We start from the raw sequence: 72,089 nt of genomic DNA on the forward strand, positions 1-72,089 counted from the left end.
GTTACTATACAATTAATGAATTTCTTAATGAAAAGGTTGCTTGGAAGCATCCGGCTCCGCTTTCATCTCTCACAAGATAGTAAATTGAATGTTAAAATGTAAAATGTAAATTGGTGATGTTGGAAAAGAGCAACTGCTTTCTTGCCGGCTTCTTCTCGGTAGAATCTGCCTTCCGAACCGGTGGTAGAGTTACTACAAACAGACAGACTTGACGTTTCAAAAGTGAATTTTGAATTCGAATTTGAATTTTGCTTATATTAGGCCTACTTGAAATAAATGAATTTTGAATTTGAATAGTTAAAAACTCTAGTCCGACACAGAAATCAAACTAAAACTAGTGACCACAGTCAACGCCAATCACTAGATAAGTATGCGATTTAGCAAAACAATAATTGTCCTAAAATCTCGCATCACATACGCAACCACGACTTATTATTACAGGGTACTGCATAATTAGAGAACACAAAAGCGTTTATAGTACAGGATATCCAGTTAAGTGCTTTGTATCACCTAAGTGGCCATTATCGAATGCCTACAGCTCCATAGGTATTTGTCTGATAGTATTGTATAGCTGAAGTTGCATTCAACAGCGTCAAAGCGACACCATTAGTAGTTGCTCGACATTACACTGTGCACCCTTTGAACTCATGCGAACAGGTTCGAAAACTACTTAGTTGCCAATTTGAAATGGAATTCGTTTGAAATACGAGTACCAGTAAATGTGATCAGTACATGTCGTAGCACGCTCAAAAAGATTTTGGTTTCTAAATAATATGAATTTTATTACTAATTGAGGATGTTTTATTTCAACAGATAAAAAAAAAATATACATTTAATATTTTTAAAATTCCGAGTTCATTTAAAATGCTGGGCAACTATAAATATAATCTATCTATCTAAATATATATAAAAGAGAAAGTGTGTGGGTATGTTCCGTATAGGCCCCGAAACGGCTGGACCGATTTCAATGAAACTTTCAGGGAATCTCCGGAGTAATCCTGTAAAGTTTGGTGACCATCGGAGCACTCCTATTTTTGAACTGTCAAATACAGCTTTTATTTACTATGATGATATTCTATTGTTGGGTGTACATGGGTGTAGATAATGATCTTCACCCGCTCGAGAAGAGAATAGAAGAAAATGAATACGGAGGGAAATAAATGATTTAATATATTATGAGACTTAAATTATAAATTTTATGATGTAAGTTTATTGTTTAAATAAAATAAGTAAGTATACAGTTAGTATTGTTTTATGACCTAAAGCCCCAGTGTATATTTATGGGTGCTCGACAATCTATGTATACAAATTCAAAGTTATATCGATGAAAATTGTAATTTTAATATATTTTATTTTAGTTATAGAAATTTCCATTCAAAAGGGGTTAAATAGGAAGCAAGAGGTTTTCTTTGGAATGCGCTAAAGTCGGTAACACTCCGTCAGATTTAATTTTTTTCTTGTGCATCACGGTACCTCGTTTAAGAATATAGCAGGGTAACGTGCGGCAATGACACGCGGTGGGTCGTGACAATGACAGTTTGTGTTGGACAAATGAACTTGTGGAAATATTCGAGGCCGATGAACCAGATATGAATGACATATTAAAAAGGGATTTCACATTTATATAAATTAGAAATTAAACGAGCCTTGGTCCGCATTTCTTCAGTTTTTGAAAAATCCTGCGGAAATTTTTAATTTTTCCTCGGTAATAAGTATCCTATATCAATCTCTTAGATGTCTACTGTATCAATGCAAAATTCAATCATTAAGATTGGTGCCAGTGGTAAAACCAAAAATAGATAACAAACAAACATACTTGCGCATTTATAATATTAAGGTATTGATAAAGTAAAGTCGAGAATTTTACTCGATGTAATAATAATCTCTGTATCCAAAGGTATAAACCTAGATATTCAAATACAAAAAGATAAACTTAAGTTTAAATTATAAATAACAATAAAAAATGATATGGAATACTGATCAAATGGATAACATTATCGAAAAATTGACACACTCTGCCAAGTCAGGCTGATCAAAATCGCACAGAACGCAAATGGAGACATTATCACACCTAAATGCCTCTTAGGATAGCTTTTCCAGCCATTTTATTGACTCAACTGCCTCCTTACCTTAAATACCTTACCAATCACTTATGCCAAAAATTCCACGTTCAGGAAAGCTAACTCTTGCGGGATGTAAACTGAAAAAGAGGATCTCGAATGGGGCCATAACAATAAATAACTTCCTCTAACGACATGGAAACAGTCCAAATGGTCTGAATTTTGAATCGATTGTTTGGGTAACGCAGTTGTCTACGGTCTTCCTTCCAAACTGTCTTTAGCTTCTAAATTATTACTCAATTCCAAAATAAATCTAGAAACTGCACGATTGTGAGGGATTTGTTTACTTTGATAAAATTTTCGTACGTTTTCGATTTTTTTTTTTTTTTTATATTATGCTCCGTTACGACACACTAAGTTACGCATTTTTTCTTGTCAATCTAAAAAGGATTGAAGTATTAGTTTATGGTAAGTATACTGCTTTTATGCGATGGTGTTTGTTAATAATCATAATATATTTTAGTCTCTAGAGCTGATATGTATAGAGTGTACTTTGACCTTTCTGAGATTTCAAAATCAATTAAAGCGAGACAAAAAATCAATTTGTCTCGTTTTAAATCAGTATTCTGAGCATAGTTGATGTATGCTCTGAATATCCCAGCTTTAGTACTCATTAAAAAAATAATTTCGAAGTAAGTACTAGCTAATTTAGCTGTGGAAACGATGTGGAAATAACGGATTCCGTTTCATATTAAATGAATACTTCAAATGTTTTAGTGTATTAGCTATTTATTGTGATTCCCGGGAGACATTTTCGGGACACGAAATAAAAATAATCCCCTAGTTTATTTTATTAATGAGCGCGGCTCACGCAATCATTGTTTATTTCTATCCTTATTGATAATGCAACTACGCCAAGTTAGTAGCTTAATAGAATGAAGATGCGTCTTGTTTTAGGCAAGTTCACCAAATCGACAAGTACCGGTCCTTACATGGCACAAGTCTCCTCAAACAATGAGAAAGGTTTAGTCAGTAGTTCGCCACGCTGGCTCTGTGCAGATTCGTGGACTTCAAATGCCTTCGAGAACATCATGGATAACTCACACTTGGATTAGCTAGCCCAAAAGAGATTATTTAAATGAAACACAATTTGTAAAATATTTTATTTCAAAAAATGTATAAAAAATGTTACATCTTCAATATCCATTCAATATAATGTGTTACTAATCTTAACTAATAAATAATAGACAAGCATCCCTAAGAAATATATATTGTGTGTTTATAAGATTATATTTATTTTTTGCATTAATTACATTTTAATAGGTACTTCTAAGTTAATTGATATTTGAGAATTAATATGTTGATTGCATTTTTTGCTAGTACGTGCACGTTATCAAAACAAACTATGAAATTTTGCATTCAAACTTTTTTACGGCTTTTAGCCATTACTAGACTATCAAAATATCAGTATAGACTATCATATTATCTTCATATTTTGGACATCGTGCGTAGCAATGAAAGTGCACATTAATATATTTTTTACATTTATTGCTCTTATTCTAGATCTAGATATTAATATTAAGGTTTACTTCTTGTTTTTTCACATTATCTTAAAATGCATTGATTAAATATTTATAAAAATACTGGTATCCTGGGCTGGAATATTTTCTTGGGCTATAACTTAAATCCCACTTTTTTAATCCAGGACATTCTACATGCGTAACCATTAGGTGTTACTATTGGCTGAGTAATAAACATCTGAATGTCTTTATGAACTTTCACGTTTATTAAATAAGTCATAGTGTAATTTGATTAGAAATAATTCTATATAATATTGATATTTTTCAAACAAATCATTAATTCGGATTCTAATTTTAAAATAACAACAAAATTAAAATCAAACTATACACATACAGGATAAAGTAAGAAACAAATAAAGTTTCGCAACGTTCGTTTTGTACGCAATTAAACATATTTATAATGATACAAGTTACATAAAGAAATACTTTAAGTATTATACTGATAAAATTATATTTAACGATATTATAATACTTAAAATACTATACACATGCCTTATAAGCGCAATTGTCATACATTTTACAAATGAGAGTCAGCTGCGATTGGATTTGTAAACATGTAAAAAACATATTAGTTTGCATTCTAAATGCACTTGAGAAAACTAAAATGCATTACTTGAAATAATCTGAAAGTAAAATTAAATGAATGTTCATTAATGAACATTCATAAAAAGTCAATGTCAACTTTTTTCTGAATCTCGTATAGTCATAATATTATAATGTTATTTGGTATTAATATCACCCGCAATAACATTATCTAGTAAAATAACGCCCGCATTAAAAGCAATAGTTTCTGAAGGCATCATCACCTTTTAAATCTTGTTGTCATCCATAGTAAAACTGCGAGTTGGTATACCCACTCAAACTCTTTGGACTCATCATTAAATCTGAGTTAACTTCTTTATTACCAAATCTGGTACTCGTATCTCTCGAATGAGAAGGTACGTAATCAACGTTGCCATACATACTAGCGCCAGCACAAGGATATATTGTATTCAAAGGCCTCATAGCTCTTAGGGTGGCTTTGTTTGCACCATCTCTATATAGAATCATATCAGGATGTACTGGATCAAAGAAAGTTCCAGATATATGACTGACCTCACCATCATTGTCTAAATCTGATGCAGCATCGTTGAATACGTTTGGCGCTTCTGTAGTGAACATGTCGCCATTTTTGGAGTTGCTCGCTCTTTTTTTCTTCCTGTAATACCGAATCCCGATGAAAATTGCAGCTAGTATGATAACGATTACTGTTGCAATACTTATATAGATTAGAAATTTCAGATTAGAAGACCTTGTTGAAGGATCTGTAACAAATATTATTTATTGTTTAAAACATCTTTTTCTTGGTTATTATACTATTAAAGTCTATAGTCTAGTCGAATTTGCGACTAGGTAAATAATAGACTTAAAAACGCGTAAATTACGACAGTGACCCATTATGGGGTGCTCCCTTCAAGTCAACAAGTGCACCAATTTAGCATATTGCGTAGGTTGAATAACCCCGAATTTGATTTCAACATTTCATTTTACTTTATCACAAAACATTCGCTGAATAATTCGCTACACAAGTTTTATTTAATTTTACATTGTCGAAACAATAATTATTCAATTGCTATTTTTAACCCCGGACGCAAAAACGACGGGGTGTTATAAGTTTGACGTGTCTGTGGTATGTTTTTCGTCTGTAGTATTGTATTTACTGAACGGATAAACCGATTTTGATATGAGTATCAAATGAATGAATGCTATATATGATACATTTCAAATTCAAGATGGCCGCCACAAATGGACTAAGTACATTTTTTTCCCTCCCTCAATATTGGTATCAAATGAAAAGGCTTGACTAATAGAATAATGTAAACTACATTGAGGGTCGGGTGTTTTTAAATTTTAAAGCTTACTAGCTGTCCCCGCGAATTTCATTTTGCCTTTATATTTTTTACATCACAATGTCTTTATAAGTACAATACGTAAAGTATTGTACTTATAAAGACATTGTGATGTAACTCATCATTATTCTATTCAACTAACTCATCATCATATTACATTAATACTCCGGATTAATGTAACTCTCTAACACATCACACACATCAACCGTTCTATGTTCATAGACAAAATGATGGGCGCTGTCAGTTGTGTTTATTACTAATGAACGGCTAGATTATTGTTTTGATTTCAAATATATAATTTTTGATAAATAATATATTTTAATTCTTATTATCCTCGCTATAAGACTGATGTAAAAGGCATATACTAATTTCGGCATCGACGGTAGGAGAGCCGTAGCTTAATTGGTGAAAGCGCTCGGGCCGCGATTGCCCGAGAGTCGCAGGTTCAAATCCTGTCGGTTCCGAAAATTTTTATATGCATTTTAAATTTATTATATTGATAATTTCTCCAAGTGTAGGTAAAAACACTAATAAAAATTATAAAAACTTATTATCCTATTCCGGAATCAAACAAATCCAAAATAATGAAAATCGGTCTACCCGTTCTCAAGTTATAAATGGTGTAACTAACACAACTTTCTTTTAGATATATAGATATAGTAAAACTTAAGATTTTTGTGATCAAAAAGATTTTATTTAATCGTAAACTAAATTACAATTCAATCATCGAAATACAATCAGATACGTATTTAGCATGCGGTTAACCACATCGCGACTAAAATGAAAGGGCCGCGTTATAACTATAACATTATCAAACCCAAGTACTAACATTAAATTAATAACTATGCGTTTGATCTATAATCAATAGACAAGTTAGGTTATAGTGGTGTGCATACAGGGTATAACCAGGGTGCACTAAGCGGATAGATGATATAAAATGAAAAAAATCTCCAGTATGGCTTATAAAAAACTTAAGGATAGGCATTGTAAGGGTTATAAAAAGCCTACCCTTAAGTTTTTATAACTCGTACTGGAGATTTTCTTCATTTAATATCATCTGCATACCCTCTATGAACGCTACTGGTTATATGAATTGCCTTGTGAAAATCGATTGGTGAAAGATAAATGTATGCCTAGGAATGTTATTTGATTAGGCGTTACTTAATTAGGCATTGCCTTGTCCATCGTTAGTGAAATCGGGCATGAGTTAGCTAGAGGTGAAAGGTGAGATTGGGAGGTGATGATCTCCTAGGCAGTGGAATGGTTGAGTTAGGACAACGTAGAATTTAACCAAATCCTTCGTAGGAGGAGGTTCGCCTGCCCCCTTGATAACGACTTCAGGACGAGGATACATGGTATCCGCTGCAGATAAGTCCTCAGATTATAAAGCGTACCACGATTTAAATGTCTGCCATAATGTTTATCTGGATCGTGGCGACGGCGTTCCACGGGTACACAGCAACCGTGAGGTTTATAGTCGGTATGAGTCCGACATAGCCACCGTGCCTTCCCGTGGCGCGGTGGTATTCATGAAGATTTCCAGAAGAAAAAAACTGTGAGAGGTGTGATAGGACTGTCAAGGATTATTACCTTTATATTTAAGTCCATTAAAATTGCTTGATGAATGTATACTCGTTGTTTGTGGTGCTATACTATTTTTACCAGGCTTGTTCCATTTCACGGCAATATCTGGAAAGAATATAAGCTACTGTAAACTAGTGCTACTGTAAACTAGTGCATGCTATGGGTATTCATATCAGAAATGATGCTATTGCAAATAGGAATCCTTTTGATTCATCATCACCATCGGGTACCTTCTTCCTAAAATTGAAGTTTTTTACCTAATGAGACATTATTATTATAACCGGCCTAAATATATAAAAAAAAGTCATTTAAAATTCATTTATTTAAAGTAGGTCTAGTTTTAAGACTTTTGAAACGTCAAGTCAGTCCGTATGTAGTGCCTCTTCCAGCCGGTTCAGAAAGCAGATTCTCCCGAGAAGATATGCAGGTAATTATACAGTATTTAAAACTAAGAAGTTTACCTATATGTTTTATAGCTGTAGGATAGGTGTTCGGCCTTTTTTTGTATGGTGGACTGAGTTTGAGTTTCAGCACGCGCCTCTGACTTTCCAGAGTAATGTGCATTTCAAACAATAAAATATCATTTGTTTTGACGGATAAGAAACTAGAGCAAGGCAAGACAAAAAATGCTATGCTAGAAAAAGCTCTAAGAACATCGTGTGGGAGAACCATTAGTATCACAAAAATATGAGTGAAAAACGTGAAAATAAACTTTTAGGATTATAATAATAATAATAATAATCCTTTATTGCCATACACTATTGTTAATACAAAATTTTGAACTAAACGTTTATCAATTAATATTAACAATATGGCAAATGGCCGCAAACTCAGCCTTATGCTGTGCATTAGAAACAATGCTCAGCGCTAATTTTCAGTTTTCTCCAGTATCATACCGAGCAAACAACCGCGTCGCCCGTTGCGTTATAAATATAGCAAGAGTTAATTTAAATAAAAAAAAAAATTGAAATAAATTGTAAAAAAGAACAAATAAAACTAAAACTAACACAAACAGTACATATTTAGCAGTTTAAAGTAAACAAGTAAAGTTGTAGAAAAAATAAAAGAAATAAAAACAAAACAACAAATATATAACTAATTTTCTTCCTGTTTATTTATTTATTCCAAACAGAACTCATTTACCGGGTGTGTCAAAGTGTTCTCCAGCTGTATTGATGTCATAATGATTCGCCACTTTGTCCTCTTCAGAAGAATTCTCGTATCTATCGGTGAGGACCCCAAGAGGAACTGCAGAACAAAATTACAAAGTATATCCATGGGCGTACCCAGCTTCTAGTCGAAGGGGGGCAAGTAAGTTTTTTTAAGTAAGATCGTCCGTAGCTGTTTGGTGATTTTTTTTTTGACGGTCTGTCTGTCTTGGGAGGATGCAGTTGCGCTCCCCTCCCTGGGCACGCCCATGAGGATATCACGAAACTTAAACTTCGTCTTCTTCTTGCCCCTGTCTTTTTTTGTTCCACTACTAAATACACTAAATACTCCTGAACTGCAATCTTATCTGGCGGTAAGAAATGAAATCAAATATGGTAGCGGGCTAACCTGTTATGGGTTTCGCACCCCAAAAGCTTTGCGGCACATCTTTGTCGGTAGGCTGGTAACTAGCCACGGCTGAAGCCTCGAGACCAGACCACAGAAATTTTGGAAATAATAAATTAGCTCAAACCCGGTAACAAGGCCAGGGCGCGCCAAGGAAATCGTCAAAAGTCATTTACATTGTGTGAAGTCGTTTGAAGAAGAGATGTTATCTTCGTCAAACTTGAAGATAGACTTGTTGTTTTTGCTTTGGTATATTATTTACGACTGCCCGTCTGCCTGATTTCAACCCTTGGGATGTTTTTGATGGTGGAATACTTATTGCATAAGTTATCACCTGTCTGTAATCATCATTAGCCTATCATAACAGTCCACTGACACGGCACAGAGGATGTTACTGCACGTTCTCAATTAAGTTCCCTTAGTTGCCTCGTAATACACCCGAGGGAGGATGGGTGGTGATAATAATAGTATGCTGATCTGTCACCGCACTTCATAAAAGGAAGATATGTAAGCTTGAAGTGTCTTCTATAAATTTACTTTTACTTTATTAAAAAAATACATACAACATTCTTAAATATAGTTTCAACGGGTACATACCGATACGATATGATAATATTCTATAGCTTCAAATCGTTAGGACTTGAGGTTTTAAATTAACAAGTTTGTGGAATCCAGTGGTTGAATTCTGCATACCAAGAAAGCATCGTACAGCTTCTCAATTTTAAAGTGACGTTGTCAGTGTAGTGTGCCGAATAGTTCGTGTAATTCCGACAAAAAGAACACAAAAGCGTGTAGTTAGATTCGACCCGTGACATCCAACTTGAAATCTCGTACCTACGCAGTCCCGTCGTGACCACAACTGGGTCGACCCGTTGAACTATATTTAAGAATGTTGATTAACCACGAAAATCTTAGTTTAAATCTTTATTTTAAAATTACCTATAAAACTCTTTTTTCCTTACGTTACTTTTTAGTTCATTTCACGAAACTTTATCTAGTAGTAGATTCGCAATCAGAAAATTTTAATAGACATACATACCACATGTGTGAAGCACTCTAAGGTATGGTCTGGTCTCTGGTCTGCAGGGAGAACCGAAGGTCTTGCTGTCGGCCACAATTTGACACTGCTGCTTGCCGTGGCAAATCTGCATCATGGTCTTTAAGGCGTATGGTGCTGAACATGCTATGAAAAAATAAAAAAATGTCATTCACACTAAAAACGGAGCATTTCTTGGGAACAGGACTACTTCCTCATAGGATTTCCCTCGATTTGGAGATTCCACCCACCAATCTGGTCCAATGTGAATTGGTAACTTTATCGACACTATTGTCTCAATTCAGGATAATAAAAACCATTTATTTTTATATCCGGGGCACTGGGTCTCCGCGCTGGTACTGGTGAATGACAGAAAAAGCTGACACCTTAAATGTTTATTCCGATCTCGAACTTTGCGACTAAAACTTTGAAATAGAAATTGTTTATTGCATCAAAGCGCAGTTATTATAAAGGTACTGAATTCTTGAAACAACCATTAAACACATAAAGTAACTATTCTTTAAAGAAGTGGTAGCCAGTCAAAAAAATACTGCCTTTGCTTTTCTGATGCAAGCCTTTGTCTTTTTGGCGGATACCCGCCATTTTGAATATTGTGTAATTACTTATTCATTATTTATGCCTACTGACAACTACCTGCTTAGTTTCAGTAACAGTCGTTGTGGTTGGGACTGTCATCATTATTATAAACCCATTACCGGTCCACTATAGGACACGGGCCCATCACACTGGCAGAGTGCTGACTGGTAGACTTAACGCGAATTGGAGAACACTATGGAGGACTCTCAGTCATGCAGGCTTCCTTACGATGTTTTCCCTTACCGTTAAAGCAAGTGATGTTATAAATGCTAAAATTGAAAACGCACATAACTCCGAAAAGTTACAAATGCGAGCCGGGGATCGAACTCCATCCCCCAGAAAAGGAGCTATCATCACTTCACTACCATACTATAGAACTATAAAATATTATATAAATAATTGACTGACTGAGATCAAATTTTAAAATAACGTATTAAAAGTTTTAAACCAAAATGAGAAAACTTAGAACCAGAAAACCGCAGTGTCTTTAGGTTCTTTTTAAAATGTCATTAAGGGAGTTTTAGCAATTTATCACGTGCTTCAGACTCCGCGTTAGTCGAAACGATTAAAAGCTTACTTTAAACTATGATATAAATTTTTATGCAGTACCATTTAAATGCTGTAAGCTGTACTTAATTATAGCAACCGTTTAAATTTAGTCATTACATAACTATTTACTTTGAAAAACATTTTTCTCTACGAACTGTGCTGATGTAAAACACTTTTAGTAAAAGGAAATAACAACTTCTTATTACATTACATTATTAGAATTACGTAAATACTTATGTGTAATATCAAGTTATTTAGTAGTTTTAGAATTTATCTTAAGCAGTATATTTAAGTAGTATCTAATATTAAAAAGTTTATGTGTAGTTAATTGCCGCACCATTCCGTTTAGTCTGATTTCCTCTCGCCAAAGGTTGTCTGGGAGAGATCGCTTTAGCGATAACCTTTGCACGCCAAGGGGTTTTTTTTTTTACTGTTATTTTGTTTCTTTTCCTGCATTAATTAATGTGTGTGCAATAAAGTTTCACAAAGAAACAAAATAAACCTACCTTTAGAAATGCAATACAATTCTGAACTGAAACCCGGATATTTATGACTAATTAGTCATACAATAACATCACGGAAGACGGATAAAAAGGATAGTGGTTGACTAGTAGAATTCATAAAGTAGGATCAATTTGAAATCCAAAATGGCCGCCACCACAACAAGTTATATTAGATCTTTTTTTCACAACTTTCATTTGATACCCATATTGCTCTCAATAGCGGTCAATCAAGGGCAAGAGTCAAGGGCTTGACTTGTAATATACCATGACAAATTTCGAATCCAATATCGCCGCCTCCAGAAAATGGTGATTTTTTTCCGCCTCAGGGATTGTGTAAATTTTTAATTTCCTGTGATGTTTTGTTATATCTATTTGACATAGTTTGTTTCAGATAACCAAACAAAGTAATAAATATAATAATTTAAAGTGCAGATAGTAAAATTAGTGAGGCAACTTTATCGTCGACTAAGGTGTGCGGGAATTATCTATAGGAGCTTCAAATCTATAATCATCATATAAACTTTGACAAATGCTCGTCCCGGAGACCTATAACAACAGTTTCGACCTGACCTAATTTACTTTTCTATCCCTATCAGAAAAGACTGCAACAGATCGAAAGATGTGTGGCCCAGTAGCACCTAATAGAACCAGTGGTAGATCCACAACAAACAACCTGTTTTGACGTAGCAGAAATGACTTTAACGTAGGCCTCAAACAACCTGAAAAAAATAATTTTGATTCTATGATTGCACTTGGCTGCAACCTTGACTAAAGTTAGTAAATTGACTATGCTTTAAAACCCTTTTTCAAGAGAGAAGGCCTATGTAGGTATATAAAATGATTTGCGATTAGAACACCGCGCACAAACACACGCTCCTTGTAATTTATTGTATCACAGGCCTTATAGAACGATGTTGGGTAAATATTCTCCCTTACCAAGAATATCCGACATTTATAACGATTACGTAAAAAAACAAAAAGAAATAGACTTATTTCATAATAAATACACTGACTTTAGGCGTAAAATTATTGACACTTTTAATTGTTCTATCTGACATTTCAAGATAAAAATAAAATAAATACTTGACTTCTTATGTTATCAAATATTCAAAATTTTATAAGCTTAAACTTGGACATTGATGTTATTTTTTTTTTTTTAATTAAATTTTTAATTTAATTCTTAATTTAATATGAATTTTAATTTTAATTCTATTTATTTTTTTAACATTATTAATTAGTTAAATATTTTTAGACATTTATTTTGTAATGCAGTTATATGTAAAATGTAATTAATTTTGAAATTATTTGTAAACGTTGTGAAAACCTGTAATAAGCTGAACATTCACTTAGCTCGCAACGTAAAAACTTGGACAAGAAAAAATGTATTAGCGGTTGGTTTTCCTAAATAAATAAATAAATAAATAAATAAGCTTGTTTTGATAATCATGATGATGAAGCCAAATCATTAATCGTAATACTGAATAACAATACCGCAAACAACGCAATAAAAATCAAATAAGATCGTTCTGAAAATCACCAATAACCTATTTCAGCCATTTTTATAAATGTAACGTATCTAATAACGTCCACGTAGGTACCCTTAATTGGCTTCTCTAAGGCACTGTATGGGGACGCTAAGCCGATTGGCGAAACGGTCAGTTGGGTGGTAATTATCAGAAAGATTCCTAGACAAAATCAATACTTTTACGATTATTTTTTTTTTTTAATTTTATATTATAATCATCATCATGTCAACTAATGAACGTCCACTGCTGGACATAAGTCTTTCGCAAATAATGTATGTGTAATAATAAACGGGGGTAAACTTGTCCTGTTCCCGGGCTTTAGCAGGTGGACACGTTAGTTATATCCCTTGTTTACGGCAAAGTACCGTTCAATCGCTCAGCGGCCCGTCTCCCTTCTTTATCTTTACACCAGACCAAAAGTTTGTGTTAGAAGGTGGCCTTATCGCTTGCAGTAATTGCATAACAAATGTAGTAAGATGCAGATAAAACTTACAGTCACCTAACACACCCGCTCCTGAAGTCCGTTGGCAAGTTTGGGCCGACTCGTGCGCTGTTCGGCCATACAGCGCGTCGTAGATCACCAACCTGGAGTTCGGGTTGCATGATAACTCGATGACGTCATCCTCACAAACTGTCCGGCTATGGAACTCATCTGAAATCACAAAATGCATTAAAGCAGGTGTTTATTTACTAAAAATAAAAACGCAGTTAGTACCGGAAAGAGGTACGGACCGGGGATTGAACTCGGTCCTCACAAAAGGGATGGCAAAGCCTTACCCACTTAGCTATCACAATCTTATTACAATACATACGTGTATGTAATAAATCGAAGAACCACTGCTAATTCAGTTATACAGAGATTCTAAAGTAAACAAAAATCAAGCGCTATTCGTTTTTCAACGTCCCGTTAGTTTAATTTTCATTTTTACCTTTACATCGAATCTGTATCAATAACTTGTATTTTTTTTGGCAAACACAGGTGCAAATTTTACTGTACATAAATCTCTAAACTAAACATTTTTAACAAATCTACAGTCCATTTCCCAATGTGTGAAAAATAAATGAGTAGCCATTATTTTTAAAAGCGTAGTATTTAGTTTTTATTTATGTATTTACTTATATATATTTAATATTTAGATATTATTTTGTGTAGGTACACATTAACCCTTAACTTCCCGTCTTTTGGTAGCTAGGAAGCTATCTCTACTAGAGTTACTGCTTTTTAGCGATAAGGGCGTATATTATTGTGTTTGTAATTTGCTTTATGTATGATTACAATAAAGTGTAATTTTATTTGATATGATTCAAGCGAACGAATATTAAAGTATATTGAAGGTGTTGTAATTCCCATTTAGGACTTACTAAAATACTGTGTAGCGAATATATTATGTTGACAACAAATCTTAAAAACGACCACTATTAACTACCCAAACAAGCTAGCCGCTTTTCATCGCTTCGGATTTTAAAGCCACTCTTTTGGTATAATATACGCCCACTCAGTATATCTATTTGCCCACTTTGTTAAATTCAAATTCATATTCAAAATTCATTTATTTTAAGTAAGTCAAGTCAAGTCTAAGTCAAGTGGAATCTGCCGGTGGAACCGGTGGTAGAGTCACTACCACCGGTTCGGAAGGCAGATTCCACTGAGAAGAGCTTGCAAGAAACTCAGCAGATTGCTCTTTTCCAACATAATTTTATAATCTAATAATCTTTAGAATGTTTCTGTTTCGTGAGAGATGAGAGCGGAGTGGCCTGCTTCCAAGCAGCCTTGTCGTTAAGGAATTCATCAATCGTGTTGCTAATTTAATGCAGCTTATATTGTGTCGCAAAATATAACTTAAATATATTAATGGTTTGAAAATAAATCATGTAATTAATTTTTATACCAGGTAATTTAGTTTACAGTAAGATAACTTTAGCACCATTTTGGTTTGTAAATCAATTACTTAAAGGTAAAAACAAACCATTTAAACTAATTGAATGGACTTCTTCGTCGACAAAGGGCATCTTAAAATCCATAAAATCCTTTATCATTTCCTAAAAGCCTTCAAGGGTCGATTACCAATCCCTTCAATGTATTACAAAAACACGAAAATGCCCTTCACAAGAGTCCATTTATTTCCCCCTTTACGTTTTATTGATGGAAAATGTGTTACGTCATCCAAGCTACCACAATAGTATACTCTCATTAATCACGTTTTTCTATTGATGACAGTTTTGCGTTTGACCACGGTCTCAACTTATGGCGAATGACGATGCAATGTCTTGAATGAGCCAAAATAATGTTATTAAACTCTGGAAAACTAAACAGCTGATGCCAGTTTTCACTAAATCTAGGCATGACCTGAATCGAATACCTAATGATTTTGCCGGTTTCTATAGAAAAACTTTTCACGTAAATGATAAGCGTTTTATGTAACCCTAGGTATGTATGTATCCTTACATTAGGTATTAATTATTCAGGCATTAACTTTCGTTGTTAGTGAATACATAAAGGTAGTACATATTTGGTGGTAGAGAACTCTCGTTATTGTGTGGTGTCTATTTAATAGACAATATCCCGTGGTTCTGCCTACTTCCTGTGATATGTTGGGTCAGCTTCACTTGGGGCAATCGTTGCGTATTGCTGCCAGTGCTTTGTTGGGTCAGCTCTAGCATTCGTTGCGTATTGCTATATATATCCATATTGATAATATTAAAAAGTGTGAAGATTATTAAAGTGCATTTATTTGCTATCTTAGTATGGATAAACCACTGCATCGATCTTTATAAGTTTTGGTATATATCTACCAGTGACGTGCACAGGGTTTTTCGAAAGGGTATGTATAAAGAAGAAGGATGCCATAAAATGGAAAAATCCTTCGTATTTATGAATGATACCGATATTCTAGGGTAGGCAGAGCTTTTGTGCATATATGAAGTGCACGCCACTGATATCGACCCTTAACTAATTTCAATTTATTCATTTGTTTTCTCGTCTTGTATACGTTTACAATTCGTTAGATTACAACAGAAGAGTCCATAAACCAACGCTTTTCTAACTCTTAAATTGCTAATTAGATTTTGATAAGTGACGTGTCATTGTGTTCATAGTGTGATATTCGTATGACGTTATAATTAATGTCATGATATGTCCAAGATGAAGATATTACATACCAAAGTACATAAAAAAAGAAAAAAGTCAAATAAAACAGAATTTTTTATCGATTTTGGCGTTAAATGAACAATAATTCTCTTTTATTTTTTTAATCCACTACAAGTTAGCCCATGACTGCAATCACACCAAATGGTTAGCGGTGATGCAGTCTAAGATGGTAGCGGGCTAACATGCTCGTCGTGACACGGGAATAAACAACCCCAATCAGAAAAACCTAAACTTTTTTGACCGAAGTACGCATAAAGCAGGAAAATGGCATTAAATTAAACAATCGAGGTTGTACGATTTTGTGCATGTATGAAGTGCATCTAGGATCGGGGAATCGAACCCAGAACTTCATGATCGATAGTAATTTTTCCATGCTTAGTGGGTACCAATTTCAATAACCATAAAAAGTGGAACAAAAACAAAACTGCTTCCTAAAATAACAAGGGGTTAGTTGATTCACTAAACATCGTTTTACGATGGTCAATAGTTGGGGGCTTGTGGGATGGAGTGCTGCGATGTGATTTATGCGGGGTTATTAAATTCTGGATAGGGGGCTGATACCCCGGGTGTGGTGTAGGCAAGCTGTAGGTGAGGCTAGGTGTGGCCCTCATTAGGTGCAGCACAGACGGGCGGTTTTAGTAAGCACTCTGTAATTATACAGATGTGCCAATTCTATTGCATTTGACGGCCGATTGGCGCAGTTTGCAGCGAGCCTGCTTTCTGAGTCCAAGGCCGTGGGTTCGATTCCCACAACTGGATAATGTTTGTGTTATGAGCATGAATGTTTTTCAGTGTCTGGGTGTTTATATGTATATTATAAGTATTTATGTATTATATTCATAAAAATATTCATTAAATTGGGGCTAGATGGCGATGTGTGTTTTGTCGTAGTATATTTATTTATTTATTATATTTTATTGTTGTCTAAACTAAATTAAATTGGCCTGTCCAAAACATTTGGTGCTGTACAGACGAGCGTTTAAATGGAGCGTTTTCTCAGTAAACACTCTTACCTATCAAAACGATCCACTGTCACTGCGCAAACAATTGCTAGTTTATTGTAAAGTCAAAATCACCTGAGGATGATCGGGTGTCGGAGCGAATCGTGCGTAGAGATTACATTGGCGAAGATCTGTGTTTGGTATAACGATTTAAGAAATAATATATTACATTACCGATTATCCTGATTTTCGGGGATTTTATCGAATTCATTATTCATTGTCTATCATGAAATTCCGCAAAGTAACGCATCTTTATATCCAATGATTGAAAACATCTTCTTTAAAAATACACCTTCGCCACTTCCTCCAATTAAATGCCAGTTATATACCATGGCGGAATAATGGAAGAACAATTTCACAAACTATAAGAACACCTTCCCTTTTAAATTCAAAGCCAGAGTCAATTATTTTTTTATTTAAATTAATAATGATGAAATAAGTATGATGACTAGTTTTGAAAAACTGCCTTATTTTGATCAGAAGTAGGGATGTGCTCGTACTTTCTATAAATAATATTTATTTTTGGCAGGAATTAAATTTTGTTAGAGCAATCCATATTAGTAAGTTTTTGTTGCATAGCTAGAGAATGTTTTTGGTTTTAATAATGCAAAACTGAGAAACCGATAGCGGTAGCGGTACAAAATTATGTTTATTTAGACGTAACGTGATTTGTCATTTCAACCTGTCTAGGCAGATCGCTAGATAAAGCAGATATTTATATTGAAAATTAATAACAATCGAGCAAAAATGCACAAATTTAAGAACATACAGAAACACAACGTGTACACGACTAATATTGAAGCATCAAAAACAACTTCATTTTAGTAGTGTTTCTCGAACAGGCGGTTTGTTACTTAACTCTATTTAGCAGTTAACAGTAATTATTCTACCTCTAATTTTCTGAATGTTTACCATAAAATGGAGAAAATGGGAACGTCTGTAAGCCAGCAATATTACGCGAATATGAAGTGAGACGCGCGAGGGGCGTTTTCACTGATTTTGGACAGAATGCACTGCATGCAATAATGGCTGAATGAGGGTTCTATTTGTTCTTTATTTTGTGGATAAATACGACATTTAAGGTATTCCTTGTTACCATCATCATGCGTGTTATCCAAAAGTGCAGTATCCCATGTATGATAAATAAAAAAAATAGTAATAAATATCCTACGACAACGATATCCTAGATGGCGATGTGTATACATCGCCATCTAGCCCCAATGTAACCGTAGCTTGTGTTATGGGTACTAAGATGACTGATGAATATTTTTTTGAATAACATCCATAAATACTTATTACACACAAATAAAAGCTCAGACACTGAAAAACGTTTTAGCTCATCACACAAACATGTTTCAGTTGTGGGAATCGAACCCACGGCCATGGACTCAGAAAGCAGGGTCGCTACCCACTGCGCCAGTCAGCCGTCAAATGCGTTTTAAATGATATGATAATTTAAAACGCTTCGACCCGCTCGTATGCACGTCTTTCATCAGTTCATTGATATTACAATAGCGAATGCTTTTTACAAATGTATAGCGTTCAGACGTCTGGTAATTGATAAACGAATGCCCCCGGTGCTTTCAACGTATTGGCGGTGTACGGTGTAGTATTCCTAATGGAACGGAAGGGTTGAGGTCGCTCGAGCGGCAATTAATATCGCTAATTCACTTGCAACTGATAGACACTGGTTACTAAACCAACGTTTATGTATTCGTATTTAGTTGGAACAACATTGTGATGACACGGCATTTGTTTTACCAGGCAAACACTAAAACTGAACTCTAAAATAAGTGAACAAAATTAGTGAAAAAAAAGACTTGGTGAAGAAACCTGCATACTCCAGAATTCTCCTTAATGTTCTCGAGGGCGTGTGAAGTCCACCAATCCGCACTGGGCTAGAGTGGTGGACTACGGCTACACCCTTCTTATTTTGGGAGTAGACTCGCACCCTGTGGTGGGCCGGCAATGATGATGATGATATTATTGATGTGGTCCACGTTTCGATTGAAAATTCAAAAACGTATTATAGCCTTTTGCGGTATTATGAGAATTGAGCTTAATTTGCTATACTCCGCGAACAGCAGGAGAATCAGTATGGTGTAATTTCTAATTACTTTAATACGTATACTCCACACCAAACAGATCCTCGGCAATGTACCCTCTACGCACGTTTCGCACCGAAACCGGAGCATCCTCAGGAGATGTTGACTTTACAATGAATAATTGTTCAGAAACAATTATTACATTGCCGAGGATCTGTTTGAGTATACGGATTGAAGTAATTATAAATTACACCATACAGATTCTCCTGCTGTTCGCGGAGTACCTATAGTAAGTTAAGCTCAATTTTCATAATATATTATGGATTTTCGCAAAGTATCGCCTGCTTCTATCCAACCTTTTGCGGTATACATATTCATAATAGACCGGTAATTACAAAAGTAAAAAGTTCTTTCTATTAACATTTCACTTTTATTCACTAACCTATACATCTTCCCGTAGTACGTAGTCAAAGCACTTTTTGAAGCGATTATTTGCATGGCACCTCGTTTTAACGCTCACCGTATGATGTATTTGCAGTTTATTTATTCATAAGCTATGAGGTCTATAGATGCTAAGTTTCCTCATAAAAATCCGATTATAGGAACTTTGACGGCACTGTATAATTTGGCGGAGTTATCGAGAAGGCGCTGTAAACTTAAGTTTGTTCCTAATGAATGATTAAACAACCTTGTATATTTAGCAGGTTTAAAATTATGTAGACCATAAATTAGTGAAATTCTCAGTAGCTTCTTAGTAGTTCGCTCCAAACTAACTAAGTTCTTACGGAGATGGAGACGATCAACGAACTTACGGAGTTCTAATAGAGAAATACACGCACAGAACGACGGAAGGAAGTACTTAAATCAAATTCATCCAAGCAATCCAAAAACTCTTGCATTATCTTAGTTTTGCCGTGTGGTGATAGCAGATCAGAATACAGTTGTCACCACCTCTCTTCTCGGATATCGTACGAGGCGACTAAGAGAATATAACGGAGAACGGGCAGCAGCGTTCTCTGTGCTACTACTGCCATGTACTGCGATCATTTAGCAGTAGACATTAATTATTTTACCTCTAATGTTCTAAGCGTTCACCATAAAATAGGAAAAATGCGAAAAAAATTGTGGCCTAGCAATGTTCGCGGGTGTAAGGTGAGACGTGCGCGGGGCGTTTTCACTGTTTTTGGACACAATGCACTGCATACAATAATGGCTGAAGCAGCATTCTGTAAGTTCTTAATTAAAACGTTTGAATTAAGAACCTAGATAGTCGATAGAAGATAGACCTAGCTCTAAAATGCTTTAACTTTTTATTGGGTCACATAGTTTTGGTGATAATGAAACATTAAGTATGGTATTACAGGAAGTACGGGAGGGGAAACAATGAGTTAGATACCTGCGTGGTGAATTTAATATTACGTTGGACCTTTAGTCTATGCGGGTAAAACAACGAAGAATCCACTGTTTTATAAACAGCACACAGTTTGTATTACATTTAAACTAGTTTACTAAGATACATATTTCTATAAAATATTTAGGTACTACTACCCTAATTAATATTATAAATTCGAAAGTTTGTTTGTTTGTCCTTTCTGTACACTCTAACTAAGCAACCTATAAACTAACGGTTCCCACCGTATTTGTAAAAAATCTTAATAAACGCAGACGAAAAACGCGGGCAACAGCTAGAGTTTAATAAATAGAACTCCGTTAAAATATGTTTTAAACTTTTGTACATCAATTTTTAACGGTAACTAGTATTTCTTTAAATTTACTTATTTACATAAATCGAGTTCGCATAATCTAATATCAAAATTATTTAGTTTAATAGCCAAATATTAGTTTAGAAATTAGACTCCGCTCTTTGCAACTAAATTAGTAATATTAATTTCTACGTAAACGGCCTCAACCCTTTCGTCCCATTAGTAATATTACACCGCTAATTCGTTAAAAGCAGAGCATTCCCTCATCAATTACTAGACATTTATGCAGTACCTACTTAGGGTAACCGATCAAGGGTGTTTTATATGAACTAAAACTGAACTAAAATTCAACTCAAATAAAGTATATAATTTAAAATTAGTACATATCCCTATCCCTATCCCTATACCTACTAATATTATAAATGTCAATGTAAGTTTGTTTGTTACGCTTTCACGCAAAAACTGCTTAACCGATCCTCATGAAACTTTGTACACATATTCTTGAATGTGTTAGAAGTAAAGACCTGGGGCAGTCAACAAAATGGCAATACAAACACTTTCGCACTTATAATATGGTATGTACTATTTGGATTTCTGCGATGATGAATGCTGATACTGATTACATTATTGTCGCAATCTACTTAACAGATAACAAAGATCCTCAATATTTTTTTCAAAATGGCCCCGATGTAGAAACTCATTCACATAAAAGAAAAATATCATCGCACTTACTCAACGTTACGTTTTCTTTAGAAGAGAAATTGTGGTATTATTTTATATAACGTAAGAAATATCGGACGTTATATGATGATGGAAGCTATATAGTTTTCTATCTTATATTTCCATCGATATGCCCTTTAAATGTTATGATAGGTAGGTACCTACTTTCACTGTCATCATCCTAAGCCCATTAAAATTTGTAATTTACTGCGCACATAATTCCTTGGCAATTACAGCTAGTGTTATAATCTATATATAAGAAAGCGAAAGGTCATTGAGTGGTTCACTGACTGCAATTTAAAAGGTAGGTTTCTTTTAGCATGTAGGTGTCAGCTAAGAAACGGTTTTGAGAAATTACCTCCCTAAAGGGGTGAAACAGGGGTTGGAAGTTTGTATGAAAGTCCTATGTATCTGAAGTGAGATTGGTAAAAATCGGCATTTACATATCGCCACCTAGCCCCAAAGTAAGCGTAGCTTGTTTTATGGGTACTAAGATGACTGATGAATGTTTTTTATGAATAACATACATAAACACTTATAATATACAAGAGCAACTGCTGAGTTTCTTGCCGGCTTCTTCTCGGTAGAATCTGCCTTCCGAACCGGTGGTAGAATCACTACAAACAGACAGACTTGACGTTTCAAAAGTGCTTATATTAGGCCTACTTGAAATAAATGAATTTTGAATTTTGAATTTTGAATACATATAAACATCTGACGACAAAAACCCACAAAAACACACTTGACTTCAGAAAGCAGGTTCGCTGCCAACTGCTATTAATAATAATAAATATATTACGACAACACACACATCGCCATCTAGCCCCAAAGTAAGCGTAGCTTGTTTTATGGGTACTAAGATGACTGATGAATGTTTTTTATGAATAACATACATAAACACTTACAATATACATATAAACACCTAGACACTGAAAAACATTCATGCTCATCACACAAACATTATCCAGTTGTGGGAATCGAACCCACGGCCTTGGACTCAGAAAGCAGGGTCGCTGCAAACTGCGCCAATCGGCCGTCGAAAAAAGCTTAACTACTGCAAGAATAATAAAGGTTATAATAGAGGTCAATGACCGTAGCAGAAACAAAAACTAAGTGCAGTATCTTAATAAAAAATTATAGAGATAGAGATAATTGTCTAAGAAAGCCTCCTACGACTAATAAATATATGTGGCTATACTTTGTGGCTCACAAAATTAAATGATGTAGAGATTTAGTAGTTTACTCGAAGTAATTACATGAAAAATATACTCCATTATATATTTTGCATTGCACATACACACGCACTTGTTATTTAAATTTTATTTGTAATCTGACCAAGATAAAGATTTTTTACGGAGTGGTGGGACATCTTGGCACAGGTATAAACCTTACTTAAAAAGGTGTCCCAACAACTGATCAATTGTTTAACCTTATTATAAATAAATCATTTTACATTAATCTTTTTTTATTATATGCGGCGAATGTGCTGGAATATGAAAACAACAAATTTAATTGATGCTTAACATAAATCCACTAAATCAATTTGTTAATTTGATTGCTGATCAATGTTAGAGAAACCGGGCCTGGATGGCGTAAAGGTCACTCCTTTACGGATCAATAACCGTTCCTAAAAAGAATTTACATGTATTTTGGGATAAAGTATTCAGCTAAACTGAACAATCTTCTGGACAAGTGTCGTTTAAATGTGGACCGATGGGTCGACATTTGAATAATTCGATAAAGTTTTCTGCTTGCGGTCAGAGATCTACTATCCCGCTTTGATATTCCTTCTGAACTTAGATTGGGGCTTCTTTTGACTAGGTTAAACCACAGTTTGTTGATTCGAACTAGTGTTCGGTCAGTGTTCATTTTTAACCGACTACATAAGGAGGAGGTTCTCAATTAGTCGGAATCTTTTTTTTTATGTGTGCTACCCGATTACTCGAAGACACCTAAATCGATTTGATTTTTTGTTTTTAAAGGGCATACTTTCCAGGTGGCCCCATTTAAATTGTATCGAAATAGATCGAGCTGTTAATAAAAAATCAACAATAAACCCAAAGTATTATGAAAATTAAGCTTAACATAATATATATTATTTTTTTTTAAATAAAAAAACCGACTTCAACATACGCTCGGAACTAAAAAGCAAAAAAATTTGCCACTTTGCGTTAAATATATAATAGAAGCAGGCTTTACTTTGCGGAAATCCATGATAAGTTATGAAAATAAAGCTCAATTGCTTCGCGAAAAACAGGAGAATCTGTGTGGTGTAATTTATAATTTCTTCAATCCTTGTACTCCACACCAAACAGATCTTCGGCAATGTACCCTCTACGCAGGTTTCACTACGAAACCGGACTTTAGAATGGATAATTGTTAAGTAAAAATGTTACTTAACAATTATTCATCAATAACTAGCGGTCTGCCCAACTTCGCCCGACTCGATCTTAAAAGATAGACATGTCCTGTTGTGGAATTTTTTTAGACCTTTTAAATATAAACTTAATACATTATTTTGAAGTAACTTTGACCGTTTACGCACCGCACTTGTCGGAAGCTCTCAAAAACAATACTTTTTCCCATTTTTAATTTATGCTTGTTATATTGCAGTTCCTTGATAATTGAACTATTGAACAAAAAAGATTTTTCTATTCCATCCAGTAGTTTCTGAGATTAACGCTTTCAAGCAAACAAAATCTTCAGCTTCATAAATTAAGTACCAGCCGTTGATTTTTGGTTTTTCATAAATCCTGCGGGAACCATCCCGGGATAAAAAAAAACATAAATACACAAAACAATAACTGAATATAGATAGATAGATAGATAAATTCTTTATTGCACACAATTTATAATATAAATTGAAAACGTAAATATAAGCAGAATAAAAATGCGCAAAGGCGGTCTTATCGCTTTAAGCGATCTCCTCCAGACAACCCTTAATGAAAGAAGAAAAGGAGTATGGAAACGGGATAGTGCAATTTTAAAAATATATAACATAAACTACATCTACTATATATAACAATAATACATAAACAGCTAATACAAATACAAATAATACAGAAATAAATACATACACATATAAATATATATATATATATATATATATATATATATATATATATATAAATATACACAAATACATACAGAGCAAATATATTAGTTTATGACTCCGTAGATAAATAATATTCTTTTAAACGACTTTTGAAGATGCTTAATGATTTAGACTGTCTTATGTCTCTTGGCAATCCATTCCAGAGTATAACCACCTTGACTGTAAAAGAATTTCCATACGCATGCGAGTGACTGGCAGGAACATGCAACCTGTTGTCATCCTTAGCCCTCAAATAGCACTGAACATTGAACAATATAATATGTAGGTATGATTTAACATTAAATATTTTTGTGAAAAATTACTTCTGAATGTAAACCAGAAATAGCTTAGAAATTTAGAAAACTAATAAAATAATTTATAACTTGAATTATGGCATTTGAAGTTTTTAGACATGTATCTCTCTCTAAATTGCGTTTTTAATTGAATATTCGTTGTTTCAATCTTATTTTAAAAAATTAACATGGTTTCAAAATGGGTTAATTAATGTAGCGTAAAGACACATGATCGGCCATTAATGTTTAATCACTATTTGATATTTGAGTATCGCCTGGAATAACAGGTTAGGAAGAAGGCCCATAATGGCTAACTCTTATAATCCAGTATTTATAGAAATTGTACCATTATTTGTATTCACTTGTTTTGACATACATGTCGAATTAATCAACTGGCGTTTTGTCATAACTTAATAATTAAATTAAAATTAACAATAACTGGTACATACCAGAATAATTAAATTAATATTTGTAGTAGGTATATCGCTATATTCACTCGGTTAAATCGAAAACGGGCGATGAACGTCAAGTTGAAAATAATAATTATCGACAAAGTACAAAATATAATTATCGTTGGATGTACCACGTTATACCTAGTTTATTAAAATGTGCATTTTATATTTCGATTACCGTATTCCATTAAAATTTAAATTTAAATACAGAAACTTAAAATTAAAATAGGTATTTTAAAACTGTGTTAATGGGATACTAAGTACAATATCGAACGCTATTATTATTTCCACTTAACCTAAATAGACCAGAGTCGATAATTTTTAAAATTGTAAAAAGTTAAAAACAATATATAGTAGGATGAGACCCGTTAAAAAAGGACGAGAATGAGGTTATGTGAAAAAAGTGTAATTAAAAAAGTTGTAGGTCGCTTTATTACCTAAAACTTTCTCATTTAATTTTTTTCCATAAGACTTGTAGTTTCTTACCCTTAAATACTCACCCCTTCCACTTCCCGACCTTACATTGCCCGTAAATTATTTTTCCTTTCATTTTTGTTATATTCTTCTTGTCCTTTTTACCAAAAAAATAATAGCCTTAACCCTTAATGGGTTTCATCCTACAATTATTTTTTTTGGTCACAAAAATTATCAACCCTGGTCTAAAAGGCGATTAATTATTTGTTGATAATGCGCGATTGCTATAGATTCGGGAATAAAGGACTTTTTGTTTTAATTTTATAAGTGAAAATACTTGCGCTGTATTTATCAGGTTTCAATCATTTTTCATTCTACAATTATTAATACATTAGGGACCCACTACTGGACATGGGTTTCCTCCCAGAATGAGAACAGTTTAGGCCGTAGTCCACCACGCTGGCCAAGTATAATAATAATAATAGTAAACTTAATTTAGGCCAAAAATAGTTTATACGCAGTGTTCTATTTAGTATATAAAAAATATTGTATGTTAGATCTAAAAACAAACTTTTTAAAACATAAGATTGGGTTGCTGGTGCTAGGTACCATCGATCTTTAACCAAAAAAATATACCTGCTTATTTAATAAATAAAGTTCGTAACTGCTAATAGATAATTTAGGAATGTACAAATTTTTTGTAAGACAAGGTTCTAGTTACGCCAACTCCTGTACTAGATAAAATTGTATCATAGTGGTTTTGGTGAACTCCAAACGCCATTGAAAACATTACGGAGGCATGCAGGTTTCCTCATGATGTTTTCCTTCACCGTTGAAGCAAGAGATTTAATTGCTTACAATGCACACAATTTGGAAAATTAGAGGTACCGGGATTCAAACTCGGGCCCCCTTAAAGTCAAGCTGAAGTCCTAACCACTAGACCATCATTAAATATAATCTTGAATGTTAAGGGCGTACTTACGTGGTCGGCATTTGTATGCCACTTCGACGAATTTTCCGGCTTGCGGGCAGGGATCGACGATCCCCGGTTTGGTTTTCGTGCTGAATTCACACTGAGGCTTCTTTTGACAGGCTTCCACCACAGTTTGTAGAAGCGAATACTGCGCAAAAGAGATTACGTTGACAGTAAATAAAAAATAAATAAGTTGATGCATTGATTTATAATACGTTACTATCGTAATGGTTGAAGGCAGAGAATGTAGTTAAAGTAAAAGAATGCATAAGTAACTTTGAACGAAAATGCTAGTAAGGATAAAGAAACAAAGGTAAGGAAGTAGGTACAACCAAGAATGGCATATAAATTTGCAAGCTTTTGCCGCATTCTTCATCCACGTTTGTTAAGGTTTCTTACAAATCACGTGGGAACCGGTTATTGAACTATAATAAAAAGTAGCCTATATCACTCTCCGTCCTTGTAACTAACTCTACGCCAAATATGAACTTGTTTAAGGAAGGACAAACAATCAAAAAAACATACGTTCTCATTTATATTAGCAAGGATTTTAAATAACCTGACTGTAATTTATTGGATTTAGACGTACAAGGTTTTTGTGTATAGTATAACCGGCTGTTCATTTTAGCATTAGCATTTAGTGGTAATTATTTTAGCAAGTGGTAATAATGGCTACCATTATCTTGTAGGGCTAGCATGTGCACCACGAGATAATTAATTATCTCTTCCCGTACTCGTATTTTTAAACAGAGATTGGCGAGATAATGGGTAGTTATAGCTCTCTCTAACCCTACTGGTCTTATTTCTATGACATAAAACGAGAAAATGGGTAAATGGGTAAAAAAAAATTTTATTTAAATAGATCCACAGATGGCACTTTTGACGCGTACATTACATCAAAAATGTGTAACGTAATTATTATTTCGTCGAGATAATTATTTCGCCCCCAATAGTCCTAAAACTTGCCTTAACTCACCTGCATAGTATTAGGCCGCAAACACTCTTTTCCTTCCTCCAGGACCGTATTGACGGGTAGTTGAGCCCCGGCGACACATCCGTGACCTTCCGGCATGTTCCCATATTTGGCCACTTGAATACTGATGTAGGTTCCTATTGGGCATGCTAGAGAGACTATCTCGTCATCACACGCAGCGCGCTGTCTTGTTCTTAGCGTGCCGGCCAGCAGCTCTGAAACAATAATACAATATTATTATCATCATCAGAGAACATACTTTTACATTTTAGGACATACGCCACTGTCAGTGGCCCATGCGTTTAAATAAAGGGGTGAATGAGGAGAAAAAGAAAGAAAGAATAAGGCAATGGATGATATCCAACACTACAAATAACAATGCTGCAAAACTCCACTACTCCTATATTCTATACTTAACGGTATCGCGTTGCAGGTATATACTTATGTCGTGCAAAATAAAGAGTTATGTTATCCACGTTCGGTATCCACAGAGACTGTCCACTAGGGGGTCAGGACTATTTTTGGAATGAAATCCATAAAGGAAAGAAATAACTTTGAAGTAAGAAAGAAAAAAATATTTGTACATAACGCCACACTTTACAATACCAACGACGTGGCACAACCTAGAAAATGGTGTCAGATCAGCAATGGCGTGTACAGAGGGTATGCACAGAGGGTATGCACAGGGTATGCAGATGATATAAAATAAATACAATCTCCGGTACGAGTAATAAATACTTACTTTTTATAACTCTTACAACGCCTTTCCTTAAGTTTTTTATGACTTGTACTAAAAAATTTATTCATTTTATATAATCTGCATACCCTGTGCATACAATCTATGCACGCCACTGCAGATCAGCATTGTGGTGCATGCGCCATACAGGGAGAATACAGCGCTTTATAAAACTTGAATTTATATTCACTTTGCTATTCACAATTGATCCGTTAGTAATAAATAATCCTAATTGATAAGATATTTGCCACTAGCTGGCGTATAAGTCAAGAAGCGTGGAGTATATTATATATTCTTACGACCAATCCAAATTATTATTTTTCAATATCGGATACTACACAGACTGACGTAAGCGTTACTAGAGTCAGAAAAAAAGAGTTTTTAGTTGCCCCCTAGTCGCGCCTAAAGAAGTTTTACTTTAACAATGAAGTAGTAACATCGTAGTTCTACTAGCTTAGGCTAACTTCTCAAAAGAACATACCCCTAATCGGTTTATACGCAACGTCTCATAATGCTATATCGCTTGGCGGCACTGTATCGGTAGGGTGGTAACAAGCCTCGGTCACAGCCTCCTACCAGACGAGACCATTCTGTTACTATTCTAGCGATACGCCACTTCTATTATAAGGGGATACGAGCGATGAATAACCAACATGATTACTTAAAAGGCACATAACTTAGAAAAACTCGTGGCTTATATTGTAGAGGTAATGCGAGGTAGGACACACAATCCGGACGTGCTAAAACAAATAAGGTTGTGTGTTCCCGAGGGGTATGTGAGGCGGAGGCGACGCCCAGCACTGCTGGAAGTACCGATTGGGCGGACAAATTTATTAAAAGAGGCACCAATGACGCGCGCCCTCCGCATCCTCAATGTCATATCAGAACAATGTGATTTGTATTATTGCGCTCTGAGTGAATTCACAAGGATCGCAATGTGGGTTATTTGTTACAGGAATAGATAATTAAATATTATGATGTTAAGGTTATTTTTAAAAAAAAAAAGCTACACTATCGCATTAGGTTTAAGAATTCTGTAATTATAGTATTAGGATAAGAATATAAATAAATAAAGATAGAAGTGCGTGCTGGGTTTACAACTTGACCCCCCCAAAAGCGCAGTCGAGCTCCTACCGCTATCACTGCTTCTCCATCGGCCATCTGCTTGTTTCTATAAAAAAACTTGTACAGTGCCGTGTGAAGACGGGTCGCGTGGCTAGTATACACTTAAAAGTAGACCAGCTTCTTATCTAAAGCTCGGTGGGTTGCCACATTAAGTACAGTTGCAGTTATTAAACCTGTCTACGAATAGAAATTATGTTGACGGCACAATGTTATTTAATGTATGTTTATATATGTTATTTGTATTTATAGGCGTTATGCGTTTGTTATTTGTGTTTATATTTGTATATTATTATGTATGTATTTGTACATATATATATATATATAACACATATAAATAAAAATAAAATATAAACGTACATTAGAAATGATTAATAATTTATAAATATATATATAGGTATATAAAGAGGATTGCAGAATTGTAATATTTTTTTCAAATTATGCATGAAACCTTCAAATCATTGGATTTGAAGGTTTTATGCACCTCTTCACCTCATAATAATTGCAGAACTTTCGAAATGCAAAACAACATGTTTAACAAAGGCTACTTATATCAAAAATCATTCAAATCAACAATTCTTATAGAAACTCACACTTACATTAGATTGTCTACATTATGCGTATGTAACACTTCGTTTTATTATCCCCCATCTCGTAAATTTCCACTCTTCTTGGCGTATGCCGCAAACACCTTTTATTCGCATTATCGCCGACTATTGTTTCACACGATTCCTATTATGACGCCATTTGTTTTGTCGAACGCGATTTTCTTTTGTCTCCCTAATGATGAGCACGGATGATAACCATATGGTGTCGACTTTATTGACACTTGGAAGAATATTATATGCGAGTTTACTTTACGACTTGGCACTTTAGTTATTGTTGTGCAAAAGGATTTTCTTACAACAATCTGGACACCTATTCTCTTTGAGCTCCGCGATTTTGTCCGCGTTAATTAGGTTTTTATATAAGTCTTACCGAATTTTTTCATAGTTAATTAAATATTATGTAGTACGTGTTGTATATAGTAAGTATAATATACGTATAAGTAGTTTAATCATACCTTCCATCCAGAGATGATGGTGATAAGACAGAGCTACAAGGGTTCCATTATAGAATTACTATTTTATATAAACTCTATTTGTATTCCAGCAATAATAACAGTTGCCTGTTTATATTCAAATTATGACTACCGTATATAGCAATAAAATATAATTTCTCCCTAAAATATGTTTCCTGTACCACAGAGGTAATTTCGTGAAGCACTAGCCCGGGGCAAACGTGGTTTTGTAGCGCAGTTCTACAAGCGTCCATCTATTTCCACTATCTAAGTTAGGCATCAATTTAATTTTATGTGAGGTACATTCTAGCACATTCGGAACATATATTTAATAGCTACGACTCAAAAGCAAGAGCGCTCTCTAAGACAATTTACTCTATCTCTATCATTTCTTATTAAGATACTGCACGTAGTGTTTCTATCTGCTGCGGTCACTGACCTCTATTAATTATCATATCGACCCATTACCGGCCCACTCCCAAAACGAGAAGGGGTTTAGGCCGTAGTCCACCACGCTCGCCCAGTGCAGATTGGTGGACTTTACATACCCTTGAGAACATTCTGTACAACTCTCAGTCATGCGGGTTTCCTCACGATATTTTCCTTTACCGTCGAAGTGATATTTTTGATTACTTAAAATGCACATACTCGTAGTTTAAAATAGTTAAAGGTGCGTGCTGGGATTCGAACTCGGCCGCCACTGAGCTATCACCTCTTGCCGAACTCTGTTATTACCTTTATTATTTTATATTTTTATAATTTTTATTAGTGTTTTTACCTACACTTGGAGGAATTATCAATTAAAAATTTTCGGAACCGACAGTATATTTATAAAAAAAATTCATCAGTCATTTTAGTGCCCATACCACAAGCTACACTTACTATGGGGCTAGACGGTCATGTGTGGATGGTCGTAGTCGTATATATATATATTTTTATATTTATCCATTTGAAATATCACTTCTGTACCATAGAATTAAGAACATACAGAAATCGTGTTCACGACTAATATTGAAGCATGAAAAACCACTTTATTCCATTTACTATTTTACCTCTAATGTACTATAACTTACCATAAAAAGGGGGGAATGGGAAAAATTTGTGAGCTAGCAACATTCCGCGGTTGTGAAGTGACACGTGCGCGGATGTTTTCACTGTTTCTGGACACAATGCATTGCACTCAAAAATGGCTAAATGAGGGTTCTGTATGTTAATAATATTGCGTTCTGTACCTTTCGCAGATTACATAAAGATTGCACTAATTTATGACCGTTTCGAGCAAATTTGTTTCTTAAATAATTTTCCTAACTGAGAGCAATTATTACGTAATTTATTGTTCTTAAGTTTATACAGGCTAATGTTTGTCTTACAAATAATTTATTTTTATTATATTATAGTGATGACGTGATGTGACGTGACATGACGCCCGCAAGCAAGAGAAACAGTTATACTAGTGATAGTCTCTTTTGGAAATGTGTTTGATGCCATGACAAGCATTAGCCGCTCCTACTTTTTATTTTGCAGTGCTAATGGGCGAGTTTGTTGGTTATGTGGGTCACGTACATTTTAGTAATTACGGTAAGTCGCTTGTTTATTAATCACAAGCATAACCCCCACGGCTAAATGTACCTACACTTTTATTAACGCTGTATTTTCTTTGAAACGTATATTTTACTAACGAGTACTTGCTAGAAAAACGTTTCATATGCAGCTCTAATTTAATTTAACTATAATAATTAAATTAATTTGAAAGTACCTATCTAAAAGTTTAAAATAATATGAATATGCGAACTGTTACCTGCGAACTCGTATTTTTATATTCAAACTTAAGGCGATGCCCATCCTACGTATCAAGCCACAGTGGCGTCTGGACACGTTAATATGGCCTTATTAATGCCAGTCTACTATTTATTTTCCATGAGGCAACTAAAGAATTGGCCAAACGGAAGCATCCAGCTCGCGGCTTTGGCGCTGGGAAAATTTACAACAATCCCAAGAGAAACCATTTTAAGCAAGAGTCTTATGATATGTAACAAGTAGGACGCAATTTTGCACGCAACAACTAACGCGGGCCAGACGCGTTGATATGGATTTATTCAACGGTTATCAATGGCATTGCTCCGATAGCATTCCCTCGAACAACTTAAACTTAGGCAAAACGGACGCAACTCGCATTACGTGCAAATATGCGACCAACTCTAGACAGGTCAGTTTGAGCATGACTCTTGTGATTAGTAGGTAGCAAATAGGACGCTATGCTGTTATATGGGACTCATAAGAAGGCTCAGATACACTCAGCAAGCAATGGAAAGAGGTCTCTTAGGCGTATCTCTTCGTGATCAAATCAGAAAAGAGGAGATCCGTAGAAGAACTAGAGTTACCGACATAACTCAACGAGTCGCTTAGCTGAATAAACCGATGGACGTTGGGGTTCCAAGGTGTTGGAGTGACAACCCCGCACCGGTAAACGCAGCGTTGGTTGACCCCCAACCAGGTAGACAGACGTCATCAAACTAGTCGTGGGGAGACGCTGGATACAAGCGGCCCAGAGTGGTGGAGTTTGGAACGCCCTACAAAAGACCAATGTCCAGCAGTGGACGTCAATCGGTTGATTTGATGATGATGAAATAGGACGCACGCCACTGCTTACTTGGGCTAGACGCGTTGATGAAGATTTATTCAACGCTTATTAATCTCACTGCTCCGATAGTAAACCTTAAGCAAAACAGACGCATGCAAATATACGACTAACATCAAGACGCGCTGGCGGCTTGTGTTTGACGCAAACGTATGCTTGACCTTGCCTTTAGCAAACTCTATCAATCTTTATACAGTCCTGAGGCAATAAACGATTGGGATAAGTATCTGAAATAGGTAAGTAGTTTTCGGAGTTAGGTTAATGGAAATAGATTCTATTTAAAAGTTGAGTGGCTCCCGGCGTCACGTTTATTCTTTCCAAAGTTTTCGGGCGTTATCGGAGCCCCTATTTATCCGCGTATCCTTCATCTCCCATCCCGACTACTAATGACTTTTGTTATGTCCTTTTCTTCTTTTGGATTATACAATATTCAAACATTACGCGGAGTAACGATAGCTAGAACTCATTTTTATCTGTCTATATTTATTAGGGTCTGTCTTTACATGGGTTTCACATTAATAGGCTGAAGACGATTTTATTTATTGATAAACTTATTGTGGATAGCTAGTTCATCAAAATAAAAAGGTTGCTTATTTAAAAACATGATTGCAAACTGATTAACACAGTTGAGTATGTATCAGCCATATTAAAAGAAAATGAAGATGAAACGCTTTATACACACTGCAGACATGCATAGGCCATATTACTGCAAGCAATCTAGGTTTTTTTCACATCATTTATAGCCAGTGCCACTCGGAATGATATAAGTATTCAAAAATTCAAAATTCATTTATTTCAAGTAGGCCTAATATAAGCACTTTCGTCAAGTCTGTCTGTTTGTAGTGACTCTACCAACGGTTCGGAAGGCAGATTCCACCGAGAAGAAGCAATCAAGAAACTCAGCAGTTGCTCTTTTCCAACATCAACAATTTACATTTTACATTTTAACATTCATTTTTCTATCTTGTGTGAGCTGAAAGCGGATCCGGATGCTTCCAAGCAACCTTGTCATTAAGAAATTTATCAATTGTATAGTAACTTCGCTGTAATAAATGTGTTTTAACAAATTCTTTAAACTTATGCATTGGCAAGTCCAAAATCACCTTAGGAATCATATCTGTACTCTGTACCTTTCGCAGATGATATGCAGATGACACTAATTTATGACCATTTCTTGTAAGTCGACTGTTTATGTCCACTTTTTGTTTATAAAGACTAATATGTTATCTTACAAATACTATATTATTATTTCTTTAAACTTCTCATGGAGGGATTCGCGTGATTTAAGTTTATATATTGACCGTACAGCTCTTTTCTGCAATATAAATATAGTTTCGATGTTTTAACGATAAATATCAGTTCAGCCATTTTGAAGTTATGGTAGACTAAGGAAACTCACGTACATTCATAATTATATACATTTCTGAATAATCGTCCCTGGCCTAGTCCCTTGCTAGTTACTTACAAAGACATGACACCTAGCGAGTGAGCATATCAGTACGATGCCTAGTAAGAACCCATTAGGATTCTTTATAACTGCTATTCACCTAAGAAGTTAGCCCGCTAACATCTTAGGCTGCATCATCAGTTACCACCAGGTTGAAGTTGGCACGTAAAAGCTAACTTATAGTGAAATATAGATATATTTTAATTTATTTACAAACTTAATTTATCATTATAGGCTAAACCTATGGGGCCTAAAACTGTTGGAGCTTTATATCCACCAGTCGTCCAGGTTATTTATAGCCCTGTCCTTTTCCACTTCCAAATCAATTCCAAATATTCGCGTATATCCTTTTAAATATTTTAAAACGAACGCCTTAAAAAACTTGTATAATATTTTCACGTTTTCAAATCCATTTTACTCAAGGTTTTATCGGTAAGCAATTTCGGTATTATTCGGACTACGCTACCAATATAATTTATTTATAAAGTAATTTGTCCTTTTTCTATGACCTGAAAAAGCCAACATTTAATAGAAAAAGTTGGGATGATTCCCCGGACGCGTACAGACTGGCAAAGTTTAAGATTATTATCATCGTATCTTTAACTAATAACTTTTTGTCTTGTCTACTAATCGCTTTCACCGATTCTTTTTTTCATAAAATCAGTGGAGTTCCCACAGAATAAAAATTATTGCAAAAGACTTTTGAAATGACGTATAGCAAATACTACCAGTAGTTTTAGTGCCTATTTTCTCATACAAAATAATGTTCGTAGTCAAATGAAAACTTTTTAATTTGCCGATTGAAATATTATATTTATTAACTGAATAAAAGCAATTCGCTAAGTAACTTTGTATCCTATGTTCAGCATTTCAAAAGTTATTTTCATCATTAAAAACACTTTTCTCTAGTTAAAAAAAAAGAATTCTACACAAAGGCTGAAAAAACTGAAAAACATTGAAAGTAATTTCTTTTAATATTTCATACTCGGAAATGTAAGAATATTTTTATTCTGAAATAGGGTAACACAGTTTTTTATTTATCACGAGAAATTATCATCAATTCTAATCATCAGACTTATACCACTGAGAGCGGAATATGGAGTTTCAACCCACCACGCTCACCAGATGCAAGTATGAGTAAATTTTATCGTGATAGGGCTTATTTCTACTGCCAAGCAACATTGCTGTGTTCAGGTCTGGAGGGCGTGGAAACCGATTTAATTACAGGCACTTGAGCCTTAGCACCCACGGCTCAGGTTGACGAACAGAGGACAAAACTTTGTAGGACTCCCTGTATTCCTGTTCCCTGCATACCCTGTTCGAACTGTCTCGAACTGTTGCTCGGTTTATGGGTGATAGTTTTTAAAGAGTTTAGAAACAGTGCGCATTAGCAGGCTTCGGTAACTTTCCATAACTATAAGATAACGATTTAGGTCATTATCATCTACAAACACTGTGTTTTTCTGTGCAGCACTCAAACACATTAGGAACAAACGTCCATTGGTTCTCCGAGCTGTCAGCCCCGCCCAATGACACTTCAGCGTCGCGACTCGTTGAACTCGCGGCAGTAACTCTGTTTTTTTTTGGATTTCGACACTTCTGATGTGATCACGTAGAGATATACTCCAAGCATAGCTCTATCCATCGCCCGCTGAGTGCATAGCTCATTTTTGACGCATAAGTCAATTAAGTTAAAATATTTTGTTTTTCAATAAATCTATACAAATAGTAATATTACAAAGAGGTGAAGTTTGTTAGGTTTTTGGAGGATCTCTGGATCTTCCGAGCCAATATAGAAAATTATACATTATTTGTAAGTGTCATAGACTATATTAGCCCAAAGAATGAAAATCGATTTTCGTGGTAGTCGGAAAAAAAGGGTTGAACGACCTTTTTGACGAACGCAGGCTTAACGATGAGAGAAACAGCCAGACAGCATATCTAACTTTTATAACTAAAAAAAATATTTTCAAATGTATATCTATGAATAAATGAATGAATATAGTTTTATTGCACACCGCAAAAAGTTCATAGAAAAAAAAGAAAAGTCTAACAAAACAACGTATACAATTTGGCGGGATCTATCCCGTGCGAAGCTGACCACTCATTTGTATATCTTAGTTTAATCTTCATTTCCTTTAGTAATCCTACCAGTTGCAGCTGTTAAATTACGGATGTACCTACTAAGAACACCTGGAACGTTTTAAACCTATTAACATTAAATATAAAATAGTGACGTGTCTACAATTTAAATCTTTGGCTCATTCTCGAATGTGAGCCTACTGCACGACACTTCAGAGGGCACTAAACCTGTTTACGTCGCGCTTTCAATACTTCATGCTGAGCTTACACTACTCTGTTGACGGTATCTAATGCGAAAAGCGTACGTACGACTTATTTAACAGCAAATACAAATCTGGGCGATCTTTTTGGTAGTTCAGATTTACAGTTATTCAAATTCGAAGTAGAAAGCGCTTCTTTCTACTTGAAGCAAATGTAAAGAGCTCCCGAATTCTTAAAGTGGTGATAGCGTAATGCTCAGTGGAACTTCAGCCTCCCAAAAAGACAAAGATGAATTCCCTGCACGCACTTCTAACTTTTCGGAGCTATGTGCTTTTTTTTTTTTAAAGACATGGTACATGGTATACCCGACGTCAGGGTAGATCGGGTTATGTGGGATTTTTACCCACTAAAACCCCCTCGGTGGCCATCCTCGGCACATATTTGGGAGGCTCCGGGATCTCCTAAGAACGCACTGGTGCCTCCCTCGATGGTAAGAAAAAAAGAAAGGTAAGAAATCCTGCCTGAGAGTTTTCCTTATCGTTCTCAAAGCGGGTAAAGTCTAACAATCTGCACTAACTTGGTGGACTACGGCCTAAATCCTTCTCATTTTAAGACGGGACCAGTTCCCTGTAGCAGGCCGGTCTTGTGTATATAATGGTGATGAGTTCTAAAACAAAATGAGAACAATAACTAACTTATACTGTTTTATAAGTAAGCACGGTGCAAAGTATGTAAATACTTCTACCCAGTGATAAATAAATAATATTAAACAGAAGTCTGTCTGGTTTAGCCCTAAGAGCACTCCATGTTGACTCCAGTTAAAGGCGCGCACAAATTATTGACAAGGCGCGGCGGACCGGAGCGCCATAATTCGAGTCGACGAAAAGAAAGTTGTTTTTAGCTTAATGCTAGTTGACTTACACCGGATTTTGTATATTTTCATGAAATTTATGAATACAACTTGAATTTCAACTGGTTTTTAGGCGTAGCGATGTGGAAACTCACTTTAAAGAGTTCTAGAGGTATTTTATTAATAAACTAGCGTTTTCCAAAGACTTCGTCCGCGTACAACTTCTGTTAAGTAAATTTGTCCCAAGCAAACTTTCATACTACGACCTACCGCGTCGCATTGCCTGTCTATTGATCAACTCCTTAAGGTTAGATATTTTAAGTCGTTGTAGAGATAAGGGCGATAAAATAAACAAAAAAACTAAAATAACAGAAAGTATAAATACAAATACTCGCGGACTGTTTTGGTAGGTTATAATTAGACACTTTAATAATGTAGTACATCATTTTTATGTTATGTACAACCAATAGTTTTCTCAGCGCACGCCAAGTAATTAAATTTATAGGCAAAACGTTGCTACTTTGGGCTACATTATTGCAATTTCCTTCTCTAATTTCTTTAAAACTCTTAAATAAATTATTTTTTTAAATAAATTTTATCCCATGTTAGTTTACCTTTTTTTGGCAAAGGTTATAATCAGTGTAGTATATGCGGATCCTACTCGGTACGAAGAAACACACGAAAAAAATCTTTCCTCTTTATAATATCGGTATAGATAATAACACATTTCATCAAACGGTAGTACAGTTTCTTAACGGTTTACTCGATTAGTTGCCTGGGCAAGATCGCTGTGTAAGATGTAAGATGTAAGTGTAGGTAAAGATGTACTTAGATTTTGATGATTTTGTTTTTTATGATGTTCTTCAGGGATTATTGTAAAAAAATATCTTTCATTTGTTTATATATTATATTCTATGTTATTGTCCTTTTTATGATTATTTTGTTATTGTTTAGTCGCGAGGATTCAGTGACGACGAAGATAAGGGGGCTGGCTGAAAACCAGTGCTGCACTTTTTAGTATGCAGCTATACTGAGCCAGCTGCTTTGTCACACATTTTTTTTACTTTATGACACAAATGTAACATTTTACACAAATGTGTAACAATTTTTTTTTCTTTTTTTCTTTTATTTAACACTCTGCGACTGTTATACTCAGCGTTCAGAAGAAGCTGATGAAGTCCAAGCTAAATCGAGTACTCCTCTCTTCCAATATAAGATAATGCTTACAAGTGGTGATAGCCTAGTGGGTAATGTCAAAGTCAAAGTAAAAAATATCTATATTCAAGTAGGCCCATAGATGGCACTTTTGATGCGTATATTACATGAGAAATGTGTACACGGTAATGGGATCATAGCGATAACCATATTCATAAACTTGAATAAAGATATTTTGGCCTTTGACTTTGACTTTGAGTTCGACAAACAGAGATTTTACATTTCTACGTTTAACGAAGTGCTTATAAAGTAGGCATTAGGTACTGAAGCTGAAGAATGAATTGTGAATTTGAGTAACGTAGCGCAAATTATTCACTGCTTCTGCCAGCTTGCTCAACTTCTCATTAGGTTCTCCAAGCGCGTTGAACGTAGCTAGGTCTAGCCCTCGGGGCTAACTAGCGGAACACGTCCCGGATATTCTCGACACCTTCATTTATTTAAAATGCGACCGGACGAAGTTTCCTCTATTTGATAACAAAGACAGTCGAAACTTCAGCCAACTTCAGCTTCTAACCATGAGTAACATTTCATTCTAGTCACTCAATTCAGAATAAATTTGTATTGCGTATCTGAAGCGTGTATGAGATCACACGAAGATCTTCCATAATCATAATATTTTTTTAAATATTTTAACTGGTCATGATACGATTTTAAATAAATATACTAGCGAAAAGTAAAAAATCAATTACAATTACAAGTATATAAGTGGATTCAATATAAAATATTGAATCCGGTCATGATAAAATGTTACGATCTTAAATATTATGATGATGGAAGATCGTCGTGTGGTCTCATACACACAAAAAAATATTTCAATATTATATTTAATATTTTTTTTGCCATTAAACGATATAGTATGTATGCAATTTCTAGTAGTAGTCGAGTATATTATATTTAATATTTTTATCAAAGTATTTTTACCTACATTAGAAGGAAATATAGGCATAATGTAGCAGTAAAAAAATAACCAAATACTCAGTAATGTCTTTATAAAAGATAGATTCGATAGACACTTTATTGCATACAAATTCATTAAAAACAACACAAATGCAGAGAAATAATATTTTCGCAAACATTGGTATGCAAAGGCGGTTTATTGCTAAAGCAATCTCTACCAGAGAAAATATTATATGGTATTTTTTTTATTACATTTTAATAAATGAATAACTAAAATTACGTGAGTCAAATTTTCTTTAAAGGAAACTAATATATTTTTTTGTAGTTAGACCATTTTACTGAATCATGTGAAATGGATAACCTAGTTAGTGAGAAATATGGTCAAAAATATTATTTTTTTGCTGTAAAGAACAGTTACGTTTTTTAACCTCTTTTAGCAGCACTCAGTAGAGTTTCAAGTTAGAGCCCTTTCCATAAGTGTTTACGAGCATTTTTTTAACACGGTCGTGACAGAAAGGGCTAAATTCGTCGCTGTCACGATTTTAATTAATTTACGAATGGGCGCGGCCCCACACCTATTTGTTTCGCGTGTATGAAGTTCATCAGTTATTATTAGCTGTGTTACATTTTACTATAATTAGTAGGTACCAAGGTACTAAAATTAAAAAATCCTTTTGTTTTTGACCATAGACAGACTTTGTCCTTTGCCTGTGCTTTCCACTGAAAACCTTTTCTAGGACCTTGGCAAACAAAACTCAGAAAATAGTTACACACATTTATATTTTAGTATTTTCCCGAATTTATCTATTTTATCAGCAGCTTTTTTTCCTATAAATTCGAACATTTGAAAAAAAAAAAAGCTAAAATCGGCAAAGGTTTTTCACCATCGAGCCGCAGTTTATTTTAGTTTCAATGGATTTTATAAGACGAAATAAATAATGGAACATCTAACACTTTTGTTTAAAGTCTAAAATGAGTTGTTTTACACATATATCTGTTAACCTAACTGTTATATATAAATGAAGGTCTATTTTAAGGAATAGACCTTCTTGGTAAACAACGTATTCAAGGACGGACTAGTATCTATTCTACTCACAATCTAATGTCTATAGAAACCTCAGTCACGCAATTAGAACCTGCTACTTATATGGAAAAGGTTTTCAAAAGGTATATTATTTTTCAATGTTTAGGTACCTGAAATTTATATTAATTGTACTTCTTACAAAAAAAAAACAATTTTTTTCTCCTTACAATTTTGCCTAAGTAATAAATAAATTTTTTTAGACTAATCTAACCTAGCTGTCATTTTTTAATTCATGTAAAACCATATATTTATTTATTTACTTCATACGTTATACTACGGGTATCTTAACCTTTACCGTAATATAACGTTTTTAGCCTCTATAAAATTATGTCGTTGAGCGTTTAAACTGGTACATTTGCAAAGTTAATTCACTAGGTAGCTACCATACGATGCCAGTACCAAAAACTCACCCAGTGTACGCTATAATATAATGACCTATTAAAACGCAATAGTGAAACTTTAGAGCCAACCTAACCTAAATAACCGTAATACTCTATTCTAGGAAAATCATCAACATTGTGCGTTATTGGACCTTAATAATAAACCAGAGTAAATGGTCTTGCAAACAAAATTACTAATGATTACGCTGAGAAATATGATACAGTAAATATTTATATTAACACCATGATACAGTAAATATTTATTATTGTGAAGAACACAATATATGTTCTTCAAACTTTAACAGGCTTGTTATTTGAGTTTTGGCATTTCTTTACGGCCAACTGCCAATAGGTATGACGTGATTGAGAATATGTTTATTGGAGGCTTAAGCGCGACGAAAAAAAAATAATATTTAAAAAAAATATATCGCCAAAAACGTTTTGTTCACCGTAAATACACTTCCAAAAGTATTTTATAATTAAAGCAATATTTTATAAATAGAGCTTTTCAATCTAACTGTTTAAACATCTATAACTTAATACTTATTGGAGTTAACATGTATTTCCAAACAACAGATTATTTTATAATATAAGCTACGCTACGCTTACTACGCCTAGCTACGCTTACTACGCCTAGCTACGTTAACTACTCTGCGCTACGATCTAAGACTGGATATACCAGCACTTCCCGTTTATATTTACCTTAAATATAGTCACAAGATTTCCGTATCCCCCGAAAGACATCCGTGTACGGAATAATGTACGTGCCGGCCATTAAACGTCACTCCGCTACCCTCTCACGTACTGTCTGGACTTCATTTATATTTAAGTTAATGGACGACATTTTACAAACTATATAACTTTAGGACGGATTAAAAACTTTGAAACTCTCATTTGGCGTAACGTTACTTTTTACACTACTGTAAACCTTTTGTTAAGTTTGCAACATTTTTGTATAAGTTAGTACCAAAATAGATCGGTGTGGTGACGGCAGTTCAGAATACAGTTATCCCCACCCCCCCCCTCATTCCGAGGGTGTCATCTGAGGCGAATAAGGTAATGAAACGGACAGTGTTCCAACCAACCCGTCTGCCCAGTTAAGTGATTAAGGCTTTAAGTCCAGCCGTGGACTGTTCTAGACAATTAATAATGATAATGGTACCAAGTAAAGGTCAGATTCGCCAACCTCAATTCGGTCAGGTTGGCGAATACCACAATGTCCCTCTACGAAGCATATGTAGAGCAGCGAAACGTAGATACGCTGCAGCCTGCAAAAGAGGATGATGGTATTCTTGATGCATTGCATCCATTGCAATCGTTGTCGTACACCGTATTTCAGAAACCTACGCGAATAACATGGTGAGCTTTTTCGCCTTATTATGTTTAATAGCTACCCAGTTAACCCTATCTCTACTATTTATTGAAAAATTCATTTAAAATTTTATAATTCGCTGCAAAAGAAGTACCTTGCAGCAAATGCGAACAACGTGGCAGCGGTGTCAATCACAGTTCCGGTCATTCGCTACAGTGATAAAATACTTACGCAATTTTTGCTAGATCTATAAATATATCGCTAATACTAACAAAACCGACGACCCGACGCAAAAACTAGCCGACAAATACTTTTTCTTTTTTTATAAAAAAAGCTTACCTAATATTGTTTTCTTGAATATACATTTTTGAAATATTTCACTATATTCTGTTTGCAGTAGAAACTATACAATAACAACTTTCCATACGCATTTTACGCGATAAAACTGCGACTTGTCAATATTTTTTTTAAGAATACAGTTACGCCCTTTCCCTACTGCAACGGACAAGGATAAACTTCCTCCATAAAAAAACATAATTACGTATCTAAGTGCAAAATTTAAGAAAGTCAAGATATACACACAGTAAGTACATTGTACTGCAGAAACATTATTAAAACAAATTACTTAATGCATGTGACCTACTTTTGCAAGCCTACCAAACTTGTTTGACAAATTAAAAGGTATAAAACATTAATTTATATTTGAAAAACACTTATTAAAACCTATCTTGTTATTAAAGTCAACTCAATTCAACTCAAAAATATAATTTTAACCGATAGACCGAAAGAAGGACCTAAATAAAGATTTTATACTAAGATTTTCGTGGTCATCGTTTTCGTGCGTCGTGGCCCCGTCGTGCACCCAATTGCGTGGTCACCCATGCAACTGGATAGAAATATCGACAAATCCCAAAATGTTATCGTGATATGTACCCGTCGATTTCTATTACGTAAATGTTTGTCAATGCGTCCAGTGGTACCTTGTTACTCGTGTGATGTTGTCTATCTATCTAGTTAGGGGTGCTGCCCCACCAACCAACGCTGCGTTCTCCGCTGAGGGATCGCTACTCGAGCACCATGGATCCAATGTCTATCTATCTATCCAGTCCATGTGTTTGTGTTTGTGCTATGTTATTATATATAGCGTATAATATGCATGTTGTTAGTGCTCTTAATAAATAAATAAATAAATGTCTAGCGGTACATATGTGTGTTTTTATAGTAATAATTGACGGACTAAAGCAAATACCCAACCTGATGGTTAATGAGGAACACATTCTACAAAGTCCCGTTCTGTGTTCATAAAACTGGGGCGTAGGTGTCAAGTCTCATGTACCCGTAATTACACTAGCAATAACGCCTTTCAAACCGGAACACTGCAATGCTGCTTGGCGTCAGATATGAGCATGACGGTTTCGTTGGGAGGCTTTGGCCGTGGCTAGTTATCACCCTACCGACAAAAAAGTGCCGATAAGCGATTTAGTGTTCCGATGCGATGTCGCGTAGACCCCGATTAGGCGTATAACTACCATACAATCTAACAGGTTATCCAGCTACCATCTAAGTCTGCATCATCACTTACCAGGTGTGAAAAGTTCTTCCCCGGACGAGCCGTGTCACAAAAAACCCTACTATTTGTCTCTTGTTTTAGAACTAACTGAGCTATGAAGTTAGGTCCGATTCTTCAGCGGATATTCTCATTTTTTATTTACTCACGTGGTCCAAGCAAGCAAGTATAGCTTTTCTTCTTCTGACTGACTCTAAGCTTTCTCTTGAAGCCCAGAGTTAGCAACAGATTTGGCCTAAACCGTAAGTCATCAATGGCAACACCCAATATCGTAAGACACCGACAGTGATCGTTTGGTATTATTGAATAGCCTCTAAAAGTCCACTGTCGAACTAAAGGCCTCTTCCAATGGAATGGCTTGCCCATTACCATCACGCTGGGCAGACGGCACTGCTGCTGTCAGTTCTCCGATATAATACCTTAGTCACCTTCTAAGACTCCCGCGAGAAGAGGAGGGTGGTTTCAACTGTATTCTGATCTGCCGTTACCACACGTCACTTAGTATTTCAACTTCCTGTTAAAATTAATAGCCATCATTATTAGCTTTTTAATCAAACATATCCCTGAAAGAGAATTTATTATAACATATAAATATATTTTTATACGAGAAAAAACGGTTTTTTTTTATACAAAACAAGGTCACTAATAACAAGTGGCTTGCCTTTACGGATTGGAATGAAAAATTGAAATTTATTCAACGAATAAGACTGAATGTATGAATGGTTTATATATATTAACGATAGCTTTATACATATTAACGAGGTCGACTTCATGTCTCAGTTAGATGAATGTTTTAATGAACGACTGAATAATTTTCACAGAACTTTCTTATTTCGTTTAGGCATACATATTAACGAAGTCGACTTTCTTACTCTCACTTAGATGAATGACTGAATTGACTGCACCTATCAAAATCTTGTAAATCAGCTGCCTAACCTAGGCTAGCTTAACATACCTAATGTTAAGCTAAACCTAAGCTAGCTTAACATACCTAATGTTAAGCTAGCTTAACATACCTAATGTTAAGCTAGCTTAGGTTAGGTAGGTACTAGTCAGGGTCTGCCGAGCGGGTCGCGTATGTGTGCGAATGCGTTCCCGTATCCCAGCCACTAGGCGACTGGTAGGAACACCGTGGGGTTTTAGTCGGTACGAGTCCGGCATAATCACCGTACCTCCCCGTGGCGGGGTGGTATGCATGAGGATTTTCTCACGTGAAAAAAAAAAAGGTTAGGTAGTCGATGTTTTCACAGAGGAGTGCCTGGCTCGGTAGGCAGCTCTGGCTGAGTCGCGGATGTGTACGAAAGCGTTTCCAAGCCCCAGTCACCAGGCGATAAGTTGGGGTTTTAGTCGGTAAGGATCCGGTATAACCACTGCACCTCCTCGTTGTGTAGTGTATCCATGAGGATTTCCCCACGAGAAAAAAAGGTAGGTACTAGTCAGGGTCTGCCACGACAGGCGGGTCGCAGATGTGAGTGAATGCGTTCCCGTGGCCTTGCCACCAGGCGACTGGTTTGAAAACCGTGGGGTTCTTGTCAGTACGAGTCCGACATAACTTTTTCCTATTATAAGATTGAGGATTACTTAAACTGAGGTGTGAATTGATCTAGCTTCATAGCTTAATATAAATTAACTGTGAGATGGTGATAACAAAAAAAAATTACCCGGCTATGTTTGTTGTGGGCTCTGCTTAGACCAGGGCTCGTAGCTTTAGGTTTAAGTTGGCGAACGAAGTTATCACCATCCCCTTACAATTATGTAAGCATATATGTATGAACGCTTCATAAGTGCATGTGATAGGCCTACATGAATAAAGAAATTTTGAATTTGAATTTGAATAACCAACATGCCTTCCCGTGGTTCAGCGGTAGCCATGAGAATTTCTCCACGAAAAAAAAAAAGGTAGGTCACCCACTAGTCACGAATGTGTGCGAATTGCGAAAGCGTTCCCGTGGTCCAGCCACCAGGTGACTGGTTGGAACACCGTTGGCTTTTAGTCGTCCGACATAACCGACCCGGTCCGGTATCCATGAAGAATTCCCAAAAAGGTTGAAGTTGAATATATACCATTTTTTTCAGATGACCTGTGTTTATGTATTAAATGATTTAACTGCAAATGAGTTTTACAAGAAGCACTTATAGCCCAGTGAGTAGGACTTCGACTACACTTTCGGGGGGAGCCGAGTTCGAATCCTAGCACGAACCTCTGACTTTGCTAAGTTACAAACGTTAAAATAGCACTTCGTTCAACGGTGAAGGAATACATCGTGATAAACCTGCATGCCTGAGAGTTCCCCATAATTTTCTCAAGGTTGTATGGAGTCCACCAATCCGCACTTGGCCAGCGTGGTGGCCTCTGGGCTCGACCCCTTCTCATTTTTTTTTGGGAGGAGACCCGTGTCTTGTCGTAGATATGATGATGACGATGAGTTTTTATAACTGAATGTACAAATCATTAAAGACTAATGAACAAAAGAACGTGTCCAATGAATTCGTCATTTAGAAGGTAAATATGTTTCACTCAGTATTAGCTACGTACGAGTACATTTTACCGCAAATGACTTTTATTATAAGTGAAACATTTCTAAGAGCAAAAAGCGTATATTTACCTGTAAACATGGTCGCCATTAACGAGTTCTTTCCCCTTAACACAGCCCCGTGTCCGGAATAAGATATATTATACACGCTACTCTGTTGTTCACTCACGTACTAACTGGGGGTTGTTAGGTAGCGCAGTCTCTATCACAATCGAAGACGACGAAGACGGCGTGATTGCAATAAGAACCTAATTCAGTATAGCAAACTGAAGCTAACAAATTGTTTGCCAGCATTTTTTATCGCAATCGCTATTGATAATAATTTTCATAAGACCCAAGCCCTAATAAACTATATCTAAAAAAAATGCATTTTCTAGCCGGTTATTAAAGGCAGAAGTTGAAATCAAGGCTTCGATTAAAATGAAGTTGCCTAAATATTAAGACCAAACCAGTAATCGAATTCAGGACCTTTTGGTTGCAGAGCGGTGCGGTGTTGATTTGAATTAAGAAAAAAAAAATGCTGTACCGATTTTGATAAAACTCCCACCGTCGAATAGCAAGCAGCAGTTGGTTACATATCGTAAAAACGTAAAAAAAAATCAAACTGTGTAATTTAATTATGAATCATTTTCTTTTTTGGTCTTCCACTGTAGAGTCTAGTTACCACTGCTTAGCTAACACGGATAGAAGTACTTAAAGCTCTTTTAAAGTTGTTGGCTATAATACTCTAATACCTGTAGTTATACTACTCGCTAAGGTGACTGTACAGCACTAATAAAGCATTCTTATTGTTAACTCTTCATACAAGCTGTGTGACATATAATAGTTCTAAAAGCAATCCAATCTAATTACACTAACAAATAACTATTACGACAAAACTACTCGTACAGTCATTAACTGCCCACAATTATCTACACTAGCAATAATGTAGGTAATAAATTGACTGACCTAGATTGTCCGAGTTGGTAAACGAAGGCCCGGGAAGCACTAGGATCCCGAAGACTAACAACACCAGCGTTTCCATAGTTCCAAAGCAGTCTATTGCGTAATCAAAAACACTATTCCTTCACATTGTCACACGAAAAAAAAACAATCAATTTAATTTAAAAGTCAAATTTCGAACAGAACAATACGTCACATCAGTTCTGCATAGATAAAAAATAAAAAAACAAAACTAATCCGCGCCAGCTAAATGAATCGGAACATTGCAAATTAAATAATACAAATAAAAAACTATCGAAACAATATCTATGCATTCGGTAAAAAAGTATGCGAACGCTACGTTTCGAAATTCAATCGCGTAAATAAAGCTTATCGCACATTCCCAGTTTATTAGGGCTAGTGCGCAAGCGACAGGCGTCCGTCACGTGGTTTTATTTATATTTGGACTGCGAACGTGTGTCCACTATGACTACAGACGTCCAACTGACGCGAGGCCCCATTCACTGGTCAACCCATCAATTCTGCCTGACGTTTGAATGAAACCTTTCTTTTCCCTGGTGGGCAATTAGGGAGCTATAATTAATGAATGTTTGAAGTTTAAGGATTAGGCACTGAAGATGTAATACCTATTTTTTTCCTCGCGAGAAATATTTTCGCTGGAATCGTTTGCTCACGATGCCCGTTACGAAATTTGCTTTCGCTACTTACTTTGCATTAAATTTAAATTTTCCTAAAGAAAAATATTTATTTTGCTAAGGAAGATTCAAGCTTTCAATTAAAATTCGCGCCTACTTATTTTGAATGGAAAAGGGAGATGTTGTACTAGCTTAGGTGTAATTTTTTTTACAAAGTTTCGGATAATATCTTGTATTTTGTAAATAATATCTTAATATTATAATCACAGATATTTATATTTAGGAAGTTTAGGTTAAAATTACATTGTTAATTAGCAAAGTCACTCGTCTAGATTGAAATATTATTGAATACTCTATTGGTACTCCGGAATTTAAAAAAATGTTTTTCTTTTAATAATGATTTTAAAGTCAAGTCACAAACTAAACGGGGTCCAGTTTTGGGGGTTTTCCTTTCCTCTGTAGTTTGGAGAGCCCATTAAGCCATCGGTCCCAGTCATTATCATTACCACCCGATAACAATCGTTAAATAAAAATTTAAGTATTGTGCCTAAGCCCGTCAAACCGTGTCAGAGTAGCGTGGTGATTTTTAGCTCTATATTGCTCTATTAAAAATAAGATAGTATGTCTAGTTCTGGGTTATTAATAATTTAGATTTTACGATCTGTTTCAGTATTTTTAATATTAGTTGCCATTAATCGACTTCATACAAAATGCAAGGTATTTGACCACGGTGGTTTTATCATTAGCATCATCAGCACTCTATTAACGACCTAGGCCCCAGAAAACTAGGATATAGAACTTAGACCCAACACTCTGCTCGGATGCGTTTTGGCGGGCTATAGCTCCAGGTGACGTCGGCGTGCGGTCGTCATATTGATTGTATCATTAATATCCATCACTAGATATCCACGGCTGGACGTGAGTATTTTGTATTGAGTTCTAAGTACAACGATATTGTGCCACCTTGGTCCAGCTTTTCCCTGCCGTTTGATTGTATACTCATTGCAAATTTTGTGTAGACATGACAGCTATGTTTGTCAAAAGTTGTAACAAATCAAATGTAATTTCTTAAGCACTGAGTACTTAATACCAAAATGCGTACTTTCAAACTACTGTTTTATAGCAAAAGGGTATCTATTTATTTATCTGTTTGTTATATTCGCCACAGCATTGATGATAAGCAGGATTATAGCTTGTCTGTTAGAGACGGACTTAATAAATAAATGGTACCCGTAACTATGAAACGTAATTATGATTTTTAAATAAACAAACGCTTATAAAAACTGCGTCCTTTAAACAAAAAACTTGTTTGACAAATTATGCGAATAAGCAAGCACATAAAATGGTATTTAACTCTGTTACTGGATTGTTTCCAATCCATTATCATTTCAAATTGTATAATTTATCCGCTGTTCGTATTTATCGCTCCAGTACTGCGGAAATCACAGTAATAACTTTAGTTATTCTAGTAAAATCGTAGTCCCTTAATATTGTATTCAAGCGTAGTCTCTGTATAACATAATTTAAACAAAACGTGACCTTTTTCCAGCACTTTTTTATGAAATATCTAGAGGTATTGTTCGCGGCTGAACTAGCTTAAACTTCGTTTTAAAAAAAATCTGTAACCATAAGTTTCCTATACTTAGAAAATCCCACATCCAGCTTCATGATGCAAGCTATCTCTGTGTGAAAATTCATCAAAATCGGTTTAGCTGTTAAGCTGTGTATACGTAACAAAGGGTGTTTGTTCAATTCCCACGGGAATAATTACTGGATTTTTTTTCGTATAAAGAAAGCAAATACGTAAAGCAATGTAAAACTAACCAATAAATAGATATCCCATGATTTTCAATCCACTTAAAAAAAGAAGGTTCTCAACTCCAATGTATGTTTTTATCCGTATATTTGTCACGCGATTACTCCACCAACTAACTATACACCGATTTTATCGATTATTTTTCTTTGGTATGTTATACCTCAGAGCCTAAAGGTGGTCTCATTTTAATGCGGTAAAAATCTAATGGAGGAATCCTGGAAAAATCGAGAGAACATTTCAAATACTTTAGGCATACCCATAGCGGTTTGAGAATATTTTTATGTACCTTCAGCAATTTCTGTCGCAAAGTACCATTAAGTTTCGTGAAACTGATATGAAGACCAAGAATGGCCACCGAAACTATACAATAATAAGTATTACACTAATTGCTCTTCAATATAGCAGGTAAGCATAAATAAATAAATAAATATACTACGACAATACACCCAATGTCATATAGCCCCAAAGTAAGCGTAGCTTGTGTTATGGGTACTAAGAAGACTGATGAATAATTTTAAGAATAATATACTTAAATACTTATTAAATACAGCTAAACATCCAGACACTGAAAAACATTGATGTTCATCAAAGCAACATTTTCCAGTTGTGGGAATCGAACCCACGGTCTTGGACACAGAAAGCAGGGTCACTGCCCACTGCGCCAAACGGCCGTCGAAAGTAATTTATTGCTTGTCTCTATTATATATCTATATTATATATCTATATCTATATATACTATTTAAAGGAGCTGATGATGAAGTGCCGGGAAAACTCCTCAACCAGTAACGCCCCGGCTTCCGCAGTTGACATTTGGCTATTATAACTCAGATATAATTACAAACCTGCCCACTGCGTGAGAGAAGCGTGAGAAATTTGTTTGACAAAAAAGAACCGACTTCATAAAAACAACTACAAAGCTTTCGAAGTCGGTTTGGAAAAATTTTCTACATTTTTAAGTCGATGCCAAGTAAAGTGCAAAAAAATTACTTAACACATTTTACTTGGCACTGACTTAAAAAAATTGTACAAAACATTTATTCCTTGCTTTTTAGTTGTTTTACAAAGTCGGTTCTTATTTTATTTTTTTAATATTTTTAAATTAGTATGGCTAGCTACTTTTTGCCTCGATTTTATCCCAGTGGATATAAATCCATAGAACACGAATCGAATAACTATTCAAACATAGGATCGCCAAATCGTATTACAAAAAGCAAGTATATTAACAAAACGTTCGTAAGGTACAACTTTGTTAGGAAATACGTTTTATCCTACAAAAAAAAAAGCATTAGACATTTCCCAAGCGAGTTTCTCCGAAAAAGTTCTAATAGTTTCAATAACAAACGGTTCTGGGGAAAAAGCGATGTGATATCGCACAAAAAGTTGGATTCCTTTTGCATAAAAAACTTGCTTGATAAATTATGACGAATGGTTGAGTATAAGCCCGCAAATAAAAAAATGTATTTGACTTCGTTACTGGGATGTTTCCAGGGCATTATCGCTTCCTTTCGTTTTATACGTCCGCTATTCATATCAAAGGTCAAGTCAAACAGATGAGGTTATATAAATAGCTGAGCTATAGTGATGCAAATGCTTTATTCTACCTAAATTCATACAGGCGATAAGGCATTACCTACTTTATAATATCTGCTTTATAATATAAACAGATTTCAGGTTCATGTTTTTGAACCGACGCCGAGCTAAGAACACGTTCTCAAGTATCAATGAATTTGGGATTAAGATATTTTCTCAAGCAGGAAACCCCGTGGATACAAATAATATATAAATTAAAAAATAAAAATAGACTAGACTCTCATTATAGTGTACATTATTGTACTGGTCGACCCCTTTCATTTAATACCCATATTGAGTGAGTTGTTAAAAAAATGTAAATGGCTATTTTGCGGTGGCGGCCATCTTGGATCAATAAAGTGTACATAAGTTTTCTGGTCAACCCCTTTTATTTCATACCGATCTTGAGTGAGTTGTGAAAAAAATGTAGAATGCCATTTTGCGGTTGTGGCCATCTTGGATTTGAATCTTGTCATAGAACATAGTATTCTACTAGTCAAACCCTTTTATTTGATTGAGAAAGTTGTGAAATAATGTCTTATCCGCCATTTTGTGGCGGCGGCCATCTTTTACCGATTCTTATCAACATAGCTATGGCCTAAGAACACTCCACACACCATTCAACTTTGAAATGGAAAAAAATAAATCAAAATTAGTTCATCCGTTTAGGAAATCCGATGGAACATACACACACACATACACACACACACACGCAGATGTCAAACTTGGCGAGGTTTTAATATTATCTTCTACCACAGTTTTATCAACTCTACGAACATTGGCGTTAGTGGAAATAATGTCCAAATATTATACGCGTATAAAGGATGGTCAGCTTCCCTGTTGTCGTGCTTTTGCTGATGGACTCATTAATTTTATCCTTTGTATGGGATATAATTACAGGATAGATTGTTTGTCTTCAAACAATTCATCCCCTGATTATATCCACTGACAAGGAATAAAATATGCTTGTCTACCTGTCAAAGCACTGCAACAGGGAAAACCAGAAGGTATCCCCTTTTGGGCTGACGCTTATCTGTCAGTCTGTCAGACAAAACCTTTTATAGTTATAGAAGATTCACGAACTGTATTTGTGTGTTGTTCATTAAATAAATCCAGTGGTTCGGAAACCAATTGATAAATTGAAGACTTACGGTTCAGTTCAACTTTATACGAACCGATATTGCGATATTGAATAACGCTAAGAGTTACAATTAATGTACCACAACTTGTAAAGGCTCGAGAAGCTTTTGTCGACTTTCAGTGCGAGCGCTGTAGTCATATAAGTAGGATGTCCCGCATTCGATCCCGGGCACGGATCACCTGACAGAATAAGAACGGCTTATGCAGAAGTCCACCAACTCTATCCGCGTTCGATCCCGGGCAGCACAGTTTCGGAATTTATAATTTCTTTGTCTGGCCTGGAAGATTCGTCTATGGCTAGTTACCACGCTAAAGACAAAGAAGTGCAACCAGGAACCGAATAGATGCCCTGTTATATCGCTGATATCTTAGACTGCATTATATCTTACCATCAGGTATAATGTTAACTTGTATTGTAATAAATAATTATGGCCCTTTTTGCTGATTCATAGGTAATGATCCATTGTAAAATGTAGACCTTAATTTTCCATTGTCAGATCAAAATAAAAACGTATTAAGGAAGGGGACATTACACAAAAAACTTGAAACGAGCGAGCGGATGCGGAACCTAATTAGCTCGTTGAAGGCGCAAAGCAAAAACTTGCTTAGTCTAATTTGACTCAGCTAGTTTAAAATAAACTTTAAATAAGTAGGTATTATTAATTATTATTTGTAGAAAAAATAGTACTTATACCTATAAGGTTATAGGTTTGATGGATGTTATAATTAAGATCCAGTGCACTAATATCCCACTGTCGAAAATCCACTTCGACAACTCTGCTTCAACGAAAATGAAAATGATACAACCCTAATCGACAGTTCGGCTTGGCGTTTTTTCAAACTACGGGGATGAAATAACACCCATTACCTAATTCCTAGTTAATAAATTAATTAATATTTGACTTCTCATGTTCTTAAACTTTTTATTCTCTGTGTAGGCGGACTAAAATTACTTTTTATACTCTTGGGCATAATAGTGTTAACACTAACAGGTAAACAAGAATCTGAGCGCAGAAGAAAAATAAAATTTGGAACGAAATTCTAGTGCCATTAAATTTTCCATAAAACATACAATTTCATTGTTCCATTTCCTCGCTATCTAAGTGAAAAACTGAGTGTATTCGGTCATAAAATCCATTTTATCCACGTCTTGAATACGGATTAACGTCTGGGACAAAGTGGTATGTTTTATGCACTAGTCCTACAATCTACTGTTTATATATAAATCTGACACGGTCCTGAAACAACATACCTTTGTTCGGATTTCAATGTTGGAGAATTCATATAGTCAGTTTAGTCTAGATATCAGAATTAAAATAAATTATGCTTGACACTCCTTTCAGAATAAGAAGGGTGGAGGCAGTAGTCCACCAACTTGTCCAAGTGCGGATTGGTAGACTTCGCATGCTCTTGGGCCTTGAGAACACAATGAAGAGCCCTCAGGCGTGCAAGTTCCCTCTCGAAGTTTTCCGTTACCGTTAAAGTACGATATATTTAATTGCTTCAAAAACAAAAAGTCGATATAAACAGACGACTAACTAAAAACGGACATAAATTAGTGATATCTACATATCGTCAGAGAAAAGTACGGAAATGCTTTGTGGGGATGGGTATATGCTTTTATAACATGATACCGAAGGTAATATTAGATCTACCTTTACTTAAGTTTAAACAATATATTAAAACACATTTAACAAATCGTGGTTACTACACGATTGACTAATTCCTTAACGACAAGGCTGCTTGGAAGCAGGCCACTCCGCTCTCATCTCTCAAAAAACAGAAAAATTCTAAAGAAACTTTAAAACGATGTTGGAAAAGAGCAATATGCTGAGTTTCTTGCCGGCTGTTCTCAGTGGAATCTGCCTTCCGAACGTAGTAGAGTCTCAACAAACAGACTGACTTGACGTTTCAAAAGTGCTTATTAATTAGGTGTACATGTGTATGAATTTTGCTTCATATTCTGAAAAGTTGGAGGTGTTTGCAGGGAAGCGAACTGGGTCCCTCCGAAAGAGACCAGAAGCTATAACCAATAGCCTATTAACTTTTCGATAGGTACTGAGATTGAATTGAATAACATTAACACTGAGTTGTTATTCAATAAATGTGGTTTTGTTGGAATTGCTCAGTTTTAAATATTGAGAGCACCACAAGGCTGTAACTCGGGGCAACGAATTAAATTCGAAGGGCGGCTGTAATTTAGAAGCAATTGGTCTCTCCGGTGACCGTTTAAACCAACACAGATATAAAGCGAAAAGTAATCTGTATAATATACAACGTGTAAATAAAAACCGAAATATTACTTCACAGGCTTTAGAGGTATATTAATGACTGTCTCTGAGATTTATCTGTGAAATCGAAACGCTAATAATTTTAAGTAAACAACTGCCACATCTTTTACTGAAAGAAATCAGATACAGACTTTACATCACATGCTGAATTAAAATTAAGTGACCCCTGTCACTTCATTAGGTACGCGTTGGATAGCGTAGGTACTATGCGCGTGTCGGTCTTTTATCTTCAATAGGTTTGTAATAAGTAAACGCTACAAATGTTTTGAATTCGTTTGTATTCAAATAAATACGTACGATTGATTTTATATTTCTACATAGTGATTCCTTATGAAATATACATATCCTTCAACATTAATTTAAAGTATTTCGTAATTCGGTTATACGCTCTTTAAAAACGAAAGGTCAAGCTTGGTTGCTAGGTTTGTAACCAAGAATTGTCAGGAAGGTACTTTGTATGTTCTGTCAACGAATTATCAGTACCAGGCCGGAGTTAGGAAATTGGCGGTGTCATCCCCGTGCCTCGGAGAGCACGATAACCGATCGCGCATCGGTCCTGGCGCATTTTCACTTGCTCGTTATCATAGCTGTTGAAGCCACCACTCTTTCACGCACTGTCTTTGTCGGTAGGGTGGTAATTAGCCTCTACCAATATGGAATTTATAATTCATATTAATTGAGTATTTACAAATTCTCTAGTCTGATGTGGTGGGAGGCATCGGCCGTGGCTAGTTATCATTCTATTGACAAAGACGTGCCGCTGATCTATTTAGCGTTCCGGTACGTACGATGTCGCGTAGAAACCAATCAGAGATATGGGTTTAATATAACTGTCAAAACATTAACTAAAATAGACATTATATTTCCCAAGAGCAAAATATAAAATTCTTTACGATTCACTCGTTCGCAAATACATATAGTTGGACAGAATCAAAAACTGTAGTTTTAGGCCATATTAAAAGCTGGAAAACATGATTTGCCAACAGTACTATTTGCGTTTATTTGTACCGTGTAATTTTTGCTAGTTTCTGTGCGAAATTTCTACTTTTCGCATGTTTATTTTGAAAGCATAGAACGGTAATTATTTTAAAGAAAGGAAAAGTTTTATTTGGGTATATATATATATATCCCAAAATGGTTTTCTCTCAGAAATGTTTGCCACGTCTTTTAAGACCCTTGTTTGTTCTATACTTTTAAAATAACATTGTGCTAAGTTCTATAAAACAGTTAAGTTTGTATCAGTTGTGTTTGTATTTGTGGGGTTGGACTCATAAAAACCGTTGAAGTCCAAAAAAGGTCAAGGGTCTCCTTCCAATGAGAATGTTTAAGGCCGTAGTCCACACACCTTTGAGAACATTATGTAGAACTCTCAGACATGCAGGTTTCCTCACGATGTTTTCCTTCACCGTTGAAGCAAGTGATATTTTAAATACTTAAAACGCACGTAGCTTAGAAAAGTTAGATTTGCGTGCTGGGATTCGAAATCGCCCCCAGAAAGTTAAGTCGAGGTCCTACCCAATGCGCTATCACCGCTCGTTCGCGTTTATTACGGTTTTTTACAAATCCCGTGAGAACTGTTTGGTTTCCTTCTGATACAGGGGTAAATAATACTACTCTTAAAAGAAGACTTCAGCGATATATTGATACTACTTTGTGTCTTACCGAAATAAACTATTTTTATATATATATACTAAATATATTTTCATCCCCTATTTAATGTCTTGGAGGATGGAGTTTTTAAACACGTATTTCATTATTTTTATTCGAAAACCTAAAATAAAAGTTTAATGGATGTAACTTGAAAAATAAATTGATAAATGAAGGATTTTATACAAACTTTCCCCCTTTTACCCTTTTAGGGTTGGAGTTTTCAGAAATCCTGTCTTAGCCGATGCCTACGTTGTAAAAACTATCTGTGTGCTAAACGTCAAGTGGTTAAAGCAGTCAGTCAGCCAGCCCCCTTTACCTATTATATATATAGATAAATATCGAAACACTGTAACGTCAGCGTTAAACTCACACTTATCTATCAGGTTCTAATGCTCAAATTTGTCTACACCTCTTCCGGTCCACGGTTTTTGAAAAATATAAATCAGAAGCATAGAATAAGCGACTCTCTGAGGACTCCATTTTCTCTGCCGTGGTACCTATATTTTATGTAAATGTGTTGTGAAGAAAGTTGTGATTTTATGCAAACATTACTGGAATTCTTACAAACTAGAAGAAGCAGGGAATATCATATAGTAAATGTAAAATCTTAGTGTATCACTCAGTTTACATATTGAATTCTGCAACAAACATCACTTCGATATTCAATTTAGGACTAATCAAAGTATCACAAACTCGGCTGATTAAATAAATTAAAAGCAAAATAAATAAATAAATACCAGTGCTGAGCAAGACCACAGACATGTAAATTATTTGTCTGTGTGCAAGACCAACCGGAGAGATTACCAAAAACTTATTTGAAGCAGGAAAGGCCAAACGGCGTAAATATACTGTATGTAGCCGATCTTTTAATAAAATATGGCTTAGATACTTATGTAACTCTTAGGCATGAGAAAATCTAACTCTGCTCAAGAACACCTAAGTTAAGCAATGAACAAAATGTCGTGTTCCCAGCCTGTTTAATCACCTTCCTGCTGAATTTAGGAACCAGGAAATGTTTCTTCATTTGTGTCCTTAAACTCAGTAGACAGTAATTCTTCAAAAAGAGTCCTAAAAATAGGCTTAGAAATATTTTTCTGATGGACCTGTGAATGCTAGTAAAGTTTCCATTTGCAGCTCCTTCGTGAAAACACTTATAAAACATCAATTGTTTTATAAACTACCTACCTAACTATAGATCTAAATAGTTTTAGTCGTTGAATTAGGATCATACAGAATCCTCATTCAGCCATTATTGAAGCAGTGCATTGTGTCAAAAACAGTGAAAACAGCCCTGCGATCGATTAACTTTTCACTCGAGGAATGTTGCTAGCTATTTATCTCACGGTTTTTCCCATTTATGGTGAACGCTTAGAAGATAACAGGTAAAATAATTACTGTGAACTGCTAAATGCTATGAAGTGACTAATCTTTTGTTCGTGAAATCATCCTCAAGTGGTATGTTCTGTATGTTCCGACTTCTGTGGTTTTAGTATCTAATAATTTGTTACTACGTTACATTATAAGATAGCTGATCCCGCTGTTTTACATTTTCACAGAATGTTTGTAATTCATCTTACTAAAGTGACTAAAAAAAAATAAAAAACAATCACACAATCTGACTTTAAAAGCACACTAGTGAATAATAAAGCAAGCTTTATTACTACGTTATATTATGAAATAGGTGATCCCGTCAACAAACTGTTTTACAGTTTGACAGAATGTTTCTAATTTATCATAATAAAGTAAATTTTACTGAAAAAAATATTAAATTGAAAAAAAACCAATCTCACTTTAAAAGCACACTAGTGAATAATAAACCAAGCAATAGCTCCTTGCTCCAGGAACAGCTGTATTTCACTACAGTCCCAACCACTCACCATTAATAACTAGAGAACTGCCCGGGGCATTTCCAGCCCGCACCTCTGAAATGAAATTAATTGAAACTTTAAAACTACTGAGACAATACTTGTTTTAATGGAGAACTTAAGAAAAATCCAACTTAGTTGCGTAAAAAACTTGGGGTAAAGTTACTTGCTGCTGGGACCCTGGTGCTGCAATGACGTAAAAAGCATTTTCATTTCAATAAGTGATATAAAATTAAAACCTTGCGTATTAATGGACGCAAAATACAAATATTAGATTAGCAGTTTACATATGGAGAGGTTTCGATTTCCGAGTTGTAAATAAAAAGTTTTTCTATACTCAGTAATTTTTACATTTTGCAAGGCACCGACATAAAAACTTTCCAGAAAATATTTATTTCTAATTATTTAACAAAGTCGGTTTTTATGACAATTTTTTAGTTCTAATAAAAATACTCGTTGGTCAACCCGCAAGTAACAAATGCCACCAACTCGTCCGCCATGTTTGCCCTTCCGGAGTATAGCGTGTTCGTCAGGTTGTTGGTGTTTGTGACAAACAGCAAGCGTGTGGACGGGCCATAATATTCTAGACGTTTTATTACAAAAAATATTTACACAAAAATATAGTACCTACTTAGAATTCGTAGAAAGTAGTTGTCTATGAAGCGTTACCTTTTATTCCATCGATGTGAGCACGGAGTTCCTACTTTTTATATATAGGTAGATGTGAGTCTTCTCCGAAAACCGTCTTAAGAGAGAACCTTGCGGTTACACGTGTTTAAGCATTTCTTTTATCCAACAAATATCATTGAGCAGATACCTAAAGTTTAGGACAGCCTTAATCTTCACTTCCATTCTAATATAGCCAATACATATTTTAATATTTTTGAAAAAAATTGTGTTCGCAAAAATGTTTAATTTGATAATTAGCAAAAATTAATTTACAGTGTTTACTAGACCACATAAAATAGGTTTAACGAAATTGTATACAATTTTACAATAAACTTCTAGTTGATATCTTGTAGATAGATGTCTCCTAAAAAGTTTAAATTTCGTATTAAATTTAAGCTTACTGAAAAGTCCTATATAGTATAATGAAATAGACTATATTAACAGTAAAAAAAGGTAGGGCGTGAATTAAAGCTCTAACCAGGTTGCTTCTTAAAAAGTTTAAAATGACAATGTGAGATTCTGTTAACAAAAAAAAACAACCCTCGTAGCTTTAGTTTTAAGTTTACGAATATAGTTATCGCCATCAATCCACTTCTACGTTCACATTTTACATGTAATGTACGTATAAAAAGTGCCATCTTTGTGCCTATAAGAAATTTTGACTTGACTTGATGTTATAAATGTAAACATGTGTTTGTTTGTGTGTCCTGACAATACGCCCTATCTAAGCAACCAATAGACTTGATTTTTAGCATGGAGTTAGTTGAAAGGACGGAGATTGACAATTCAATTCAATTATGTTGTAAGTCTTTTGATCATGGAAAAACATAAAATTCCCAAGTGGCCTTGATACGAAAAATCGAGTCTAGTCCTTCATTAATGGCCCTACAAAGCGATCCAACGATTTATTCGCGCGGCTAGTATTTTAGTATTGTCTTATCAGTTGGTATATATGCAGCGGTCCATTACCAAAACTAGATGGCGCCACAAAAATCCTGCATCGCGCTAACGCTGGAAGTTGTATATACGGTCAAAAATTGACCATATATACAACTTCCAAAGATGAATACTTCGGTCCCCGAGCACGATCACCCGCTCGGAGGAAGATCTTCCTATTGTTACGGTCAAGCGCATCAACATAGCTCCCGTACATATACCTAAATTACTGATGGATAATATTCGTTTAAAAAGGAAAGAATCAAAATAACATGACACAAATAATTTGTTCGTACACCACATCGCATCGGAGAACTAAATCACTTGGCCTCGATACCCAAAAACAACGTGATCGAAAACATAGCCGAAAAGAACAATTCAGGATTTCTTCATATCAATAAAAAGTCACGCTCGCTCAAATGAATCAGCAATATTGCCGATGAAAATGGTTTCGACGAGCGTTCCTCGTAACTTCTTCGTAATTTTCCCGACGTGATCAAGCAATATTGCGACAGTTACATTGAAAGGCGTACTTGAAATATTATAACGTTATGAAATCTTCCAATACCATGCTAGCCTAGTACCTCATCTATATAATGAAAGAACTTGTCTAACTATATGAAAGGAAAAGTTAATTAACTGACTGACTGACTGAAGGTATTAATGGATTCACATTTATTGTGCACAGATAAAATTCACAAAAAAAGCAACGAGCAGGTAGAAGGTACAATTTGGATAGATGCATAGTAAGTGGTACAAAATATATGCAGTGTTTTTTGTGTATCGTCGATCATTGACAGGCGGGTAATCAGAATTTCAACAAAAACAAAGTCGCGTAAAGTCGCTTATAACTTTAGTACCTAACGAGATTATTAATGCTCAAGCTAATTCCCTTCAATAAATTTCATCATCAGCCTGATGAATGTCATCATGAAATTAAAAAAAAAATTAAATTAAAAATATTTATTTCGTTTCGTACAGCAAAATAATACATTCAAATTGGGGTCATCCTAGTGTAATATCCTATCCTAATGTAATTTACTAGTATTACTACTAGCAATTGTGGCAGGCAGCCCCGCTCTTCCATAACATCATATACAAATTGAAATAAATAAGTAGATCAAAGTTATACAAAACAAAATTAAGTATAATTTAAAGTTATAAAGGTTAACCAAAGATAATTACAATATGTATATCTACATGAGGTGCGTTTGATTGTGTGCGTGTGTGTTTGTGCGTATGTGTAAGTAAGTGTATGTGTAAATGAATGTATGTATAAGTGTTTTATAAACGTGTGCTTGTGTGTCTTTGCGTGGCAATGTATGGGATGAAAAATTCAAACGTACATTTGTTGCATCAAATCATCCGTTTCATAATAGTTTAATTTATGCAACCACTCAGTTAGCACTTTTTTGCAATCATGAAGTGCTAATAGATAAATATTTAACTTACTGTTAATTATGTTGAAGAGATAAATCGATTTTCTGGTAAATTGTTGGGATGCAAATTTAGTCCTACTTGTAACCGAATGTAAAATCATATTTCTTCTCCTCGTTTTAAGTTTGCCAGTATTGTAAGGTAAATTTTTATGTACTCTTAGTAATGTTGAAAGTAGATATAATTTTCTCCTACAAATCGTCACGTAAGGAAAAATCGTTATGTTACCGCCATTTTGGTGTTTCGATTCTATCATCAAGTGCTTGCCGTCATACTTGTTAACATCATGTTTTGTTGTCATCATCATCAATCCATTACCGGCCCCCTATAGGAACAAGTCACTTCTCAGAATGAGGATTTATGCTATAGTCCACCGCGCTGGCTAAGTGGTTAGGTGGCCATCAGACGTCTTTGAAAATAATATGGACAACTCCCTGGCATACAGTTTCCTCTCGATATTTTCCTTCACCGTCAAAGCAAGTGATATTTGACTCCTAAAACGAACATAACTTAGGAGGTTGGACCCCCAAAAGTAATACTCCACTAAGTAGTAGCAATAAAAAGGGAGTGAAATCCAAATTGCGAATGCGCAAGTCCGTAAAAACTAACGCATTGTTTTCGCGAATATAAATGAAAGAGTCAATGAAATTTTTTTTCTCAGCAATCTTATTCGGGCTCAAGTTAATCCGAATTCTGTCGTCGTCTCGGGGATATTTATTTGGGGACCTTTTCGTCAGGGTTTATAGATTTATTTTTGAGAAAAGGGAAATATAGTCGAAAACAGTACGTAAGCCTTACGTGATTGGTAAACAGAGGCACCTATGTCACTTTCCGAACTAAATTTCAGGGGAGTGCTGTCAATATATTTTATTACTGGACTACGGAAAGATATGCATAAATAGTTTATCATGTCCATATCCATATGTATCGATACCAATTTTATAAATTCGAAAGAGTTTGTTCATTTGCTACCTAGGTTCGGGTGAACTGTATTTGATTCACTGCTTAGGACATTGTGTCGGTGGGTATTTTGATATAAATACGAGTGCATTAATGGTAAACTTCAATCTTGCATTGAGACTTCAATTACGCAAAAGTACCACCTGCTGCTCGGAGTACTCTGCGTGATCAATTAAGGAATGAGGAGGTCCGTAGAAGAACCAGAGTTACCGACATAGCTCAACGAATCGCAAAGCTGAAATGGCAATGGGCGGGGCACATAGCTCGGGACACGGATGGAAGTTGGGGTCCCAAGGTGCTGGAATGGCGGCCCCGCACTGGTAAGCGCAGCGTTGGTTGAACGCCAACGAGTTGGACAGACTACATCAAGCGCGTCGCGGGGAACTGCTGGACACAAGCGGCACAAAACCGTGGAATTTGGAACTCCCTTTAAAATACCCATGTCCAGTAGTGGACGTCTATCCGTTGATATGATGATGATGATGATGATGATGATATAACTACCTGGTGTCTTAGCCGTTATCACAGCTTTCTTAGGATGACCTATAAGACGTTTAAGACGAGATAAACAAATGATTCCTCATTTTTCTTCATTATCTCTCTATATCTCAAAGTCCAGATTGGACTGTGATAGTACCGCGTTTATGACAGACAAAACTATATGCAATCAATGAACAATAGCGTGACAGATGTATTAAGATTCGTATCAAATGAAAGGCCCTCATTATGTGAATTGAGAAAATATTATATAATTTATATGGAACAATTGAGCCTCTCATCCCTAAGATGATATAATTTTGATGTTACGCTAAAACGTAAGGGTATTTTACGTATAATATGTATGTAGATATGATTAGGGCGTTACCCCTATTGAGCTGATTTTGGTAAATACGGTGTCGTTTCCTTTGTCATTTGCTTTATTCCGAATGTCAGATTATATGACGTTATGGTAAACACCAAGTACCTATAACTTACAATAAATTCGGTTATGAACAAAGCCGACTTCATCGTAAGTAATATAATATAATCGTTTATAAATTTAGATGTAGTAAGAAGATTTAGATTGAAGCAAAGAAAGAAAGAAAAATGTTAAAGAAGTAAGTTGTATTTTAATTCTAGTGTGTGTATATCTAAATAAAAGTTTTTTCTTTCTTTCTTTTTTCTATGTAATCAGAAGAGTGTCCTTCACTTTAGACGAACGATTAAATCAATATACTGCGACATATCTAGCTCCAAAGTAAGTGTAGCTTGTCTTATGGGTACTGGATGAAAACTTTAAAGTTTTTAAGATCTACGAGTACAACTGAATTTAATGCCACATCAAAAAAACAAAATCAAACGCAGAAGAAGTCGCGGGCAACAGCATATTATATATATATCAACATCAATTCACATATAGCCTAGTGGTCTCGTTCACACTTATACGCATCGTGAGTCATAGGCTGCCATCGATGGCTATCGCATGCTTTCTGCTTCAATGCGGAAAAGAGACCGGTTACCCCTCCTACGTATTGAGTCCCAACTATTTTATCCATTTCCTATAATTGCACTCGACTGACCCTTATTCTCTATGCAATTGAAATCTTCAATACACAAGAAACGTTTCGTGAATTCAACTTTTATGTTCTATTATACATACTATATACTTCGAAAACTGTGATTAAGTTTGTTTTTAGCCCATTGCTGCAATTTTACCCAGTTGTATGGGATGATGCAGTCTAAGATGGCAGCTGGCTAACTTTTTAAGGGTACGGCAGATCTGTTACAGCTACCCCTAAACGGTGAATATCGTACCAGAACGATAAATCGGTGCCACAACCGAGGCCCCTCACCGGGAATATTGAAATACAAAATGCATAAAATAATTTCATGTGAAAATAATAATTTTCACATAAAATAACCGACTCGCTATAAGGAACGGATCTCCTCCCACATTGAGAGTTCAGGCCGTAGTACACCACGCAGGCCAAGTGCGGAATTGTGGGTAGAATAACCAATATCGACAGATAAAGTACGGAAAACGTACATAATATTGTATTACTCTTAATTCTTAGATATAAACAAATACTCGTTAGTCTAAAGACGGGATTTTCATATCAAAAAGGTACCAAGCATAAAGTCATGATTATAAAAGAAATACATCAAATGCATTTTTTTTATATACTGCTGACAAATGTTGTTTTACCCAAAAACAAAAAAACTAACTTTACCACCCCATCAAATTAGGGTGCAGCATCAAAAATTCCGCTGTAGTTATAATAATTTAACATGACAAAAGGCCGCCCCTTCCATTAACTATTAAAACTCGTACACGCATGAGGAACGGTCGTAATAAATTATACCACACTAGCAGTTGACCGCGACTGTACGCAGTAGCCCCCTGTTTCCGTGAGATTAAGAAATACTTCCGCTGTGAAAGGTAAACTATGCTCACAGAATTAAGAAAATACAGAATCCGTGTATACGACTAATTTTGAAGCATCAAAAATCGCTCCACTTTAGTTGTATTTCTCGAACAGGCGGTTGGTCACTTCGTTCTTTTAGCAGTTGACAGTAATTATTTTACCTCTAATCGTGGGAATCGAACCCTCTAATCGTGGTTACTACACGATTGATGAATTCCTTAACGACAAGGCTGCTTGGAAGCAGGTCACTCCGCTCTCATCTCTCACAAAACAAAAAAAATCTAAAGATTGTTAAACTTTAAAATGATGTTGGAAAAGAGCAATCTGCTGAGTTTCTTGCCGGCTCTTCTCAGTGGAATCTGCCTTCCAAACCGGTGGTAGAGTCACAAATAACTGACTGACTTTACGTTTCAAAAATGCTTATTAATTAGGCCTACTTGAAATAAATGAATTTTTGATTTTTTTTAAATCTCTATGAGGCATCCTTAGAATAAGGAAAAAAAGAGGAGATAGCCTGCATCATCACTTACCGCGAAGTGAAATTTCAGTCAAATGCTTACTTGTAGTGAAAGACATCCACCCACCACTCGCCACAACACGGGATGGCGGGCTAGGATTTATCAAATTCCGACAATAAGTTTTAGTAATAATTACCGAGAATGCTAGCTAAAACCGTTAAAAGATCAGAAGAACTACCCACAAATGCTTAGCTAATGAGCCAATACAAGATTCGTGGATACCTAATAGATAAAAATGTTCTTCTAGGTTTTAGTAGCTATTTAATAACGCACGTAAGAACGCTATTATACAGCTTCTGTATAAATTAGTGCTCGGTATTAGGAAGACGTATAAATTAAACCAAATATGAAGCTATTTTAGCTCACTAGAAATCCTAAATTGGCCATTAGAGAATTGCAGCTGGGCCCAAATTGTATAGAAATATGGATTAAATTAATCTCGTCTATACCACATATCACTGGATATACTCGTAGGATATTTCAGAAGGTGTGGGTCATGTTTGGTTATCGTCATTAAAATCGGATTAACGAAGATTCGTTAGATACCGGCTCTATCTACCGACTGCCATTGGAGAGAAATGTAAGATCATAGACCCACCATGCTGCCCTAATGCAGGTTTGCAATAAAAGTAACTTTTGAAAGGTGCTGCCAGTGGTTGAAATCTAAGAACATGTTTTGAACATTGCGACGTTATGCCACATTTAATTGTTAGGCCAGAACTGGGCCGACAACATCAAACGAGTCGCTAGAAGCCGCTGGAAACAAGAGGCCCGTGGATTTTAGAGCTCCCTACAAAAGAGCTGTGTCCAGCAGTGGACGTGGATCATCATAATATGATGAACTCCAATTAAATCAGCGGTCGGTTGTTGAGTTATTTATCCACCTTCACTATAAAGTACACTAAACTTTTTTACAAGACACAAAAACACTGTCACGTAAGTTATGCAGAATTGCACGCCAAAACAATGAATATCTGTTTGTTATTTTATAAATTTAAAATACATATATAATAAAAATATATGTGAAATTGATATTTCCTCCAAGTGTAGGTAAAAACACTATAAATATTATAAAAAATCAATGTGGCATCTCTTGTTTCAAAATGTATAATCTTTGAAATATGTACCATAAAAAGTAGATTGTAACTACAATGTTTCCTACGAGATGGCGCTACAGTCGCTATAAGACTGATATTAATGCATATACTAATTTCGGCATTGGCAGTTGGAGAGCCGTAGCTTAGTTGACAAAGCGCTCAGGGTGCGATTGCCAGAGAGTCCCAGGTTCAAATCCTGTCAGCTTCAAATATTTTTATATATGCATTTTAAATTTATTAAATTTAATGTATGGTAGGCCCAGTGGATAGGACCTCAACTTCACTTTCGGGAGGCCGAGTTAGAATCCCAGCAAGCCCATCTAACTTTTCTAATTTATGTGCGTTTTTAAGCAATTAAAATATCACTTGCTTTAACGACGAGGGAAAAATATCGTAAGGAAACCTGCATGCCTCAGAGTTCTCCATAACGAGGTGGACAACGGCCTGAAGCCCTTCACATAGTGGAAGGGTTCCCGTGCACTGTAGTGGTCCGGTAATGGGTTGATGTAAGTAACATTATTATCTTATCTTATCTTATATCTTTAAACGAGCAATTCTTGTATATATATAATTGCAATTTCGGAATCGGCTCCAACGATTTTCATAAAATTTACTATACAGGGTTTCGGGGGCGAAAAATCGATCTAGATAGGTTTCTTTTTTAGAAAATGTCATTTTATTTGTGTTTTCCGGTAATAACCGATTTGGTGCAGACGAAGTTGCACGGGTCAGCTAGTTTAGATAATACTGCATAGCACGTAGGCTTCCCGCACACACGTCAATATTCGTCGTCAATATTGATATATTTGACGGCCGATTAGCGCAGTGGGCAGCGACCCTGCTTTCTGAGTCCAAGGCCGTGGGTTCGATTCCCACAACTGGACAATGTTTGTGTGATGAACATAAATGTTTTTCAGTGTCTGGGTGTTTATCTATATACTATATAGTATTAATGTTTATTATTCATATAAATTATTCATCAGTTAACTTAGTACCCATAGCTTAAGCTACGCTAACTTTGGGACTAGATGGCGATGTGAGCATTATCGTAGTATATTAATTTATATATTGATAATAATATTGTCAATGAGAGTTGTAGTCTTTGTTTATCTGGGACAACTATTATCTTTCTCTAAGACCAGACTTGAAGATGAAGTTAAAAGACGAGTTAACATAACTTGGAATAAATTCTGGAGCAATAAAGAAACTTAAGTCAAAAATCCCTTTAAAGCTAAAGAAAAAAATAATGGACTCTTGTTTATTACCCTGTCTAACGTATGGCTTCCAAACATGGATTTATAATAATAAAACTAAAAATAGAATACAAGTATGTCAGAGAGCGATGGAAAGGAGTTTGCTGAATATAAAACGAATACACAGAATAAGAAATACAGAAATAAGAAAAACAACAAAAATAATAGATGCTTTAGAACATTCTCAAAAACTAAAATGGAAATGGGCGGGCCATATTGCACGTATGGACAAGGAAAAATGGACAAATAGAGTAACTACCTGGCAAGGTCCAACAAACAAAAGGAAAAGAGGTAGACCGAAAAAAAGATGGGTTGACGAAATAATAAGAAAAGCCGGTGAATATTGGTTAACTAAAGCAAAGGACAGACAGTCGTGGGGAAAAATGGAGAAGGCCTTCACCCGTATAGGGGTCCATAGTCAAACTTGATTTTATTATTTATTGCTAAGAATTTAATATATATATATATATATATATATATATAGATATCATTTTTTATGCATGCACATATTATAATGTATTAATAATTGATAAAAATGTATTATGGAAATAAAGAGGCTATAATAATAATAATATTGTCAATAATTTTGCCAGTGTGTGCAAGATTTAAGAAATTTATTATATTGACAGAAATACTGTCAATATTTATGTTGTTAATAGTATTGACTGTGTGCGGGGAGCCATAGTTTAGTCAGCAAACAGCATGATGTAGCAGTGCGGTGTAGCAATATAACTGCGTAGCTTATACTGTAGCATGATACTCACGTAGCTTAAAGAGCCTACGGCGTATGAAAATACTCCCGCTTAGTTATGCGACCTAGGGTTCGCTGCACTATACCGAGACACTCCGGTACTTATCATACATTCCTTGCTTATCTACCCACGCTTGTCAAATTCGTGGGGTGATAGGAGATACGTTGCGTTAGGTATACCGAATCTCCCCGGGTCAATTTGTGGCTTGGCTAATAGAGCCATGCGTGTAGCAAGTTCGCACTGCAATTGTAAAACCAGTGACGTATGTTCTTAATACCGCCACCTCACAGTTTTATGGTACACAATAATTAATGAAATATTTTGGATGACCTCGCTGGCGCAGTGGTAAGAATCTTTAATGTGAAGGACCCGGGTTCGATTACCAGCAGGGGCAATTTAGGAATTTATTATTTAGCCGCACTGGGCGAAACTCGTAGACTACGGTCTGAACCCTTCTCATTGCCGAAGTATACCCGTGCCCTGAAGTGGCACGGGGTGGGCAGTGGGATGATGATGATAAAAAACACAGATGCAAAGTACAAGTAATAAATATTCAACTGCTGAATAGACTCCTTTATCTAGTAACAGCAGGTAAGTAGAAAGTCAAATGTAAATAAAAAAAAGTTAAATCTAAATTTAAAAACACTAAGTTTGGATTTCTTCGTTTTGGTCTTCAAAAAAAGAGGAGGTACTGCATTATCTTTTGACATTCATAGGCCCATTTGGGAACTTCTTAATAGAAATTTTATCAAAATCGGTTCAGTAGTTTGGACTCTAAATGTGCACTAACGTAGATTTATTGAGTATTACTAAAAAAGGGACCCTAGTTGTCATAACAAAGAAAAAATATTACTATAATCATAAAATCAAAAAAACGGAAAAATATCTCATCCAGGTACAGTGTATATATACATATAAAACTATATATCTGTACGGTACCTATATCTATATCTCATGGTTCCCATATCTAAAGACAATAGATTGGAATACTTCAATAGCATATTCGTATATACATAACTTAATTTCTTAGTGAAAAGGTAGCTTGGAAGCAGTCAGCTTTTGGAAGTTTCTACTCGGCTTCTTCTCGGTAGAATCTGTTATCCGAACTGGTACTAGAATAACTACAAGCAGACAGACTTGGCGTTTCAAAAGTGCTTGTATAGTAGGCCTATATATATATACATACATTTTGAATTAGAAAACTTTTTTTCTATATGGTGGTTTGATATTTTTTTAAACATGCTTTGTTTGTTAAACGACCTCAGAAGATACTTTCAAGAGATATTATATTAAAAGTCTTTTGACAGGATTCGTTTTATTCCGTTTATGACCAAATGCTTCTGCTCTGCCAATCTCACATTTATTGTACAACTTTGACCCTCAAAATAAATTCGAGCGTGTCCAAATTATATAATAATCAAATTTTTTTTTTCTCAAAGCACACAGCTGCTCTCAATGGGTTAAATTGTTTAGCTTCATAACTTAATGCGAGTTTAAATAATTAGTTTCGTTTTTGCAGTCGCTACCGTTTAGGCGAACGTTAATTGCATTCGTTATGCTTGCTTAAGTACTGAGTAAACTCCTTTGCGAGTATGAATTTTGTATTTACTGCAGTTTGCCTGCTCAAGGCTTAAAATCTAGAACACTCGATTTTAATGAAAGACGGTGACAAGATAATTAAAATAAATAAGCCAATCAAGCCACAACGGTGATGGCCTAACTTGCTTCAACGGTGAAGGAAAACTTCTGAGAGTTCTCCACATGCGTGGATTCCACCAATCCGCACTGGGCCAGCGTATTGGACTACGGCCGAAACCCTTCTCATTGTGCGTGGACACCCGTACCCTGCAGTGGGTCGGCAATGTGTTGAAATGAGCCAATTAAAATTCTTAACAGCTTCTTATGCTTTTTGATCTTTCCACTACTGGAGATTGACCGTCAACTCAGCGAACTTCTCTCTCGCGCCAACGCGTCGTTTGCACTCTATGTCCATCATTACGAATTTCAAAATTCATTAGGCAGTTGGTATCTCTCATGTTTCACGTCATGGACCAGATATTCGATCTTTCTTGATGAAAGATATATAGATATTTATAATGGCCACACACAAACGTATTTAGAAATAAATATTTCGTAAATTCTCATTACCCCATTATTCTAAAAGTCACCTGCATAATCTACTACGGACTTAGAGGACCTAGGTGCAATTCCTTTGTTGGCCAAACTTGTTAATAAAACAATAGTAGAATGAATCCTCATTCTACTATTGTTTGATAATATCTTATTACTGAAAATTGTTGTGCAAAATAAAGTATATTATGTTCGTCGTATAGTTTCTACCATGTTATATGTATATCCTCTTAAAAAAGTAACAGCCAACTTTTTACTAAATATATTTTTACTAAGATTAAGTAGGTTATATTAGTTGTACTAACTGATTCACTCATATTGTTTACCAAATCATCACAAACCATAGTAAATATTAGTTCAACCCAATTTATATCTTAAGATGTTCGCACTTCAGCGTAATGCTAATTAACAATTGTCTACTTAGACATATCTTGGCCCGGACTCATACATTGAAAATATTTTGTCAGGGATGGAGAAATACTGCTCGAATAGTAACTCGAGTCACTTAAAACTTTTAGTAACTCGTTTTCACTAATAAACCCGTGCCAAGTGCACTGAGGCCTTTAATATTTTAAAGTTTACCCTGACGTACTTTTACTTGGTCAGTAATAATTTTGTCAAGACATCTCAAGCAACCTTCCAGAGAATGTGTTATCAGACACAGCCAAAAATATTCTAACATCCAATTCAAATAAACTTCTTCACACTTATCAGCATCAGTCGGTATTCGGCCTTTTTTTAAAAAAAAACATACCCTGATATATTTTCAATGTATTCGCAACTAATACGGGATTATATTTTTTACGTTGCTATACTCGGTATTGTTTTCGAAATCATCACAGAGAATAATTAATATTCCATAATCCTATTTACATTTTAAGACACTTCTACTCCATCGTAACGTTGAAATAATAATGGTATCTCGAAACAACACAGGGGCTAGACTCGTCAGGAAAATATATACTGTCAGTGACAAAGAAAATTTACTAGCATATAGCTTTTACTAACTACTTTACACTCGTTGATGTCAGGTGAGGTGAGGTGAATATAAGCTGAAAAATCAATTTAATTGGGTACATTTAACACAAAACAATTGCAATATTTCCAACTCGACAACGGGTGCTAATATACTGAGAGCACCAACTTATTTATGGCAGTGTTAATGCCATCTTAAATAGAGTCCCACTAACTTATTGCTACGTGGG

General features: G+C 35.3%; 1 protein-coding gene across 1 annotated transcript; it reads right to left on the reverse strand.

Annotated features, from left to right (window-relative positions):
• Window positions 1-4,345: 4,345 nt before the first annotated feature.
• Window positions 4,346-48,228, reverse strand: LOC120629324 (protein eva-1 homolog C-like). Its single transcript, XM_039898236.1, has 8 exons — window positions 47,768-48,228; window positions 27,698-27,909; window positions 26,731-26,869; window positions 13,372-13,530; window positions 9,707-9,850; window positions 8,257-8,361; window positions 7,120-7,218; window positions 4,346-4,944 (listed from the first exon to the last, which is right to left on the reverse strand). Exons 1-8 carry the CDS (start codon window positions 47,841-47,843, stop codon window positions 4,463-4,465), a joined length of 1,416 nt encoding a protein of 471 aa, XP_039754170.1. The 5' UTR covers window positions 47,844-48,228; the 3' UTR covers window positions 4,346-4,462.
• Between the last annotated feature and the right edge of the window lie 23,861 nt (window positions 48,229-72,089).

This window comes from Pararge aegeria, chromosome 14 (assembly GCF_905163445.1).
Source record: "Pararge aegeria chromosome 14, ilParAegt1.1, whole genome shotgun sequence".
In the NCBI taxonomy this organism is placed as follows: domain Eukaryota; kingdom Metazoa; phylum Arthropoda; class Insecta; order Lepidoptera; family Nymphalidae; genus Pararge; species Pararge aegeria.

What these genes read in the sequence shown, in the direction of transcription:
- LOC120629324 (XM_039898236.1), bottom strand. Translation starts at nt 47,843, where the DNA reads ATGGAAACGCTGGTGTTGTTAGTCTTCGGGATCCTAGTGCTTCCCGGG. An exon ending in AGCGGGTGTGTTAGGTGACT is followed by an intron (nt 9,851 to 13,371) that starts GTAAGTTTTATC and finishes ATTTTTTCATAG; the next exon opens with CATGTTCAGCACCATACGCC. An exon ending in TAGAGTGCTTCACACATGTG is followed by an intron (nt 8,362 to 9,706) that starts GTATGTATGTCT and finishes TTTGTTCTGCAG; the next exon opens with TTCCTCTTGGGGTCCTCACC.